Source organism: Neurospora tetrasperma (assembly GCF_000213175.1).
Source record: "Neurospora tetrasperma FGSC 2508 unplaced genomic scaffold NEUTE1scaffold_3, whole genome shotgun sequence".
NCBI lineage: Eukaryota > Fungi > Ascomycota > Sordariomycetes > Sordariales > Sordariaceae > Neurospora > Neurospora tetrasperma.
The window spans coordinates 3,011,727-3,080,586 of NW_009799101.1; the positions used below are offsets into that span (position 1 = coordinate 3,011,727).

The 68,860-nt window shown below is 53.3% G+C and overlaps 12 protein-coding genes across 12 annotated transcripts; 6 read left to right on the forward strand and 6 right to left on the reverse strand.

Moving 5' to 3' along the window:
- Window positions 1-3,495: 3,495 nt before the first annotated feature.
- Window positions 3,496-6,545, forward strand: NEUTE1DRAFT_122301 (histone-lysine N-methyltransferase, H3 lysine-36 specific; the record flags this gene model as incomplete). Its single annotated transcript, XM_009852745.1, has 3 exons — window positions 3,496-3,907; window positions 4,019-5,619; window positions 5,685-6,545. 3 exons carry the CDS (start codon window positions 3,496-3,498, stop codon window positions 6,543-6,545), a joined length of 2,874 nt encoding a protein of 957 aa, XP_009851047.1.
- Window positions 6,546-8,731: 2,186 nt separating this feature from the next.
- On the reverse strand, window positions 8,732-17,400 carry NEUTE1DRAFT_146458 (uncharacterized protein; the record flags this gene model as incomplete). Its single annotated transcript, XM_009852746.1, has 4 exons — window positions 8,732-9,549; window positions 9,646-10,186; window positions 14,166-14,219; window positions 14,297-17,400. The coding sequence occupies 4 exons, from the start codon at window positions 17,398-17,400 to the stop codon at window positions 8,914-8,916; spliced, it is 4,335 nt and encodes a 1,444-aa protein (XP_009851048.1).
- Window positions 17,401-18,153: 753 nt separating this feature from the next.
- On the reverse strand, window positions 18,154-23,591 carry NEUTE1DRAFT_137741 (uncharacterized protein; the record flags this gene model as incomplete). The annotated part of the gene is made up of 3 exons (XM_009852747.1): window positions 18,154-18,210; window positions 18,299-22,713; window positions 22,778-23,591. 3 exons carry the CDS (start codon window positions 23,589-23,591, stop codon window positions 18,154-18,156), a joined length of 5,286 nt encoding a protein of 1,761 aa, XP_009851049.1.
- Window positions 23,592-25,068: 1,477 nt separating this feature from the next.
- Window positions 25,069-34,244, forward strand: NEUTE1DRAFT_63387 (uncharacterized protein; the record flags this gene model as incomplete). Its single annotated transcript, XM_009852748.1, has 4 exons — window positions 25,069-25,111; window positions 25,174-25,221; window positions 25,295-34,003; window positions 34,076-34,244. The coding sequence occupies 4 exons, from the start codon at window positions 25,069-25,071 to the stop codon at window positions 34,093-34,095; spliced, it is 8,820 nt and encodes a 2,939-aa protein (XP_009851050.1).
- A 1,078-nt stretch (window positions 34,245-35,322) lies between these two features.
- Window positions 35,323-36,841, reverse strand: NEUTE1DRAFT_129785 (uncharacterized protein; the record flags this gene model as incomplete). The annotated part of the gene is made up of 3 exons (XM_009852749.1): window positions 35,323-35,516; window positions 35,592-36,656; window positions 36,790-36,841. The coding sequence occupies 3 exons, from the start codon at window positions 36,839-36,841 to the stop codon at window positions 35,323-35,325; spliced, it is 1,311 nt and encodes a 436-aa protein (XP_009851051.1).
- Window positions 36,842-38,952: 2,111 nt separating this feature from the next.
- Window positions 38,953-42,480, forward strand: NEUTE1DRAFT_82069 (DNA polymerase gamma; the record flags this gene model as incomplete). Its single annotated transcript, XM_009852750.1, has 2 exons — window positions 38,953-40,473; window positions 40,531-42,480. Coding segments are annotated over 2 exons (3,471 nt in total), but the record flags the coding sequence as incomplete, so codon positions are not given.
- Window positions 42,481-44,082: 1,602 nt separating this feature from the next.
- NEUTE1DRAFT_146462 (uncharacterized protein) lies at window positions 44,083-46,705 on the reverse strand (the record flags this gene model as incomplete). Its single annotated transcript, XM_009852751.1, has 2 exons — window positions 44,083-46,466; window positions 46,539-46,705. The coding sequence occupies 2 exons, from the start codon at window positions 46,703-46,705 to the stop codon at window positions 44,504-44,506; spliced, it is 2,130 nt and encodes a 709-aa protein (XP_009851053.1).
- A 645-nt stretch (window positions 46,706-47,350) lies between these two features.
- Window positions 47,351-49,476, forward strand: NEUTE1DRAFT_122308 (uncharacterized protein; the record flags this gene model as incomplete). Its single annotated transcript, XM_009852752.1, has 4 exons — window positions 47,351-47,357; window positions 47,679-47,772; window positions 48,172-48,284; window positions 48,616-49,476. 4 exons carry the CDS (start codon window positions 47,351-47,353, stop codon window positions 49,359-49,361), a joined length of 960 nt encoding a protein of 319 aa, XP_009851054.1.
- Window positions 49,477-50,214: 738 nt separating this feature from the next.
- On the forward strand, window positions 50,215-52,161 carry NEUTE1DRAFT_41799 (uncharacterized protein; the record flags this gene model as incomplete). Its single annotated transcript, XM_009851969.1, has 1 exon — window positions 50,215-52,161. The coding sequence occupies one exon, from the start codon at window positions 50,215-50,217 to the stop codon at window positions 52,159-52,161; it is 1,947 nt and encodes a 648-aa protein (XP_009850271.1).
- A 760-nt stretch (window positions 52,162-52,921) lies between these two features.
- On the forward strand, window positions 52,922-55,821 carry NEUTE1DRAFT_63397 (uncharacterized protein; the record flags this gene model as incomplete). The annotated part of the gene is made up of 1 exon (XM_009852753.1): window positions 52,922-55,821. The coding sequence occupies one exon, from the start codon at window positions 52,922-52,924 to the stop codon at window positions 55,667-55,669; it is 2,748 nt and encodes a 915-aa protein (XP_009851055.1).
- Window positions 55,822-55,888: 67 nt separating this feature from the next.
- Window positions 55,889-59,888, reverse strand: NEUTE1DRAFT_146465 (uncharacterized protein; the record flags this gene model as incomplete). The annotated part of the gene is made up of 1 exon (XM_009852754.1): window positions 55,889-59,888. The coding sequence occupies one exon, from the start codon at window positions 59,886-59,888 to the stop codon at window positions 55,962-55,964; it is 3,927 nt and encodes a 1,308-aa protein (XP_009851056.1).
- Window positions 59,889-61,631: 1,743 nt separating this feature from the next.
- Window positions 61,632-67,606, reverse strand: NEUTE1DRAFT_146466 (uncharacterized protein; the record flags this gene model as incomplete). Its single annotated transcript, XM_009852755.1, has 4 exons — window positions 61,632-61,927; window positions 62,148-62,342; window positions 62,696-65,474; window positions 67,601-67,606. 4 exons carry the CDS (start codon window positions 67,604-67,606, stop codon window positions 61,632-61,634), a joined length of 3,276 nt encoding a protein of 1,091 aa, XP_009851057.1.
- Window positions 67,607-68,860: the final 1,254 nt, after the last annotated feature.

Genomic DNA, 68,860 nt, shown 5'->3' on the forward strand with positions numbered 1-68,860 from the left:
TGCAATGGGGATGGGGCAATTCGCCTGAATGCCTCTGATGGGGAGGGTTGACATGGGGGACATGGGGTCCCGCTAGAGGTATGGGTCTTGCCATACATGATGGCTGGAGGGATGCTTGGCCCCACGATGGATGCACCACTCCCACTCAAACCACCACCACTCCTCCCTCGACCTCTCTCCGATCCCATGCTCGCCATGCCATGCTTCAATGGCTGCGTCGTCACCTGTGTTGACCGGTGTTCTCCAATTCATCCATCCAGATTCAGCATGGCTCTTTCAAAATGGCAGTACCATCCCCTCCACCCCTCCATAGACGTCCGGGGCAGGTTACCCAGCATTTCCATGACAGAAAGGGAAACCTCGTAGTAGCCACCGTCACCGCCACCGTTGAGCATCACCTTTCTCTCTCTTTCCATTGCTGACCTCTCATCGGCTCGAATCTTCTCTTCGATACGCATCTAGCACCCAAAGGGATGCTCGAGATGGCCTTCATAACGTGTCGCCTGCAGGCCTGCAGATTGGCCTGATGATAAATGGACAGCCATATGCATCCGAGACCAGCGTGCAGCTGCACATGTGACCCCCCATTTGCTGGTCTGCCGCCATGATAGGGTGTGGCTGCTCTGGGGAAGTGTGGCCAGCAGACGGAGATGGTGGTGGCCGTAGTGGTGGTCGATGGTGGTGGACGCGGTGGTGAGTGAGATTTGGCCGCGACCCTTTTATTCGTGAACCCAACCCAACTCGTGTCAACGTGTCCAACCAGCCCCTGGCCCTTTTTCTTCCGCCCGTCGCTGTGCGAGATTTTCAGCGACACCTTTCTTCACATTCCCTCATCGTGCCCCTCGTCGGTCGTTGAGCCATGATCGCGGCGGTGAGATTGACGGTCCTGTCGTAGTCGAGGAAACACGGAGCCTTTTTTTTTCCCCTCTTGGTCGCTCGGTCTTCCGGTTCTTGTCTTGCTCTTAAGTCGCACGAGAAATTCTGTTGAAGCTGAGCTGCGACGTCTTAACAAAACTTTGTTCAATTGGCCCGTTGATCTCTGAGCTTGGTAGTTCGAATCCCCACTGACTAGAGGTCGGAAGGCTTGCTTCGGCGACCATTGGACGCTGTGCTGAAAAGATTCGCCAATGAGGGTGTTTGCGCGGCCATGTTCCATCACACGAGCTGAGAAGCACACGTCAAGCGTTCGTCCTTGTAAGAGCCGCATCGTCCGGGTTATGACAAGTGAGAAATGTGATGTCGGTCAGGGTGATTTGAGAGTCGTCGCCGCCGTCGTTTGTTGCCATCGTCGGAATGTGTGAAGCTTCCATGAGAATTCTGGAAGAAACAGCGACGGCGGTCCACAACATGGAATCCCACGAGCGTCTTTAAATGTCTTGCAATGACCTCGGACGCTTCTCCACATAAAGCTGCTGCAAGATGAGCTGGCAGGGCACCAAAGCAGCAAGGTCCAGCACGTCCAGCACATCACAGCACACACTTTCGCTACACCAAGGAACCATAGCAAAGAGCACGGCAGGGCAAGCGGACGGATTTGGCAACATTTCCAGCAATAGTACCATCAGGCTTTGCCGGGCCATCAGCTATATAAATACCAGCCTCATTAGGTTGCTGCTGGCTGGCTGTCCCATCACGTCGTGTTCGCTTTGCTGTCAATGTTGCGCCCTGTCTGCGCCCGGGTTGCATATGGTGTTTATGCGTTTCGCCCTGTTCCATGTCTCCTTGTTTATTTGTTCCTTTGTCTTTTTGGTCTGAGGCAACGTGCTACGCTATATGGGAGGTCCTTCCGGAAAGGAGGGAGAGCATGGTTCAACGACGTTGCACACAAAGACAAGCCTGGCGCGGGTCCCTGACATATGAGATCAGATACAGCATATATCGAAGCCAGAAACCGTCAGAGACACTACTTCCGCCGCAGTACCTTTTTCTTAAGGCAATGTTTAAAGCTTGGAAAGTGACCAGTGGTCTATCAAGAGCGCCACGCAGTTGCAGCAGTTTCGCATTCCGATGGAAGAGGGGGCACGATATGTGGTTGTTGTTCCACAGATGGCGATGGCCGCACAGGTTGAGACGGAGACCCTTTGGGCTCATATAGGTTGTCGGACGTCATCGGTGTTGAGACGTGAAATGACATGGAGGGTTGGGTTTAGCATATCCGGAACCTAGATCCTAAGCTTCCCCATCCGGATATCCCCAGACTCCCGCTTTGCTCGAGGCATTCTCTCTCTCCATCACGAGTCCACAGTGGACGAGACACTTGACACCAAGGCCGCCCAATTTCGAACCATTCGCAATCTTGATTGACTCTGAAGACAAGCCTTCCCCCTTGTCGAATAGCTGGAAAAATCGCTGCCCAACGCCGACACTTCCAACGGCAATGTCCATTGATGTGATGAAGTGATGAACTTTTTGCTGGTCGAATGGGAATTCCATGTCATTGCGCCGCCAATTGATGGTGGGGTCTGCATAACCCAAAGGGACATGACAGCTGCCGAATGCCATTGGTTTTCAGCTGCCGGACCGTATGGGCTGCGGAGGCTACCAAAATCGAAACGTAGAGGTCTGCGGCAGGCAAGACCAAGGACCACCGGCACAGTGCCGGACGAACCAGGCGAGGTGGACAAGCTCACGGTGGCACGGCCTCAGCTGGATTGCCTGCCACAAGACTCCAGTGGACTGGACTTTTGAATGGCGATCTCTTTGACCATGCGCCGATACCAATTGGCAGTAGCGCCAGCCGCCGCGAACGAACAATTCCCATTGCTACGCTCGTCCCCAGACTCTCAGAATTCTGACTGCAACTGGCACGCCGAGAAACAGCGACTCCCTCTCTTGTTCGGACCTGCGCGTCGTCTGCCCCAAACAGCTCCCTCTTACGTCCACCGTCGTCGCCGACCCATCGATTCTCTCTTTGGCAGCGCATTTTCCCGGCAGTCAACAACTGAATAATTGCTTCAGCCCAACTGAGGCGTGGCAGTTCGTCGCCTCCAACTGAACCCTCTCAGCATCCGAGTCGCCAGCCAGCGGTCCAGTCGCAGTTGAGCATGCTGTCGCAAAGATCAAGGAGCCAAGACAAGAACACCGCAACGGCAACGGAAGAATAACGGCACCAGCGACCGGCATCCTTTTCCTTCCCTTCCTCTCCAACGAAAGCACCGCGAAGCACCACACGCTTTAGCCGACTACACAGGTACTCGGCCACATCAACTTGCATCATTCTGCCGCCGAGACGAGACGTCACCTTCTTTTCAGCCCGTCGCTCGCTCCACTCTCACCTTCTCATGACCTTTGCGCCTAATCCTACCGACTCCGCCGACCGTCTCCTTTTCCCTAGGTTGCCTTCTCGATCTGCACCTTCTTAGTTTTTTCCTCGACTGCGACCTTCGTACGGCAAACGTGCGCCAAGTGCCCTCGACACACAGACACACAACCGAACCATTACTCACAGTCCCTTTTTCGGGTGCGCGCAGGGCGACCCCAGCTGCTGCATCCACCATGGAGGACGGCCGTCGCTCACCGGATTCGTCCAAGGAATCAAAGTCGGAGGAACACTCCAAGATGAACGGCTCCAAGCTAAAACGGGATGGCGCCAGCAACGCCGGCAATGCGGCTACGCCAAACGGCTCCCAGACCGGAAACTCGAGACACCCAAGCATGTCGCCCGACGAGCACAAGGCTGCGAGTGAGAGCACAGCAACTCCCAGCGAAAATGTCCCGACACAAAAGCCTTCGCGAAAGGCATCTCAGAAGAACATGAAGAGGGAGCCGGTGCTCTTCAACCATCTCCCCGACGTTAGGGAAGAGGCATGCACACATTTCCAGGTCATTCATGACTGTCTCTATGGCTCAAAGAACATGGGTGCATCCGAGCACGACGCGTTGGATTGTGACTGTGCGGAAGAATGGCGTAAGTGAAAATATCTTCAGTTTCCCCTTGCCGCTAGCGTCATGTCCTCCTCCGGCCCGCCCGCCCGCCGGCGCCCCCCAACCGAATACTGACAGCTGGCTCATCGTATAGGTGGTGATATGAACCATGCGTGCGGGGAAGATTCAGACTGTATCAATCGGGCCACGAAAATGGAGTGCGTTGACGGCGACTGCAACTGTGGTAGCGGATGCCAGAACCAGCGCTTTCAGCGAAAACAGTATGCCGACGTGTCGGTCATCAAGACGGAAAAGAAGGGGTTCGGCCTCCGGGCAAACACGGATTTGCAAGTTAACGACTTCATTTTCGAGTACATTGGCGAGGTCATTAACGAGCCGACATTTCGCAGCCGCATGGTCAAATACGACAAGGAGGGCATCAAGCACTTCTATTTCATGTCACTAACCAAATCCGAGTTTGTTGATGCCACTAAGAAGGGCAATCTCGGCAGGTTCTGCAACCATTCGTGCGATCCTAATTGCTACGTCGACAAGTGGGTGGTTGGTGACAAGCTGCGCATGGGCATTTTTGCGGGGCGCGCAATCAAGGCGGGTGAGGAACTGGTGTTCAACTACAACGTGGACCGCTATGGCGCCGACCCGCAGCCTTGCTACTGCGGTGAAGCAAACTGCACCGGTTTCATTGGCGGCAAAACGCAAACAGAGCGTGCAACCAAACTGCCTCCTGCCACCATCGAGGCGCTTGGTATCGAAGACGGAGACAGCTGGGACACGGCGGTGGCGGCCACCGTCAAGAAGCCCCGCAAGAAGAAGGCTACCGAGGACGATGAAGAGTACATCAACCGCTTCGAGCCTCGTGGCCTCGATGAAGAGGGTGTCACCAAGGTCATGGCCACTCTCATGCAGTGCAAGGAGAAATGGATTGCCGTCAAGCTGCTCGGCCGCCTTCAGAATGCCGACGATGACCATGTCCGCAATCGGGTTGTTAAGATGCACGGATACCAGATTTTGAAGACAACCCTCAACACCTTTAAGGAAGACACCAATGTCGTTCTGCAGATTCTCGATATCCTGTACCAACTCCCCCGCATCACCAAGAACAAGATTACCGATTCCAACATCGAAGCCGCCGTCGAGCCCCTCACCCATTCCGACCATGAAGATGTCGCGTCGCAGTCCAAACGATTGCTTCAGGAATGGAGCAAATTGGAGACAGCCTATCGCATCCCGCGCAAGAAGCTCGACCCCTCCGCTCCCGTAACCACAAATTCGTTTGAGGATGACCGCCGTAACGTCAATCATGAGGAGCATCCCTCAAGACCTGTCAATCCGTTCGAGAACATGGTTGTGCCCACGGGTCCCCGCAGCAACATTCCCCAACGGAACATGAACTACTTCAACAACCAGAGACCACGCAAGCTTCCAACGAATCTCCCTGCAGGATGGTTTGTCACCACTGACAGCACAGGCAAATACTATTTTTACGACAAGAGCGGCCATACCCAGTGGCAGCGGCCTACAACGCCTGCTGTCGACGTGCCCAAGCCCTCTGCCAAGGTGGAACAAAACCAGAAGGCTCTGCAGGATATCATCGACAGTTTGACTAAGGAGCCGACGCCCCGCCATTCTGCGAACCAAACCCCTAAATCCAACACACCTGTGCCAGACAATGGTAAGAAGGAGAAGTGGAGGTCTCTTCCGGTTGAGAAACAGATGAAGATTTACGAGAACACGGTATGTCCAATCCCGGAAGCCAACTCCCCCTCTCATTGCGGTGACGCTAAACAAAGTACTTTCAGCTCTTTCCTCATGTGAAATACGTCATGGACAAGTTTCACCGAAGACTTCCCAAGGAAGACCTTAAGCGTTTCGGCCGTGAGATCAACAAAAAACTGGTTGCTTCCGACTACAAGAACCACCGTGTCGATGACCCTACGACCATTTCCTCCAACCAGGCAAGGAAGATCAAGAAATTTGTTAAGGACTTCTTTGATCGTGCTGTGGTCAAGCACAGGGAAAACGAGCAGCGCGCTGCACAGAAAGCCGGGCCATCATCTTCCGGCGCCCCATCACCTACCAACGGCGGTTCAGCAATGGAACCCAAGTCACCACTTGGCCGTAACGGCGCCAGCAATGCCCCCGTCAAGAACCAGCAGCCCGACGCCGATGGCGATATCGTCCTTACAGACGTGGAGGATGAGGGCGAGAATACTCCTGCCACCTCCAGCCCAGACCGCAAGAGGAAGCGTGCGGAAGAGCAAGAGGTTCCGGCGCCGGCATCCGAAGCGATACCTTCACCGAAGCGAGCCAAGGAGGACTCGACAACCGAAGACTCGATCCCCAGCCCTCCGCCCCCTCCGCCGCCGCCGACAGATACTCCACTCACCGAAGAGGAGCGATCAATGCGTGAGCAAGAGGAGGCCTTAATGAGGGAGAACGAAGAAGCGCAGAGGCTGGAGGATGAGGAGGCCGAGCGCCGGGTGAGTGTTACTGTCCAGGGAGCGGCTGCTGCGACCAGCAAGGTGAACGGGGTAAATGGGACCAAGGCCCACCATACCTCGAAGGCATCACCTGCTGTATCCGATGAGAGTGGGATGGATGCTGGTCGTGATGAGAAGAGTAATAAGCAAAGGGTACAACAGGAGCCCGTCAGTCGTTAGCTACCTTTTATAAGTTCTTTTCATTTCTTTTTTTCTCTTTCTTTCTTTATTCTTCTGGGTGCGTGGAAAAGAGTTCAAGGGCTGTTGAAAGCAAATCATGAACAGAGAGGCACAGTTCAAGGAAAATGCTTGAATGGCCTTTTCCTTATCGGTTCGTTGCATGAAACGGTTACCGCCTAACCGCCCTGGAATCATTGTTGGCTGGTTGGCATTAGAAAAGTGGTTGGTTTGGTGGGTACTCGTTTATCCGGTTCATGTTGGGTCGGTTGGTCGGTTGGTCATATATCCAAAATCGGTTGGTACACGGTCCAAAGGGTTGATGGTTTTCTGAGTCATCATTCTCAGCACGTCTAATGTCCGGGGAAAGACGGACGAACAGACAGACAGGCATGGACTCTGGTTATTGCTTTCCTACGATGTTCCACTTTCATCAGCAACAAGTTTATTATTATATTCAGGTCTAGATCGGTGACGGATTGGGTGATGGATGTGCCGGTGCTAGGAACAATTCGACGGTCATCAACATATAGGCGGTAGGCTACTATAATTGGTGGACGAGGGGCACCAGTATTGCTGGCTGACTTTTCAGTCATGGACACACACGCACCTGCACCCTTGTATTGCCTTGGAGGAATTTTCTATTGGTAGAGAACGCAATACTGCATTTTGACAACGGACGCGGTGGTGGCGGTGGTGGTGGTGGTGGTGGTGGATTGACACACACACACACAAGTGATAGCAGATGCATCCATCCTCGCTACATCCCAAACGGCCGGGCAGCTTCTGGCAGCTGATCCCTGGAGGAGGTCGTGTTGAAAAAAGTATATCTACAGGAACCATGATACACGTGGACTGCACGGTGAAGATATCTGCCAATGCAGACGTGTGGCTACAGTGGACCTGGGTGGCAGATGCCTACTTGGTTGCTTGTTTCAAACTCATACAGAGCTCCCTCTTTGTCTCACCACCTCTTTTCCCTCTCCCTTTTTCTTTTCTTTTCTTTTTTTGCTCTCTTTCTCTTAATCTCTCAAAGGCGTTAGGTCTCAAAAACGAAATGGGAATCGGAGAAATGGAAAAAGCATGAATTGGCAACGGCGTCTTTTTTTTTTTTTTTTTTTTTTTTTTTTTTTTTTTTTTTTTTTTTTCAAATTTGGGAAGTACCCGGAGTGAGATGAGAAACAAAGGCGTTCGTTGGCGTTTGATCTTGCCTATATATATACACACAGAGTAGTAGTTCCTTGTGGAAATTTTATCGCATGGCATTGTTGTTTTCATCACTTGCGGTTTGGGTTTCTCATGGTATTGTTATTGTTTTGCTCTTCATTAGGGGCAAGCGAGCCAGCAAGCAAGCAAACTGGTAAACAGGCAGCCGGACTGGAACTGGACAGACGGGCGAGTGCAAAGTGGTGCGAAAAGGCACATGGCAAGATAGGAAAGAGATGAAAGACATAGTGGGAAACTTGGACTCCGTTTGGCGAACTGGGGGGATATAAAGTAGAGAGAGGGAGACATGCGCTTGCCATTTCGTTGTACTCGCGGCGATTGGCGATGTGATGTGGGTTGAACGAGGGAATATACCGCTGTTTGATACATGGAATCTAGAAAATATGCTCTCATGAGTAGAACATATTTGACGTGAATGTTATTGGATGGATACGGAATTTTTGGGGGACAGTCTGATCATAGTGGTGAAGTCTTTCCGCTCGCTCGTTCGTGCTTATAAGCGTGAGCTCTGCCAAGATCTCGGTGGATCTTCGTCTACTTATTCACGCAAACACAGTTTCAAACGTGCTCGGCTCTTATGCATATCCGACGAGGCAATACGACCAAGTGATGGCACGTGAAAAGTGCAGACCGTGAATCAAGAGCGTTCTGACTGGCAGGTTGTTCGACTAATCTGTAATTGGCTATATGTTTTACAATGAAGGTAAATGGTGATCATCCAAGAGGTTGCTAAAATTGGAATATATCCATGCAAGAAAAAGAAAAAAAGGGTATCTATCAAGCGCCGTCTCCTAAGGTCGTTAAAAAAGTATATCCAAGAACCAGAACCAAATTACCAGAGAAAAGTCAAAAACCGCGACCAAAAACCGGGTCGTTTTTCCGTCAATCTTATCTTTCCAACTCCTTTGCTGGCTTCGACGCTGCTGCTGCTGTAGCGCCGTTGTGTAGCCTCCTAATCCCATCCGGTCCAGATCCAGATTATCATGCCCTTCCCCCCTCATGTACCTGTATATACCGTTGATTATCATTAGACAAAAAGCCATTAAGTGTTGTGTGTTTGGTTCCGTCTCGACCAGCATTACCTGCCTGCCCTCTTCGAAACGATTAGAGCGGCGCACACTCGCTCCATCATTTCATTCTCATATCATATCAACCACACCAACCCCGCCGCCACCGTCGTCAAAACCGGCACTACCACCCCCAGCTTCCTTGACCCCAATGTGACTGCACCACCGCTCGTTGACGAAGACACAATCTCCTCGGGCAATGTCTCATTAGCAAACCCCACGCCACAAACCACATTCACCATCTTGGCTGCCTGCACATAAACTCCCGCCACGGGCTGCTTGCGGTCGGCGGCAGCCGCATGATAGACCTGCATCGTCTCCCTCAGACACCCATCACAGGTCGGCACCGTCGACCCGGGCAAACTGACATTCAGCGCCAGGTGATAGACATAGACGGAGCTAGGGTTGGTGAAGTTCATGACGGCGTTTGCGTAGCAGTATCCTTCGACTACTTCTGAAGAAGAAGAGGAGGAGGTGTCTTTCAGACAGGTAGCCGAGCGAACGGGGGCGTAGGCGATCATGGCGACGTACGCGTCGCGGACGACGGTGTGGCCGGCGCGGAACTCGGCGCCGCAGTTGGCGTCCGAGATCAGGTCGGAGGCGAGCGAGGAGAGGTAGGAGGTGCAGAAGTTGGCGTTGGGAGAGCACGAGGCGTCGAGGACGCGGGTGAGCGAGACGAGGGAGCGTTGGGCTTGGAAGAAGGATTGGGAGCCCTGCGCGAAGGGGAAGGGGATGTTAGTTATTGTATAATATGAATTAGAGGAGAAGAGAAGGACAACAACAACAAAAGCAGGGAACGTGGTACATACCTGCATCAATAACGAGATGGGGTAGCACTGGTTGAAAGTCTGGTTATTGAGAAAAGAGTTGAGAAAAGCCGGGCAGTTGCTGTTGGGGCCAAAGTTGGCGGATAAACTGCCGTCGAAGAACTTGGGTAGGGAGCTCGATACGGCGGCGGTCTCTTCGGCCCGGGCGGCGGTGAAAGTGGAAGCACCCGTGGGTTTCTCGGTGACGGTAGAGACGGCGATTTGGAAGGTGGTTGTCACGGAGCCGGATGCAACGGAGGTCATTTCCTTTTCCTCACGCTTCCTCAACCCTCCATGCTTCAACTCCGCCTCCTCCGGTGATAGCAAGATCCATTCTCCTTCATCGATGGTTGGTGGTTCTGAGGTGTCGATATCCAACGGCGCATTAAAGTCGATGGAGTCGCTCAAGTCATCCTTGATTTCGATAGCCAGCGCCCGCGCTGTTACCTGGCTGACAAGGCAAAGCAGGACGACTAGGGTGACGACAACCCATTGGGTCTTTTGTGAAGAACGGGAGGTAAACGAGTACATGATCATGTCACGGCTGTAACAGAGTGTCGTAGCAGTTGGTGGTACATTACTCTGTGGAACACAGATGTCGAGTTGTAGGGTATGTAAAAACGAAGGACTGAAAATTTCCTGATCGGCCGGGTTAGACAGACAGATCGGTGTTAGGGCGCGTATGTCTCGGTATGGTTTAGTCGATCTCCCTTTGTATGTTGATGGCCAGGACGGGGGGGTTAAGCGATGAGAGCAGCGAGCGAGCAAGGGAAGCGCAAGTGGGGATGTCTTTCCCGTCTTTATATCACTGCAGCGGTCCAGTTCCTTGTAGGGAGACCGGGGAGTGATGGGTGATAAATGGCGCCGGCCCAACAAGGCGGGATGGGGGTGAGGAGGAGGAGCTAACAATCCAATGTTGGCATCTGTCTGGTCCAGTCCAAAGGCAGCGTCCCGTGGGCTCTACTTAGAAGAAAGGCCCAAGGGCGGGCGGGATCAGGGAAATGGTCCAATATGGGTAGGCGGGTAAATATAAGACGAGGAACAGAACAATGGGACACCAATGGGGACGAAGAACCGGTGCAATGCCGACGGTGGTTGCAGAAGCAGTGCAGAAAAAAAGGCGTAAGGTCTGCGGGTGTTCTGGCCAGAATGGAAGCTGGGGGCGAGCGGAGTGCGGACACTTGGTTCGCCCGGATGGATGGTTGGCTCGGCTGCGGAGATGAATAATGGTGTTGAGAGCAGGGCAGAGCCATGTACCCTGTCCTGTCTGTTGGTGTCCACCACGTTGAGAGATATTATAGAGGAAGAAGAGAAATGGCTCGAAAGAAAACAAAGCGGGCTGAGAGGGTTGGAAGAGGAAATTAAACAAAAAAGGCAGTCGGACAAGTGCTAATGTTCCCATTGGGGGTGGCACTACACTAGTGCTGTGCGTAAAAGCTGCTACTGTAAAGATCTGGGTCAGGGGTAAAGTGGCAGAGAGGCCAGCCCCAATGCTTCTTTGTTGATGGTGGTGTGGTGTTTTTTTTGTTTTTTGAGGCGTTGTGGCTGTCCTGTTGTGTCCCTCTGTGCCGTCCTCGAGCTTCGACAACCTTCTCTCTTCACTAGTTCCTTCCAAGACGTTGAATGAGCCGACCATGGTGGATGCTAAGCCCGGTGATGGCCTCGAGGGTGTTATTCTCGAGAACGGACCTCGACGTTGAGACAAGCAGAGTGGGATCTCTCTCTCGTACAGTACCTTGGAGATGCATGCGGAGTGGAGCAGGGGTGTGGACGACGAGGATGGTCAACAGGGGTCCCGAAAGAGGCCATCACCAACGAACGGGACGAGAGCTTGGACCGCTGGGCTTGGTTACACCGATGCAAGCAAGTGGGTAGGCGAGAAGCGTGGTGATCAATTATTGAATGGCGCATTTTATAACAAAGGTACGTACACTACATTATGTATAGGCTGTACGTGTATACATACAGCGTATATAATGCAGGGAACCTGTCTTGCGCACCTCTGTCGCTGTTGCTGCTGGCTCCGCATTGGCTCGGTGCATGAAGCCGACTTTGTGCAATTTATTGCTTCCATCAGCCTTCCATACCTAGCTCTCATTGGGTGAACTCGGTGGACCAATCGAATTTGCTAAAGAGAGGAAAGAGGTCGTAAACGGTTCATGACGATTCTTGATGGTGGTGATTGTGGTGGTTTGGTGGCGTTTGAGTGGCTCTCTTTCAGCCTCCAGATGAGCGCAAGCGACGGGGGGAACGTACGAAAGAAAAGGTTGGGAACAAGTCCCACAACTTCAGTTGTCATCGCATTGGATGAAGCGATGAAAGCCAAAGACGGACGACGGCCCATTCAACGTGCGTGCGTGGAAGTGGTACCTGGTAGGGTTCAGCATCGCATCAACTGGATGATGAACCCGATTTAGATCAGACGCAGGTACAAGCCATCGATGTTCAGTTGACTTCCAGATCGGTGGTTGAGGGCAAAAGATGGAAGAAAAGGCTACCACCTCACTGGCGACCGCAAACCCCAAAGCGTACGAGGTGGCACATAAGCGAGATTTGGCTTTTCATCAGCACCTGCTGCCAAGCGAGTGCGTCCGTGCGTGTAAACAAATCGATTTTGTAAGCGAATCCGTCTCCCATCACTGTCGTCGAAGCAATCAATCATCAACACACTTACTTTGTTGGCCTCGGACTTTTCCCAAGTGCACCGCGGCGGATGCCCACAGCGAATGAATCCAATCTGCCATCGGACGGGAAAGATTCTCACCCAAGCTTCTCATCAGTCCTTCTAGCTCCGTCTGCTGTGTACCTCACACCTTGCCACGTTCGGGTGTTCTCAAGTTCGAGTCCTACTTGCACGACATTATTGGTGCGACAGGACATCTGTCTGATTTTTTTTTTTGACAAGCCACGGCTTCCTTGTTCTTCCCTTCTTAACATTCCGACTTTGACAGTCGTCTGAAAACGATCCTTCGCACAACAGAGAAACAAAAGACGGAAAAAGTCTGGACCACCCTCAGCCTCCATTGTAGATCCGGCCGGTTCCGGGGATCAGCACAAAGCGGAATGATCCTTTTGATCCCCTCAAGTGTAGTGGACCGTGGCGCGAGAGATTGATTCCCAATCTCGCAATTTCGCCATTGTCTCCCGCCCGTACATAGCTCGTCAAGGTACCCCGTACCCCCGTAACCCCAACAATGTTTTGCGGTACCCTACGTACCCCCGGAAGACACCATCATCACGCCTTCGGGTGTGTGCCACTGGGCCACGTTCGTTCGTTCGGCATTGGAGAGGGCACTGGTATAAGGGAAACTACGTATCAACATCAAAATTACTTGCCCTAGATCATGTCCTGCCCCTTCCCGTCTAAGCTCTACCATGGTTTTTGCGTGCCTGTTCTCTTCACTTAACTGAATGACGGACGGACAGGTTGCGCAGGTGGTCATGAAGTGGATGTGATGTCCCAAGTTTTTTTTTTTTTTTTTTCCCCTCGAATGGATGATCATGGGGCTTTATGCGTATTCGTCACGCTTTTAATATGATGTTTGAGAATTAGTTGGAGATATCTCCCTACCGCGAGGGACATCTGGTAGACAACTAGACGGCAAGGTAGATGGCTGTTATTTCCAGCTTCGGGAACGAGCACACCATACCCTTTCCTCGTCATCGGCTGTCTCCAAGAGGCTACCAAATTTTCATTAACACAGCCGTGCGATTTGGTCATCTTTCACGCTCTTACTACATAATAAAGTGTCAAGCCTGTACTCTATCGATCCCGATGAGATGAGATGAGATGGAATCCCCTACTTTTCTCGAGATTTGGAAACCCATGGTTTAGTCGACCCTTTTCCCGAACAACCACTCGTCTACACATGTCCCTAGACTTGATCACGCATCAATCATGTCAGCGCCCGCATTCAACCGGAGGTACGAGTCTGGGCCTGGAACCCGTTTTGTATACAACAGAACGCCGCCAGCGCCAGATGTACATATGCGTGTCTAAGACCGGCCGGGCATTGAACGGGCTAAAGGGGTTAAGAATAGGTGAGAGTGGTTCAGTTCGACATCAGCCAGGTACTTGAAGATATGGGATCCCCTCTTTTCTTTTGTGTAACTGACCGGCCACCCGTGAGCTTGCCACATTTGCCCTTCCATGCTCCCTGGGCTGGCTTAGTTGCTGGGTGGAAGTGAAATGTATAGATGGTGCTGAACGATGGGTAACGTTGTCGGTGGTGCGCTGGCTGTTAATCACATGCTTGAGTGAGCACAGTTAGTACCAACTTGCAGCCTAGAGCTGTACCTGGATGATTATTGAATCCATTTCCATTTCATCGTAAAAAGCCCCTATTCGTTCATGTATGCATCCCGTTCCAAAACCAGCCCAGATACCAAGAAGCCGCCATTCGTTAGAATCACAATACAACAAACCTACAAAAACCAAGTTTACCTTCCCAAAAAAAATGCCTCAATCTCAGTGACGCTCTCTTTCCCTTTCTTTCCTACCTGCCCACACGCCCAATATCTACGCAAGATAGACATAATTCCCACCCTCTCTCTCGATATAATCCTTTTCGATAAGTCTGGTTTTCATCAAAAAGGTTAGCAATTATCCCTCCCAAAATTGTCCGTACTCTAAGGAGAACAAAAAAAAACGTACTTCTCTATATTCGCCTTGATATCCGCCGCATCTACCGCCCCCCTCTGTTTCGTCTGGTTAATCACTTCGGCCACCAGTTGCGCATGCGCCATCTTCTTCCGGCTCTTCATGATGCGCACAATCGCCGCCTGCGTCTCAAACTGTCTGTCCTGCGCGACCCTTTCGTGCGTCTCCTTGTTCTCTTCCTTGGTCTCCTTGAGTTGGATCTGGTTGATCTTGACTCGGAACTTGGGATCGGTGAAGGACTTGTTGATAGAAAAGGTGTCGGTCTTGTTGACGTCGCGACCCTTGGGGTGTTTGTTGAGGACGCGCGTCTTGCCGCAGGCTAGGGATTGCAGAGTTCGTTGAAGCTCGGGGTCGGGCATCCCCGTTGCTGAGGCGAGTTGCTCGTAGGAGAGGATCCCGTCCGGAGACTTTTCTTCGGCTTCATTGAAGAGGACGAGGACAATGGCTTGGAAGGCGGAGACAAGTAGTTCCTTTGGTCCGCGGTCGAAGCGTGCCTTGACGACGCAGTGCGCGAGGTTGTGCTTCCATGTTAGACGGCGGCCGGTATGCTTGGATTTGTAGTACGTGTCGAACGTGGTGATGTGGTCCAGCACATTTTGCGGCAACAGGACGCGAACATCGGGGTAGGTAGGCCAAGCGGCAGCTGAAAGGACATTCACGCTCAGGTCGAGCTCCGAATTGGCTACGGGCGAGTCCTCGCCCCTACCGGCTAGCCAGGTCTTGTAGGAGGCGATTTCGTCCTTGGCCAGTTCCTGATCCTTGAACATGATCTCCAGATTGTGGGTGAAACTTGAACCGCACTCGTTCTTCAGCTTGGCCAGCATGTTCCTCTCCGCGTCACGGCTAGCACTGCGACCCATGAGGAGTCTGCGCGCGAGGTCCTTCTTGTAGAACGCCTCGAAGATGTCCTTGCCCTGGATGAACCGGAAAAGCTCCAGGCTGTGGTCCAGTTGTCTATCCAGCTCAGCATCTTCATCTGCCGTGCTAGCAATGCCGCTCCTTTCGGCATCCTGCCTGTCCTTGACATCGGACAACAGTGCCTTGGGTAACGTCTTGAGACCACCGCGTAGCAACATGTCAATGTGCTTGGCGATCATCTCGCCCACCTTCGAGGTGCCCGTATTCCACGACGATGACACCGACTTGTCGTTGATGAAGAACCCGAAAGCGTCGCGTAACCCGTACGTGAAATCTTCGTCTCTGCCGAACGCATCGCGAATCATAACGTCTAGCGCGCGACGCAGCTGCAAGATGCGAATAATCATTTCGTCGCCCCTAGCCGTATCGCTGACAATGGCCGCACCCGCCTTCCTGATGTACTGCTCCCACGGTCCCTTGAGCCTCTTCTGGATACCTGACAACTTTAGCAGCTCGTACAGGGCCTTGATAGAATCGAGATCGTTTGCGTCCAGCAACTTTGCGACGCTGCCGCTATCCAGCAGCTTCTCCGCATAGTTGAAGATGAGAATGTCGTGCGCGTCGTCCTTGAGCTGGCGCTTAGTGGTGCTGTCAAAGTTGTACAAATCGCACCGCTCGCTTTCCTTGTTGAGCAGCCGCTCGCAAGCAACAATGTAGTCCTTGAGCCCGCACGACTCGCTACGCTCTTCCGCAAACCTCCTCACGTATTCTCTCGACTCATGGATGAACTTGGGCTCTAGCTCCTTGCCGTACACGCCCCAGAGCCTCAACATGGCCACCGATTCCCTCAACAGCTGCGAATCGAATCTGCTGTCATCCAGCCGATCAAACATAACCAACACACACACAGCATTGACCACCCGTGCGCCGATGGTCAGCATGTTGGCGCCGTTCCTGCTCCTGGAGCTATACATGGCACTGCGGAACGCACTGATACCCATATCATTGACACTCGTTGGCCCCTCCCTTTTGCCACTAGCACTCTTGCCCTTTCCTTCCGCAGTAGTCCCGCTACCACCGGGAAGTAGATAACTCCTGTCCAAGTAGCTGAAGATCCATCTGATCACCAAAAGCTGCGTAATCCACCTCTTCCAAGCGGCCAGCACCGCCCTGAGCAGGATCACATCCTCTTCCCCTCCCATATCGGAAGCTATAGACGGAGCAGCCGCCAATAACGTCTTGAGCACCTCGTCACTGTTCAACCACCCCTTGCACCGATCCTTCAACCACTCGTACAATTCCCCACTCTCCTTCTTGCCCCGTCGGCAGATATCTTCCACCCCGCGGTATAGTTTCTCCATAGGTTGGCCGCCCGTAGTGGTGTTATTGCCCGCCGCTCCGCTTCGGCTCTGACCACCTGGGCCGCCGGGACTAGGACTGTAGCCCCCAAGAGCAGGAGCGGCACCGGCACCGTGCCCGCTAAAGATAGCTCTAAGCGCCGTATCCAGATCGCCGCGAATGCGTGCATAGTGCGCTTCTTCGGTCTGAGTCTGGGTGGCGACAGGGCGGAGGTTCTTGACGACGAGGCGGCGGGCGCCAATGTGTGTTTGGAGGTAGTTGGTGCCTCCTGGTGTTTTGCCCGTGGCCATGCCGCCGCCCTTGGGATTAAGCGGCGCTGTTGACGTACGGCCCGTGCTGTGCGAGGAAGATAGTGGTGGCCCTCGTATGTGCGAATGAGAAGAAGTGGCAACAGGCGAACTCCCTGCGGAGTTGTTACTTCCTTGGGTGAGGTCGATTACCTCGGGCGGTCCGGAAGCGGGGCGTTTTCCCTTGAGTTTGGCGGACATGGTAGGAGGTGTTGTGGCTGTTGTCGGGTGGGCGGCGGAAGAGGCAGCGAATAACTCGGAGCGGGAGCGCTTGTTGGGAGCAGCAGTGTTGGTGCTGGATGATGCGGCGGCGTGGAGGTGCGACTGCTGGGCGCCTTTATCCTTCAGGTTGTTCAAGTCGTCGAAGCGGCGCTTGGTCGGGGTGGCTTGCGGCGGTGATGATGGCGTATGCTGATGAAGATGGCTCGTGGTGATGTTATTGTTGTTGTTGTTGTTGTTGTTGTTGTTGTTGTTGTTGTTGTTGTTGTTGTTGTTGTTGTTGTTGTTGTTGTTGTTGTTGTTGTTGTTGTTGTTGTTGTTGTTGTTGTTGTCACGAGACAACTCGGACGGATTGGCAGTGCTGTTCGAAGGCATCGATGGACAAGTCGTTTTCAACAAACGTCTCCTCTCGCCTGCGCGGCAGGCTTATATACTAGTTGTGCTGTCAATATTTACAGGCTGCGTGGACTGCGAAGCGATTATGGACTGTTGTCAACAAGTTTCTTTGAATTGCGTGGGAGGAAGTGGAAGTTCAAGTCAAGACGGCCGGGGCATGACGGAGTGAACAATTCCAGGTGGGGGAGGAGCTCCGGCACCGTGTCAGCGGCAACGGCGATAACCGTACGGCACTTACCTATACACTCACTAGAAGTGGGACGCGGCTACCTGTTAACGGCGCGTGATTTCGCGATAAGCATCATCGCTATGTCAGTGGCTAAACGGGGGCTCAACGCTAACAGCAATCTAACTTTAACACCAGTTCGATCTTCAACCAGTTCCGTCCCCTTCCCTTCTGAGAACGAGTCAAAAGCACCAACTTCAAATCCAATTCAAACTCAATGCCAAAATGCTTGTCAGACCAACAACCGAAAAACAGTTTCTTGCTGCCAAATGATGTAGACCTAAAAAAGACACTAACTGAAGACCAGTACACAAAAACTCCCATCCCTTCCTTCCTTACTTCGATGCTATGACACCCCATATCTTTTCTTCTTCTGCTTCTTCTGCTGCCTCTTGTTTGACATCTTCATTCTCTCACACCACTCTTCTCTCAGCACACTTCTCTCCATCTCATCTACCAGCCTTTCATGCGAACCCACAGCTCTTTACCCATTGATTGATGACCCTCTAGTGAAAGAGCAGATCACCCTTCGGCTTTTCAGCAGCCATTTGCTCTTCCTCGAACTGTTCGTTGATCATCCGTTAGCAATTGTTTCTTCTCGTCACCTCCCCATGCAGTAATATTAGGCCAGGATTAGGGAAAAAGACTCACCTCCAAAAACCCGGTAGCGTTAATCAAAAGCATAAACGCCTCCGCCAGCTCATCCACGCGTTCTTCCAACTCCAACTGTGCCTGGCTATCCCTATCCGCACCACTGTACGCACTTCCATTTACCGCCCTCATCGAGACGCCAAGGTTCCCCGACCCAGCACCACCAATCCCCACACTCATCTTCAACACCTGAACCACTAACCCCCTAGCTCCCTGCAAGAACTTGCGTCCCTGCAGCGCATTGTGACTCCCGCGCTTCTTGCCGGCCATTACCGCCGCTGAGACGATTCTGGCTAGAAACACGAGGAGCGTATAGTGCCTTTCCAAAGCGCGGACATAGGTCGTGGAGCCTGTCGAGAAATTTGGTTGTTGTTGACGAACGAAAAGTTCCGGGTCGGTGGAGAAAGCACCCGACACTTCTAGGGCGCGGAAAAGGTTCGACTGGAGAACGAATTTGGACCCGAGCTTGGAGCGACAGAGGGCAAGGAGAAGAGAGAGTTTGGACAGGATATATTGGCTGTCTGTGGCGGATGATTGAGTGGTGAGTGTGAGTTGTTGGGATGATGGTGGCTGTTGTTGTTGCTGTTCGACGGAGGAAGTGGGGGAAGTGGTGACAGCGGACCAATCTTTTAGAATGGTCTTGAGGGAATCGACGAGAACGCCGATAAAGTTGAGACGATTCAGGGTGGTAACTACAAAGGAGCCGTCGAGATCGTTGGTGTGCTGGAGACCGGAAGCCGTCGTGGTGTGATCGAGATGGACGAGGGCTCCCAAGAGGATCATGGCGGCGGTTTGGCACGTCGAGTCGGAGCCGTAGGCGTCATCGCAGATGACGTTAAGGAGACGGTCGCCATAGGCTTGGATGGCCCTGATGGCGCGGGAGCGGGCCGTGGCCAGGGCGTTGCTGGTGGTGGTGCCGGTGTGGTCGGTAGTCTTGTCGACTACCGACGTGAGGTACCGGTAGCAGATGGAGTAGTAAAGAGCGCGCAAATCGGCACTGCCGACCCAGCTGGCGATGGAGGTGAGGCAGACTTGGAAAAGCTGAAAGAGCTTGTCACTGATGAGGTTGCCAATGTCTTTGTCGGTGGCGCCATCGGTATTGTCCGAGAGGTCGAGCTTGAAGAGTAGCACCTTGGCAACGCGAGCAAGCTCAAAAGCCTCGGCGGGGCTGAGTGTGCTGAAGGCCTCCAGGCTGGGCAAAATGGCCTGCAGCGCTTGCAGGAGGAAGGCTAGCTTGGGCGTGCCCTTGAAGTCATTGGCCTCGAACATGACCAGCAGGATGTTGGTCCACGCCCGGAGCACCTTGAGGCGGTGGGCGCTGAACTGCTTCTGGCGGTTCCGGTAGATGACATATTCGAGCAACAGACTCTGCTCACGGTCCCAGGCTGCCAGCTCATCTTGTGTGATTAGGGCCTGGCTATCCTTCTTTTCTGGGTTGTCCCGGTTGAGCCTCTCAGCGCGCTTGAGCAAGGCCAACTCGTGGACTTTGTGAACATTAAATTGGGAGCCGGTCATTGCGTCCTCCTCGATGCATGGGGTGAGGTCGATGTCCCTGTAAATATCGAATTCCGGGGCGGGAATGTCCACAAAGTCGACGTTGAGGAAGTCGAAAAAGTCAAAGATATTAGCAATGTTGATGGGCTCCTCGTTGTCGGCCCGGATCTGTCCATTCAGCAGGGCATCAAATATTTGGCGCTTGACGGTGGGTATCCGCTTTTGGGAAACACTGCAAAGCTCCTTGGCAATGTATTCAAAGGCCATGGCACGCGTCGCAAGGAACTCGATATAAGAATGCGATGCGTCCGTGACCAGGAACTCGGGAGAAGCCGCTTCTACGCCGTCCCACCTGAGGTGTGGTTGGACTTGTGGCTCTTGAAGCAGGGTGTGGAAGAGGAAGTTAGTAGCTCGCAACTCTTCCATGACCAACTTTGAAGAAAGGGGTGAGCTCCAGAGGATCTGGAAGATGCGCAAAATCTTCCGCTTAAGAGTTATTAGGCAGCCTCGCATACCCAACTCCTCTTGGTATACTGACAAGCCAATGAACGCGTTCAACAGGCTATGGAAGAGTGACCGCTGAATATCAAAGGCACCATTGGGTTCAATGGCAAGCCCGTTGATCTCGCAGCGGAAGCCAAGGAGTAGATGAGCGATGGTGGGTTTGTCCGGGTTGGCTTTGAGACATTTGTATAGGAAATCGAGGATGAACACCTTGGTTTGGTAATCCGGCGATTCGGCCTCCAGAACAGGATCGAGCGTCTGGGCGATGGTGTTGGCCAAAGACGCGGCAATTGACACACCTGCACCACCCCTCTCGAGCTGGACAATGGCCTTGTTGCGATGCGCATGACGACCATCGGGTTCCCAGGCCGAGATGATCTCGGGGGATGTCGAAATCTTCTCCAAGAGCTTAAGGGAAGCCCAGGTGAGGTCGGGGTTTCCAAGGTTGGTGAACCGGCCGAGATCCTCCACGAGAGACAGGTGATTCATGATGCCATCTTCAAAAGCGGAATAAGCCCCGCTTGCGACAGAGCGGCTTCGCTGTCCAGACTGCTTCTTGATAAGGGGGCGGACGAGATCGAGATAAGTGTCTTGTAGCTCAAGGACCTTGATCATGACCTGGACAGCTCGCAAGACACCCAAAACAACGGGAGAATCGTGGGACGACTGTCCAAGCACATCCGTATCCCTGTTGATAATGTCGACAAGAATGTTCACAACCTTTTCATTGAACAACCACTCCATAACCCGGGCAAATGGGTGCAGGCACACGTAGGCTTCCAGGCTTGAAGTAGACACGGCAACATCAACATTGACGTTGCTCTCGTTACCCAAGACAATGAGGTCCTCGTTGAACGATGCTAGAGAAGCAAGCGCAAACTCCAGGCAGCTGAGCTGAAGGATCCTCAACTGCATAGGATCGGTGATATCCATAGCCTTCTTGGTCAACACGAGACCAAAGACATAGTCAACATAGACATCAACGCCAGACAGTCGGTTACTGGTGCCCAGCGTTTCCTTGAAAGGCAGTTTGTCGCAAAGCTCTCCATCATCAATCGAGGGCTGGATGAGCGAAATAAGCAGCTGGATAAAGGCAACGGGCTGCTCAAATCCATCACTGATGTCGTCCAAAATAGCCTCCATCACCGCCTGAGGACTGGGCTGCAACATTGCCACGGTTCGTTGTGTGTCCGCCTTGGGGCCCCAACCTCCTACTAGCCAAAGGTCGATAAAGTCCCACATGATTTCCGACTCCTGATGGGTCTTGCGATGCATTAGGGCGCGGAAGGCATTGAAAACACAAGCCCGGAGACGGCCGGGTATCTGGGCACTGGCAAGCCTGATCAGAGTTTCGGGTAGCTCCACGCTTGTGTCAAGAAGTAGAAGATTTCTAGCGACTGGGCTTTCATAGCCGAGTTTGGCAATGAGGCGCAGGTAGCACTCCAGCATCATGGCGGATTCGGGTTCAGTCTCGGCCTGATCGCTGCTGGGCTTCGCATGGTGACGGACAAGCTGAGACGGGGCGGGAAGTGGCTTGGTCTGGAGTTTCTCCATGAAGAACTTGAGTTCCTTGAAGATTTGGTTCCAAGTCAAGGAGGCTGAGCGTTTCAACTTGCCCCCCGAGTGAGTGGTTTCGTCAAGCAAGAAGTTGTGGGCGGCTGTCGCGCATTCTTCATTAGCAGCAAGAGCTTGGAGCATCTCGCAGAACGCGCTGACCAGAGGGGTGGAAGCTCTCCTGGACGCCCAATTCAGGAAGCCGGCGAGGTTGCTTTCGGTATCTTCCCAGAAAGTCATGGCTGCGTCCGGTCGGCCATCGTAGGCGTAGGCAATGATCATGAGGAAGCGTTCCAGATCAAGGTCCTGCTCGTGTGTTTGGCTCAACTGGCGCTGCTCGTCCTCCTCCGTCCTCAACTTACGCAAAACGTCTGGGATATTGGAGATGGCAGCATCGATGAGTACCTCGAGGTGTGTCATTAAACAGAAGTGGAAGTGAGGCGCAAAGGGCAGGGCTTCAGATGCCAGAGGCGTAGTCTTACGCTGCAACCATTGACGCATTCCCCAGCGTGTAGGGTCCTGCCAGTCCTGATTATGCGCATGGCAGTCGGCGGCAACGGCGAGAAGGAAGTCGAAGGCGCCGTCCTTCAGGGCATCCATGAATTGTTTTGTCCTCTCCTCGTCCTCCTTGTCCAGGTTGATGCCCCGCGCTTCGTAGCCGGCGTAATCGTCGTGATACCAGCCGCTATACTCGGCGATCCACCATGCACGCACCGCAGCGCCGAGACTCGGTATCGCCCAGACATCCTCGGCTGTCCTTCCACAGATGAACTCGTTCAGTTGTCGCGCCGGCTCAACGTCTCCACCACCCACATTGGAACCAAAGGTTGCGATATAGGCACCGAGTACCGGGATGAGGTGTACTTGGGTGCGGTGTCAATCTTTGCTTTCAAGGTCCAGAGAGGATGAAGATGGAGGAAGGCTTACCTAACAGGTGATCGTATTTATCTACTTTCCCCAGGAGCTGGATGAACTCCTTGAAATCCTTGGACTCGGCTTGCTTCTTCTCGACTGCGGCACACAGTATGAGGGACAGGGTTTCGTGTTGCTCTATTAGCTTGAGGCGCATGATCTCGGACGGTTCTTGTTGGTCCATCCGCTTGGAGACATTGGGCTGAAATAGGACATTTTGAGCTGCCACCTTCTCCCCGATACTTTGCAGAGTCGACCTGATGGCTTGGAGTCCGGCCACACATTTGGGCACGAATTTCTGGGCGCCGGCCTGGGGCTTGCTACCCTGGGCGGGAATGCCAAAGATCCTCTCGTCGACAACCTGGCCAAAGCCTTCCTGTACCGAGGGGTCGATGTCCTCGTCGTTTGCTATCTGGATGCAAAGGCGCATACAGTCGAGCAGGTAACTCCGCTCGTTTTGGAAGCGGAGGAGGCCGCACACCCACAAGGGACGGTCGAAGCTGGCCTGGTCGCCCTCGGCATCGGCATCGAGAAGGACACGGGCAGCCTCGATTTCGTCGAGATCGAGCTCATCGGCAAGCTTAAGGGCGTCATTGATGAAGCTCTGGGTGACGGAATATTCCTCGTCCTGAACCTTGATCCTGCCACTCTGTAGGGCCGTCCTGTTGGTGGGGTTCCGGGGCGGCTTGTCTAGGAACTTGCTGAAGGAATCCGCGTGCTGCTCGAGCAGCTGCTCGACGGTCTGGAGTTCTTCATAGCGCTGCTGGCTGACAGCCTGGAGCTCGGTGTGGAGGGCGTAGAGAGATTCGAATTTGCGTAGTTCGGCCATAGTTGTCGTTGGGTAGGTAGGTAGGTAGAGGAAAGAGAGATCGAGCGAGGGTGGATGGGCGTGCTGTCGGTGTTGGTGGTGTTGGTGATCAAGCGCCTCAGCGCATTTTTCGAAGACGTGTGGAAGACTGCGGCGGCCGTGGTCGCGCTTCCGTTTTCTGTATGCGCACACCCAATCCAAAGAAGCGCTTCTTGCGCAACTGGATCTCGAATCTCGGTGGGTTGGTGCCTGGTTTGTGCGTGTGGGTGTCCGTCCTGTCGTGTTCTAATTAGTCCAAGCACGAGCCGGCGCGTGTTTGGAGGATTTTTCGGTTGGAGGTGGTTCGTGATGTTGGAGCAAAGAGGGGACTGCGGATTGGCGACAACCGAGTTGGTGACGCGCTTCACCTTCAAGTTGTTGCTTGGAGAGGAGGACGGGGAAGCACAAGCAAAGGCGGGACTGTACCTAGGTACCTATGGAATTCACTCCAAGGCTTTCATCCACTGTGAAGACGGGAGGAACGAAGCTTGCAGTCGGGTGCCCAATGATGCCGCGCGGCAGAAGTGGAATGCGCTGCTCCTTTCAACTCAGGTATAGCGATTATGGTAGCGGGTGCTACAGTGGTACAACGCCTGCGGATGGTGGTGACTGTCAGGTCTGACGGGACGCTGGAAAAAGTTTGGCGGTGAGCGATTCTGCCGCGTGTTGCGGCGCGCCAAGACGTTCGCATCGACTTCCAGTTTTGTTGTCGAAACTCGAAAGTCGACAGTCCACCGAGAGAAGGAGCTGTGATCGATGAGAGGTGGTCATAGCTTCACCAGGCAGTAGCATCAGTTCCTTCCTTCAGATGGCCATCAAGATGCACTTTTTTCGTACTTGGTAAGTACCTAAGATTACCCAGGTAAAGACTGAAATTTTGGAGTTTTAAACTTGTTTCTCTCCAAATCCTTTTTTCTTTCTTTCCTGGACACGACGTTTCCCCTCCCGGTCCTCTCTCCCAGAAGCAGAAAACGACTGTCGCCCATCACACGCGTTCCCGTCAGCAGCAACAGCAGCGCTGTAATTTCATGTTATAGCGCCTCATGATACCCTTGCAGTAGTTGTCTTTTTTTCGCCCGTCTTCTCCTCACCTTTCAACAACTTTGAGGTTCTCTTTCCCATCTTCTTTTCTCTCCTCGGCATGTATTGGATTTGCCAAAACACAAAAGCCGTGCTGCTCAAGTGCCGAGTTGCTTTGCCATCACGGTGTTATTGACGGGACAAAACGCATCATCGTGCCCATACATGGCTTCCTTGACAACCACCCCCGTGGCTGCCTTGTCCGTTTAGACGTAGATTCTAGGCATCGCAGTGGCCGTGTTTGGCTTTGAGCCACTTCATTTTTTCTCTCTCCTTTTCTTATCTTTCCTTTTTTGTTATCATTATTTAATTATTTCCCCCCCCTTCTCAAACAGGTATCCTCCCGCACCTGTTCAACCATATCATCGCCCCCCTCACCATGGCGCCAGCAACCGAGACGGTAGACTTCAAGAAGCTCATCGGTAGGCCAAGAGAAATAGCAAACAAGACTGCATTGTGATAGTTACCCTGACACAACACACAGTCACTCTTAACGGAAAGACCATCACCGGACGGGCTAGCGCTCTTAAGAGTGAGTGGCCCGTACATAAAACAACAGATTTTGTATGTGCGTGTGGCCGCCAGACTAACAGCTCGTGGTTCAGGTTTGATATCGTACTTCAAGGGCGACGAAACAGGCTCCCAGGCCGAAAGTCATAGCCAAAAATTGTTTGATGACAAGACATATCATTATGTCTATGAGGCTCTCTTCCGCTGCGCCGTCACCGAAAAAGCAGACTACTTCAGCTGCTTAAAATTTTCGAAAAGCGACCAAATACGCAATAGCTGTGTTAAAAGACTCGAGGGCTGCGCCGAAGCACTCCGTCTAGCTGTTCAACATGGTGCCTACAAGATCAAAAGGAAAACAGCAACGGCCATTGCCGATCATATCACGCAAACTATTCTAGATTCCGACGGCAATTTCTTCGAGCCCCTTCTCAAGGGATACGTCAAGGCGTTGAGCGCCTTTCTAAACGTCCAGGTCAACGTCGAAAACCTAGCCGCTTTCGGAGGCGAAGAGTGGGAATCTTCAATCGACTTGTGCCTGAATGCCATCTCCCGCTTTCTAGAGGCTGCCGAACACGACTCGGGCACTTCAGTCCGCGCTTCCCCAGCCCCGGGAACACCTGCTACCTCGAGAGCAGGCTCAGTTGGACCATCATCCGCATCTGTCCAGGTGAACGGCCAATTGGCCATCGAATTCCTAGCATGTGTCAAGGCACTCACATCAGCGTCGAATGCGCCAGTTTTGAGGAGAGCAGAAAGGATCTCTCAGCTTGTGCTTCGCGTGCTCACCCTTCGTCACATCAAGCTAGGCGAGCTGCAAAGGGATTCCTTTTCCATACTTAACAACATCTTGGTGCGGGTACAGACCGAAAGTATAGCCCTGACCAACACGATAACCACGGCACTGGTCCCAATGTTATCGCACTGCTGGCAAACTCGGTCTTTATCTCGAGACGCCATGTCGAATTCCCTCAAGGATGAGATGCTCAAGACCCTATATGGAATACACTTGTACTTGGAGAGTTTGCTTCGGGAGGCAACGGATGATAAGCTCTTGCAAGATACCGAAGATTTGCTCGACTCGTTATGGTCCGAGTACTCCAGGCGGGATGACAAAACCCGCCTTCAGCTCGGAGACGTCACCTTCTCAGCGATGCAACTGCACCCAGATCACCCATTGACTATGGTGTTCGGCTTACGTCCATATCATCTAACAGGGGAACAGAACTGGGCCTTGCTTGAGAACATTGCCCTTTTGGAAATAGTTTACGCAAAGAATTCTCAACGAGATCGTCAACACCTAGAAGATGAGCCCGACAAACCACGGAAGAGGCGCCGAGTGATAGGAAGCTCGAACCGAATACACCAAAAGCTTATGTCGCAGGATCCTGCGGTACAGCTCACCGCTCTACAGCTTATACCATTTCTGTCCGCGTTGAAGCATCCATCTCTCGAGGAGGTCAAGGGGGCATTGGTGGATTTGTCACAGTTCATTTCTGCGAAACAAGGCTTGGTAGCTTCGTGGGCAATGATTGCATGCTCTAGCCTGGCGGCTCACAAAACGTCCCGCGACCCATCCCTTTCTGCCATGTGGAAGCAAGCATGGCACATTGGCGTCAGATCCCTGAGCTTACCCCCTACGAGCCGCTCTGCATGCGTCCTTTTGAACTGGATTCTGAAAGCGAAGCTACTTTCTGACCATGAACTAGCTGGCGACGTCAATCATATCATCACGACTGCCGATATCAGCGGACCGGCAATGCTCGTTGACTCGGCCCCTGTGCTGATGTTGACCTTACTGCGGGTCCGCAACGCCATCTCCCCCAATGCCAGTCAATCAACTTCTAGTCACGTTATTCGATGGGTTTTCTTGAAGTGGAATGCATCCGAGTCCGCATATGCTTCAGTTCATGGCGTACATGCAGCACCGGTAGACCTTATCAACCTCCTGCGGGCTTGCTATGAGATGTCGCCTCTTCGTATGAACACATCTCTCACTGTCTTTGACGGCCCCGTTGCTCAGTTCCGAGCAGTCCAAAAGCAGCGTCATGCGATGCTACGGTATCTGTTGCTCTTGGAAGATGAAGCCCCCCCAGAGGACTCACACAAAGCAACATCAACTGATCAGCCAAAGAGAGAGGAAATCCGGGCTGCTGATTTGTCGAGTTCTCACTCGGCAAAGCGGCTGATTCTGGAACTGCTCTTCCCAAAGCTTGATGAACTATTACAGATGGTAGAATCATGGCATAAGCGTGGTGAAAGCGACAGCGCAGCCCCTGTGTCTACGGATCGCCTCGTTAGCATCGCTTCGACGTGTATTGTCGGAGCATTCATCATGCCCGAGCTTGTGGGTCTCAACTCTTCCATGTCGAGGGATCTAGAGAAAACCGTGTTTGGTGTTGTTGAGGGCATGATAAAGGCGATTGCTGAGTCTCCCCAGAGTGAAGATCTCTTCAATCTTGTCCTTGAAGTCTCTGCGCCCTACATCCCTACCCTGGGTGAGGCTGAGCTGACTCATTTTAAACGCGAGGAACCATATGCCCTCAGGTTTTTTGCCACAGTTTCAAACAGTTTGCTGGAGAAAACCCGACGAGAATCTCTCACAGACAGCGATCCAGCGTCTATGGATCTTGATGATGAGTTCGACTCCCAGGAAACTCGCAAAAGTACAACAGCGGGGAAAAAGTTCCTATCCAGAAGGGACATCACACTCAACCACACTCCCGAGGCCTTTTACCTCGACACCAGCCTTCGGCTACACCTACTTAGGATCATCCGTGCGGATGACGGTGAGCTTGGCCGGGTGCCTGATCCGATCGTGGATCACCTTCTGGAGCTCTCCGACGAGGATCTCTTGTCTTGCCGGCTTTTCATGCAGGAGTTGTTCGCATCCGATGTTGTCACACCTGTTGATCTCGCGATAAGGATGATTAAAAGGATCGCTGCGACGATCGGCAACAACCAATATACCTGTTGTGAAGCTGCCATGTGTACTGTGATTGACATCATGGAGGGATTCATCACCATGTGGACCGATGAGGAGCTCGAGATCTCGAATTTGGTTGGCGATATCTACGACCATCTCATCAAACGTGCATTGCCCAACAACTCGCTTTCATCTACCGCACAGATCTGGTTTTCGAGACTTCTCTTCCGTCTGCTGGAGGTCAATCCTAAGTTTGCTTCACAGGTTCTGAAGCTTCCTTCCACCAGATCTACGCTTCGGACGATCTTAAAAGACGCGCCCATGGATGTCAAGTTCTTTATTGGCATTAACCTGCCGAGAATCTTTGGGATGCATGTTCTCAAAACTCACGATGACTTAATTGTCGAAATCCTCAAAGTGCTTCCCGGTGAAGGAACGGAGGGCATCGCGTTCCGTCTGTTTGTACTGGCGGAACTCGCGTGCAAATGGCCCACATTGCTTCGTCGGTGTACTTATCACATTTTCGAGACACCTGGGAAGAATCAAACATCGGTAAGCCATGCGACAAGTTGCTTGAAGCGGGTGTCGAGATGTCTCAATCTCAGCAGCCCTCAAGAGTTGTTCACGATTTTTGCTCCCCAGATACTCTATACTTGGCTAGCGGTCGACTCCATCGACGAGATTCCATACAGCATATTTGGGTTTTCGGACCTGGAAGAGCTCCTTTCCAAGAGCCAGTCAGAAGCTGTTGGTATAATGATCATGCGTGGCCATGAAACGGACGCCCGCGAGCTGGCTAAAACTTTGAAGCTTAGTATACGAGAGTTGGTCACGCAGAACTTCAGCAAGATCGTGGCGTACAGCATTGCACAAGATTCCAGCCTCCCAAACGAAGTGACTGGAGAGAGTCGCATGAGGAAAATCATCGGGGCGGAGCCTTACAGCAGCAACATAATTCTCAACTTCGCCGACATCCTGGCCACCTTTTTCGAAATATGCGACCAAGAGTATCCTATCGAAGACTCGTTTCGCAAAGATGCCACCAACTTTGCCTATGCAGCGGATATCATGGACAAAATCAAAGCGTTTGGTCATCTGGACACTATGCTTCCACCAAACCAGCAGCCAAGTTATAAGGCCAAGTTTCTCAAGCAGCAGATACTACACCTCGTAAAGAGGACCAACTACGAGCTACATGATATATGGACACCCGCTCTTGTGGTATTCGTAGCCCGAAAACTGCTGAACACGATTCACCCGGCATTAGGTCCATTGCATGCCTGTTCCGTGCTGCGGAAGATCCGCGTGCTTATTTGCTTAGCAGGCAACACGGCCCTGTATGGCTACCCTCTAGAGATGCTGCTGCATTCTCTACGGGCTTTTGTGGTTGATCCGGAGTGCGCTGATGATGCCCTGGCAATCACCCAGTATCTCATTACCGAGGGAAGCGATCATCTAATCCGATTTCCTTCTTTCCTTGCTGGATATGCTCTTTCATGCTTGGCTGATCTTCGCGTATTCCTCGAGTCGAGCCAATCTAGTACAACTCAGGAGAGCCAGTTCAAAGCGACAAAATCAAAGGCGCAGCTCTTTCACGCATGGTTTTCCAAATATCTGGCCAACTACACCACCAATACATGGAAGGATAAGACACAAAAGGAAGCTTTCGAGGCCATCACCCAGTCTGCTGCTAATATTCGTGTCATGGGTAATGCAGAGAAGGGTACCCACGAGAGCAAGTTGCTCTTGGAGATTCTTAAGGATTGGGGTCGACAGCACCAGCTCCTGAACGGGCCGGCTCGATCGGTTGCTCTGTCAATACTCTGTGGGTCTTTCAATGTTCCACCATCAAGTCGCTTGGACGTGATCCAAAGCGACGAAGAGGCGTTGGCTCATGGTGCTGCTGTCTGGATGAGCTGTGGTTCCCAGAAGCTTAGCAGCGAGTACTTGGCCTGGGCCGGGCGAGTGATCGGTCGATCGTATGCAGCCTCAGGCGACGTACCACCAGAGCTCTTGCGTGAATCGCGCCTTCAGGAGTATCGGAAGAAATCCCCGGTAAACTTTGATTTCATGGAGTCAGAGGAGGCCCTTCTTAGCCTTATTGAAGCCCTTACTGCAAGTAGCGACGGCTTTAGGGCTGGATTGGCTGAGGCTGCCCTTCGTGTAGCAGTATCGGATGCCCTCCATGAGAACGATCGTCCTTTGATCACCGCCTGTCAAAAGAGTCTTTCAGAGTCGTTGCTAGTAGCATCGGAATGGGGAGAGCTTCGAATACCCCGGTCTGATCGCTTCAGTGTCGAACACCCTATTGAGGCCGAGATATTCTCTGCGGAATTTCTGGAAAGTCCAGAGTGGGCACAGCAACTCACCACACTCTTAGCCCAGTCAGTACCGGGGAGCGTCGCACTTAGAGTACTGCCTCCCATCTTGACAAAGGTCAAAGGCTTTGCTGAGCAAGCATTCCCCTTCATCGTTCACAATGTGCTGGAATACGAGCTAGATCAGACCCAAGGGATGAAGCAGAAGCTTTCGGAAGCCTTGAAGAAATGGCTGGCCTCCACTTCACCAGCAGCCAGGGACAACCAGAAGCTCCTGATCAACACAATTCTGTACCTAAGAACACAGGCAAATCCAAATGAGACATCTATAGCAGATCGATTGCATTGGCTCGAGGTCAACTTCTCAACCGCCGCGGCCGCTGCTACGCGATGCGGGATGTATAAAGTTGCTCTGCTGTTCGCCGAGTTGGCATCCACTGAGATTACACGCCAGTCTCGCCGTTCGTCCGCGATTCAGGGACTCGGGGATACGAGCGAGATTTTGTTGGATATTTTTGAAAATATCGATGATCCGGATGCCTACTACGGCTTAACCCAGGACGCTTCGCTTTCGACTGTGTTAGCTCGTCTCGAGTACGAGAACGATGGGACCAAGAGCTTAGCATTTCGTGGAGCCCAATACGACAGTCACCTGAGGCGCCGGGATGTAGCTTCACAGCAAGACGGACAGGCGCTCATCAAGGCGTTGAGCAGCTTGGGTCTCGCTGGCCTGTCGAACTCTCTCCTTCAGACGCAACAGAGCCTGGACGGGTCCTCAACATCTCTTGATTCCACGTTCATCACAGCACGGCGTTTAGAGATATGGAATCTTCCTGCCCCGGCTGCGACCGAAAACTGGGCGGTAACTGTGTACAAAGCCTATCAGAGTATGCATCAAGCCTCTGACATCAACATGGTAAGAAGCGCGGTTCACGACGGTCTTACGAAAACTCTCAAACATCTCACAGGGAAAAGCCTGAACACATTGACACTGCGTCACCAGCTGGGTGCTCTCGCCACGCTGGTTGAACTCGATGATGTCCTGAACATTGGAGATCTTTCCGAGCTCAACGGCATCATTGAAGACTTCCAAGCGCGGTCCAAGTGGATGATGAGTGGGCAGTACGACGATGTCAGTCGGATCCTCTCGTGCCGGGAGACAACCTTGAGCCTGTGGAGTCAACGCCACAACCTTCGGCCAGCGAGGTTGACACCTGCAAATGCTCGTCTGGCGCAAATTCGTGGCATGCTGGTCTCTTCTGACATTTACCGGTTCCACCGTGCCACACAAGAAACATTGAACTTGTCTACCACACTCACAGATCTCATAAGACCGAGTGAACAAATGGGGCTTGCTGTCGACGCAGCAATTCGAATGGAGACTGCCAACTCGCTATGGGATCAAGGCGAGATGATTTCTTCCATTAGGATGCTGCAGAACATTGACAAAGAGTCCCCACTAGAGAAGCAAACCGTTCCTGTCAGCCGTTCTGATCTCTTGTCGAAGATTGGGTATCAGGTGTCGGTTGCCCGGCTAGAGAGTCCAGACACTATTCAGAAGAACTATCTCGAACCTGCGCTGAAGGAGCTGAAAGGCAAGAGTGAAGGAAAGGAAGCTGGCCGGGTTTACCACCAGTTCGCCATGTTCTGTGATGAACAGCTCCAAAACCCAGATGGCCTTGAGGATCTTGCTCGCCTCCAGAATCTTGAAAGGGGCAAGAATGACGAGGTTACACAGCTCAAAGCTCTTATTGCGAGCACCCGGGATTCGCAACTCAAGAACAAGTATTCTTCGCACTTGTCAAAGGCAAAGCAGTGGCTTGACCTCGATCAGCAGGAGCTCCGCCGAGTTGAACAGACTCGTTCTGAGTTTGTGAGGTTGAGTTTGCAGAACTACCTACTCTCTCTCGCGGCATCGGATGAGTACAATAATGATGCGCTCCGTTTTACAGCTCTGTGGTTAGAGTGCTCGGAGGACGACATGGTCAACGAGGTAGTGAAGAGGTACCTCAGCAAAGTCCCAACTCGGAAGTTCGCACCCTTGATCAATCAGCTATCATCGCGCCTACAGCATCAAGAAGGGCTCTTCCAGATCACCCTGATAGGATTGGTCTATAGCATCTGCCTCGACCACCCTTATCACGGCATGTACCAGATCTGGTCGGGAGTCAAAGCACGATCCATCAAGAATGATGAGGTTGCTTTGTCCCGACAGAAGGCGACGGATAAGATTGCCAGAGCCATCAAGAAGAGCGGTGTATCAGCCGCCAAGATCTATCTGGCGATTAACGCTACAAGCAAAGTCTACCACAATCTCGCCATGGACCGCGATGCGAAGAAATACAAGGCAGGTCACAAGATGAACATCAAGGACTCAAAAGCAGGCTTGGAATTTCTCGCCGCGTTTGCCGAGTTCCCGATCCCGCCGCCGACCATGCAAATGCCTTTACTAGCAAGCTGCGACTACTCCCAAGTACCGATGATCGTCAAGTTTGAACCCCAAATGTCTATCGCCTCAGGCGTCTCCGCGCCCAAGATCATCACGGCCATCGGCAGTGACGGCCGACAGTACAAGCAGCTTGTCAAGGGTGGCAACGACGACCTCCGCCAGGACGCCATCATGGAGCAAGTCTTTGCCGCCGTCTCGGAGCTACTCAAGCACCACCGCGCCACTCGCCAGCGCAACCTCGGCATCCGGACCTACAAAGTCCTCCCGCTCACCGAAACGACCGGCATCATCGAGTTCGTGTCCAACACCATCCCACTGCACGAGTACCTCATGCCCGCCCACGAAATCTACTACCCCAAGGACCTCAAAGGCTCGCACTGCCGGAAAGAGATCATGAACGCCCAATCCAAATCCGTCGACACGCGTGTGGCCGTCTACCGCAAGGTAACCGAAAGGTTCCACCCCGTGATGCGCTACTTCTTCATGGAATGGTTCCCCGACCCGGACGAGTGGTTCGCCAGGCGGACCGCCTACACGCGCACCACGGCCGCCATCTCCATGCTCGGCCACGTTCTCGGGTTGGGCGACCGACACGGACACAACATTCTGCTCGACACCAAGACGGGAGAGGTAGTGCACATTGACTTGGGCGTCGCCTTTGAATTGGGTCGCATTTTGCCGGTGCCGGAACTGGTTCCCTTCCGTCTGACACGGGACATTGTCGACGGCATGGGCATAACCAAAACCGAGGGCGTGTTCCGGCGATGCTGCGAGTTCACGCTGGACGCGCTGCGCGAGGAGACGTACAGTATCATGACGATTCTGGACGTGTTGAGGTATGATCCGCTTTATAGCTGGTCGATGAGCCCCCTCAGGATGGCGAAGTTGCAGAATGTAAGGGTGGGGGCGGGTGAAGATGACGTGGTAGAGGCAGAGGATGAGCGGCGGGCTGGATATAAGAAGTCGACGAAGAACCTCAATGAGCCTAGTGAGGCGGATCGGGCGTTGGAGGTGGTAAGGAAGAAGTTGAGTAAGACGCTGAGCGTGATGGCCACGGTGAATGATTTGATTAATCAGGCGACTGATGAGAGGAATTTGGCGGTGTTGTTTTGTGGTAAGTTGTCTACGCTTCATGGTTGTGAGTTAAATGTGAGAGAGAGAGATTGCTAACAGTGAGGTTATCTAGGTTGGGCTGCTTATGCTTGATAGGAGGAACATTAAGGGAAAACTACAAAAGAGGTACTCGCCAGGGCTAGAAGAGTAATGGAGAGGAAGTCCATATGATTTGTGGGCTTATATATGTCTATAGATATGGACGTGGAAACATCGAGATAGATCTGAGAGTCTTGTACTTGGTCATAATAGATTCTGTTTCTCTTGATAACCCAACTCATCAAATTTGACACGCCTCGTATTGTTTGATGCTTATGCTAATCATCATCATCCTCACTCTAAGTAGACGCTAGAGAAACAAGCCAAACAAAGCCTATGGTAGTATGCCATACGGATATGTACCAAACAGAAAAACTCCCCTATACACACTCGAATAAAAACACAAAAAGGGGGGGTATCTATCACACAACACGAGATTGGGAAGTCTCATCTTCCTCGTCATCATCATCTATAACGCCGTAAGTAATGCCCTTCCATCCATCCATTCCCTTGCTCATGCATTTGATGCCATCATGTCCTCGTTTAGCTATTTCCATCCGAGAGACCAACCAAACCGACGAGATGGGGGGGAAAAAACACCTTTCTTTGTTCTCTTCGTAACCACTTGGCTAGCTTTCTGCTGCTGCCTGGCCACCGACCACGTTTCTCCATCGTTCGCTGGCGTTTCGCTGGTGACTAGCTAACGACACAGCGGCGATTCCTCCATGCCAAACGCCCAAGCAATGTTTTATTCCTTCCCCTAGAATAGTAGAAAACTCTTCTTCTGTCCGAGCTGTATCCAGGAATAGCGAAGTGGGTAGCAACGTCTCAGCATGTAAATAAACTAGCGGCTGGGCTGGGCTGGGTTGGGCCTTTGGCTTTCGGTCTCTCGATAGCTAGTGCTCCAGGATCGTCGTGGTATGTAATAGATGGGCGCCTTTCACTGGTCTGCCGAAAGTTGTGCCTAATCCACAGGCAGGAAGTTGGATGCTTTGTTGTCATCCAAGTCATCCACGCTCTGAGCCGGTGCCGCCACCACTCATATGTGTAGTGAACTGGTTCAGGCATATGAAGATACCACAGGTCTCGGCTGCATCCCTGTACTTCTTTCCTTTCGCCCTTCCGCTATCATGCCATGCAAGTCACGATGCAGCCATCCGCAGCCCTCCAGTCCTTAAATGTCCGGACAAATACTCGTATATCGACAACCGCTTTGTCTGTCGCTGTCTTCGGCTGACAAAGTGGTGGGAGTGGTTTTCGTTATATCCGCTAACAGGGCTGTCATTGAGCGGCCCTCTTTCCCAAGCTCTTCTTGGTCACCAACTTCAATTCAAGTGGATAGTAGCCTTTAGCCTTCGTTGTCCACTTGCCGCCTATCGGGGCTTTATCAATCTTTTGACGACACACCGGACATGTTCGTTTGGTTGGATCAATGGTTAGGGCGGAATGGAGACATTCGGAGCAAAAGAGATGACCTAGTATTTACATAAAAATATGTTAGCCGTGAACAAACAGAGCGAAAGGGACGGGCAAGGGAGAGAAAAGCTTACCGCAATGCGTAACCGTCAAGCCCGTAACATTATCCATGCAAATGACACATTGGAAGGCGCTCAGCTTGATCTCGTTCTTGGGCCTGGGCTTCGCTCGCATACTTTCGGGCACCTCTTCCGTATCCGCCAAGTCGACCACATCCATGAAATTGTCGTCCCCGAACGGATCCTTTTCGTCGTCACTGGATAGCAGCACGTGCGCTTTTCGCTTGTGTGTCCTGATTTCTAGCCCTTCTTCTCTTTTCCGTTTAGGAGCCCCGGACGACTGAGGTGGAAGTGTGGGCAAGCTGACAATATTGTGAGAGGTGCCTCGGCTTCGTCGCCGAGAGCCCTCTGCGGCGGATTCATCCCTCCTCGAAGGCATGGTGTTGTTGTAATTGTTGCGTGAAGGAGAGAGAAGATCGCTAAGATGTCTCGGGGTCTGGGGTGGAAGCGAAGGGCTGGAAAAGTCTCGACTGGCAAGCTCGTTGAGAAAGTCGTCACTATTTGGTTCTCGATCGCTGCGGTGGGTGGTGACAAATAGACCAGGTGCGCGCGAGCCTGTGGCGAGGTTGGTGTTGAAAGCGGGGTCGGGGTTGTTGTAAAAGCTGGTTCCTCTACTGTCTGGGGTAGAAGAAGATCCAGAAAGCAGAAAAGAGAGCGCCGGTGGCAGCGGTCGAGGTGGTGGTAGGGCGCGTGAAGCCGGGGGCAAATAAGCGGCTTGAGATTGGCGGTTGTCGAGGTGACGGCCGGGTTCGGCCCGGGCTTGCGGGTGCGGACAGGGTAATGAGGTTCGCGGGGTTATGTAAGCGTTTGCTGGAGAAGACGCTTGGGGTTGAATTGAGAGTGAGTGCAGTATGTTTGTGGTTTGCCCAGGAATGTTGTGTGGGTGTTGTAGCTGGCCGTGAATTTGAGAATTGTCCGAGTTGGAGTTCGGATTCGGGGCCGGATATTGCTGCAGCAAAGGCGCCAAGGAAGGGAGCGACTGAGGAACAGGAACACCAGGGTTCGGGTGCGCTACGCTGGACAGCGGTGGTGGAAGAGCGTCCAGGTCCAGGTCTTTTTGTATAGGGCAAAGCGCCGCAACTTGTTAGACACACAGCTCAGACAATGTGGTAGGGTTATGAGTGGTGAAGGGGGGAAAGGGAGGTGTTTTCAGAAAAAGGTTTGGGGTTTTGGGGTCGGAGGTGGGAGAAGGTTGAAGCGCAGTAAAAAGTACCTGCAAAAATGTCGTCGTAGGCCGCATCACTCAAGGGGAAGTCGTCATCCATGGCCCCAAGGAAGGCTTGCCGGCAAGATGCCGGAACAAAAGGCAAAGGTTCGGGTAAGATATTGAATTGATGAAGATGGGAATTCCAACCCGTTCGTGCGGCGTTTGGTTTTGGTGGCGAGTGGACTTTGGGACGGTGGCCGTCCACTTTGCTCGCAATGTTCCAGCCAAACGAGAGTGACTGGGCTACGGACAATACCTAGGACGAAAGAAGGAAGCAAGGGCAGTCGCTAACGATGGTATATACGGAGAACTAAGAGCATAACGATCGGCATCAGTGCCGCAGAGATGAAATAGCATACACAGACTTAAAGGTAGAGGTAAGCCGTGTCGGAAAGGGGACAGAAGTCAGGTTAAGTGAAAGGAAGTGTTTGGCTAGAGGAGTTAAAGATGGATAAAATGGGTGGAAATCAGTTGACAACGAACAAGTCGGTACAGTAACATGGAGCTGAGAAATACGGGGAAGGTCCGCAGGAAAAGATGGATCCAGCTGAGCTCTACCACGTCTTGGATCATGTATGTACTTACTGAATGAAATCACTTTGGGCAGTGGAAGTTGCCATTGTGATGGGCGCGCGCCGTCTGCACACTCAAGCCACCGTCTTTGGTCAAACATGACGGCGGGAGAAGAAATGATGCCAAGTATGGAGTGCAAATGAATGCCCGCTGTCTACAAAGGAACTGAACGCTGGCGCTGTCATGGCGACTGGATTGATCTCTGCTAATCGTGGCTACCGAAGCAAATGTTAGTAGCGGATATGTAGGCCTGGTGTAAACTCCTAACAGATATCCAAGAGCGTAGCAAACTGTAGCTAAGAAAGCACCATTCCCACTCATCCGCTGACTGATGGTTGATCTTGGAACTTCCGTGACAAAGATAGAAACTTGTCATGCTTGATTGACAGTTTGATGTCCCACCAAAGATGCAAATGCGTGTAGCCGAGGTTCTGTCGGTGTCTTCTTTTTCGATCCCTGACACGAGCACAGAAGCTGTGAATACTTGTTCCACGGTAGGTAGGGTTAGGGGTGTATATGTGAAGCAAACCAGCTTAATCCTAACTCGAACCAAGTAGGTTATGCCTTTTACTCGCTTCATTGTGTGGATAATATGAAAATACAATCAGGCTGTATACTAGAAAGTCAGTTTTCTTCATTTTCAGATGCATCCAATTTTTACTCAGTATCGGGGCCGAACCCATCCTCGAGCCATCCGGAGCCATCCGGAGATGTGGGCCCATCCGGCATCCGGTAGCGGGGTCTTCTCGGGCCGGAGCCAAGAGTGCAGACCGGGGACGGGGAACTAATGGGGGCCAATGACGTTTCCATTTGCTGTCTAGGCCAATCGGCGAGAACCGAACAGGGAGACCGAAGTGGATCGACACTAACACGATCACGGACTTTTTCCTTTCAGGATCGATTTGTCATAAACTCCATGATGCTCTCCAACGCCGTGCTGACTAGCGATCTGGACTCGATCGTCAAGGGCAGTGTCATCATGACACTTCTATCTGAGATCATCAGTTGGTTACCGACCTGAAGCGCCATGAGCATGTTTACATGTTTTCGTCAGCAAGGTGCTTCGCATTCCATCTTCGTTTAGCGGGCAGCCCCGCTATCTGACCCTTGAATGGTGAGAGACCCGTGCAAGTGAGTCTAGCCCAACAAGACTGATTGAGGAACTCAAACCCAAAGTAACAGAAGCAATCGAAGCTCAACTGGACAGGATCTCAAATGAAAATAGAGACAAGATACAATGCCCACGTGTGAGTGTGGTGACGAGCTGATCAAAGAGTGAGAGGGCGGTACTTGGCTGAGCTTGGGTACATGGGTATATGCTAGTTAGTGTGCCTCTACACTAACTGAGGGGCCGGGATCCCAATTGGCGTGGACTGGAACTTTTTTGAACTTTTTTTTTTTTTGTTTCCTGCGAATGCCCATGACATCGATGATGGATTCGGTCGCCGCCCCGCAATCGATCTCAAACCACCACTTCGATATCCACCACAATTCAGTCTCTATAACCAGTCACCGTGGCGTATCACCACTTTCCAGACTGAAAACACGCAGCCTACCATGACTTGATATCCGACTTCCAGCTGGTGATTATCTAGAATGCTGACCCCCGTCCGATGCCGGACGGTACCAAATGCGACTGTTGCGACCGCCGCCCGACTCCTCCGTCGAGCCAACCTCTTTTCCCGATATCCTCGACAGCTAGGACACCTACGATGGGACTCGACCATCGCCCAAGTGCTCGAGCGCAAGGGCCTCGGCATCCCCTCCACAGCGCGCCATAACGAGATCGGTGTCCAGCAACTGAGCGAGCACCTCTACAAGCAGCTTTTCCCCCGCGGAAACACCGACCCTCCTGCTCCCGAACTCATCGAGCTGGCCAAGGACCACCTTGCCCGCCACGACTTGCTGGGCAAGACCACCGATAAGACTCCTCCTATCGCCTTTCAACTACCTGCCTTGGTGGGCGATACCCTCGACGAACACTTCCACAAGCTGGGCGTCGACGCCGCCGAACCCTTCCTTACCCATGCCAAGCAGTTCGCAGACGCCCATTTACCCCCCAAGCCGACGAGTTGGGTACGGAGGAGTGGCTGGACAAAATACAACCGCGATGGCACGACCGAGAACGACGTCCTGCCCCAGGGCAACATGATGTGCTTCGATGTGGAGGTCATGTATAAGGATAACCCCTATGCTGTCATGGCATGTGCTGGTACTCCGGATGCCTGGTATGCTTGGCTGTCGCCGTGGCTGCTTGGAGAGACGGAAAACAAAGCACACTTGGTACCAATGGGCGATCCAACCGTTGACAGAATCATCGTGGGTCACAACATTGGCTACGACCGTGCCAAGATACTGGAGGAATACGACCTGAAGCAGACGAGGAACTTCTTTCTTGACACCATGTCTCTGCATGTTGCTGTGAACGGAATGTGCTCCCAACAACGACCGACGTGGATGAAACACAAGAAAGCCAGAGAACTACGGGAGAAGGCAGAGCATGAAAGTGCCAGTGTAGAACTGCAAGAAGTCTTGCAGGGCGGTTCCCTCACGGCCGAGGAGGCCGACCTCTGGGTCGACAAAAGCTCCATCAACTCGCTAAGAGACGTGGCCCAGTTCCACCTCAACGTTAAGATCGACAAGGATATCAGGGATGTCTTTGCGGAAACAGATCGAAATGTGATTCTGAACCAGCTGGACGATCTCCTGACTTACTGTGCGGCAGATGTTCAAGTCACCCACCAGGTTTACCAGGTCGTCTTCCCTAACTTTCTCGGAGTCTGTCCTCATCCCGTCAGCTTTGCCGCTTTACGCCACCTCGCCTCCGTCATTCTGCCCGTCAACAAGACTTGGGATACTTATATCGAGACAGCTGAGGCAACTTACCTGCAAATGTTACACGGCGTTCAGGAGCGCCTTTTCACTCTGATGGAGAGGACGCTGGATTATAAGGCCGACCCTGAAAAATATCTTTCTGATCCTTGGTTGAGCCAACTAGATTGGTCAGGACAGGAGATCAAGATGGCCAAGCCCAAGAAAAAGGGCGACGTGGAACGGCCAGCCCTGAATCAGAAACTGCCAGGCTATCCCCAATGGTACAAGGATCTGTTTATAAAGGTTCCCAAGGAGCTCTCGGGCTTGGACGAACCCGACAAAGAACAGGAAAATAGAAAGGCTCGACATGATTTCATCAATCTCACCGTCCGTTCACGGATAGCCCCGTTGCTCCTCAAATTATCATGGGAAGGCTACCCCTTATTCTGGTCCGATCAATTTGGCTGGACGTTCCAGGTCCCACGAGAAAAAGCAGAGACCTTTATTCAGCGACAGATGACACCTGTTCAATTTGAGGACCCAGATGTCGATGATCGACTTAGGATGGATTTTGATCACAAGTACTTCAAACTTCCTCACAAAGATGGCCCGAACGCTAGATGTGTCAACCCAATGGCCAAGGGTTATCTTCCCTACTTTGAAAAGGGCATCCTTTCTTCCGAGTACCCCTACGCAAAGGAAGCCCTGGAAATGAATGCTTCTTGTTCATACTGGATCAGTGCTCGAGAGAGAATCAAGAACCAGATGGTTGTCTATGAAGATCAACTTCCTCCGTCTCAGAGATTTGTCAACAAGGATGCAGACAGCAACACCCCTATTGGCGGCTTTGTTCTTCCCCAGGTCATTCCTATGGGTACCATTACTCGTCGTGCGGTCGAGAGAACATGGTTGACGGCATCCAATGCCAAGAAGAACCGTGTTGGATCAGAGCTCAAAGCCATGGTTCGCGCACCACCAGGTTATGTCTTTGTCGGTGCCGATGTTGACTCGGAAGAACTTTGGATTGCCTCTGTTGTTGGAGACGCCACTTTCAAACTGCATGGTGGTAATGCCATCGGCTTCATGACCCTTGAGGGTACCAAATCCCAGGGCACTGATCTCCACAGTCGGACGGCTTCCATTCTGGGCATCACCCGTAATGACGCAAAAGTGTTTAACTATGGCCGTATCTACGGCGCCGGTCTTAAGTTCGCATCTCAGCTTCTCCGGCAGTTCAACCCTAGCTTGACCGAGGCGGAAACGACTGCCATCGCGACAAAGCTCTACGATGCCACCAAAGGTGCTAAAACTAACCGCAAGAGCCTTTACAAGCGGTCCTTCTGGCGAGGCGGTACCGAGTCCTTCGTGTTTAACATGCTTGAAGAGTTTGCCGAGCAAGAGCGTCCTCGTACCCCCGTTCTCGGTGCGGGCATCACAGAGGCCCTCATGAGCCGATGGGTCAGCAAAGGCGGGTTCCTGACTTCGCGTATCAACTGGGCCATCCAATCCAGTGGTGTCGATTACCTTCACTTGCTCATCATCGCTATGGACTATCTCACTCGCCGCTTCAACCTCGCCTGCCGGTTGGCCATCACTGTGCACGACGAAATCCGCTATCTTGCCGAGGAACATGACAAATACCGGGTAGCCATGGCACTGCAGATTGCCAACCTGTGGACTCGTGTCATGTTCGCGCAGCAAGTCGGCATTCAAGATCTTCCGCAGTCCTGCGCCTTCTTCAGCGCTGTGGACATTGACCACGTGCTTCGGAAGGAGGTCGACATGGATTGTATCACGCCTAGTAACCCGATACCCATTGCGCACGGCGAGAGCATCGATATCTTCCAGATCCTGGAGAAGGGAGACGAAGCAAAGCTGGATGAGAGCATTGTCCCTGAGTCTCAATATGCGCCTCGCCTGGAGGACATTCCGTATACGCCTCGTGTGCCTGTGATGCAGAGGCTCCGCGAGAGGGCCGAGGCCGGCGATCACCAAGCCTTCCTTCGGTTCATACGAGCACAGATTACCAATTCCGATGAGGAGCTGAAGAGGATCATCGCAGAGACGAGGTATAGTGACCCATATGGTGCCTATTCCCTGGCTTCGACTGGAAGAGTATCAGGCAACCCACATCAGCGGCATGCCGCTGTACATGCTTTGACAAAGACGGCTGCGGCTCCTTCAAAACCTTCCATCGCAAGCCGTTTAGATTCTGTCTCAGGCGCAAAAAAGACGGCTGCGGCTTCTTCCAAAGCTTCCATCGCAAGTCGTTTTGATTCCGTCTCGCAGGCATCGAGGATCAAGTCCGTCGCAGCTGGCATTGATGAGCCCACCATCAGAGCGACCAAAGCGCAGGGCAAAGCCATGGCAAAAGCCAGTGGTGCAAAACTTGCTGCCTCCACGAAGGATACCGTCCCCAACGTAACGATCAAGAAGAGGGTGGCGGCCCCCGAGATGGCGGCTGTTCCGTCAACCTCTTCTGAATCTAAGTCCAATGCTTCAGCCACAACGACCACGGCAACCACCGAGAACGCCACCGCATCCCCTTTATCCTCATCGAACGTCGATGCGAAGAAAACCACATCCCAAAAAACCAAGCCAACCCACAAGAAGGAGATCAAAGAGGAACCATTACCCTCCCTTGACGACCCCGTCATCGCCGCCCGCCTCGAAGCCGTCTCTAAGACTTCACCAGGGACCAGGGCTTCCGTCGCCGCGAAGCTAGACGCCCTTGCCTCCTTTTCCATGCGGGCTGCTGCGGCTGCTGAGGCTGCTGCCACCACCACCACCACCACCACTACTACTACTACTCCAGAGCAGCCAGCCGTCCCTCCTGCCGTTGCTCCCAAGGCAAAGGAACCCACAACCACCATGGCAGAAAAGGCCTTGAAACCTACCGCCGCCCCCAAAAGCCCCACTCCTACTCTCATGCCCACAAACAAAAAGTCTAATCCCACATCCACACCAACCACACCAAAACCCGTCGGCCGTCCCCGCACCACCCCCATCCTCCCCTACACCGCTCCAAAGAAAAAGTTGCCCTCGAGCGCGTTCTCCAAAGAGCAAAAGGAGCCCATGTCGGTGTCGGAGGCTGTATGGACTGCGAGTGTTGGTGGTGGTGCTACGATTACTACGGCGACGACAACGGATGATGAAAAGAAGAAGAAGACAACGACGGCGACGACTCCAAGCTGGAAACCGGTGAAAGAGAGTTTGTTCGGGCGAGGGGTTTATATTCCTTGAGTAACGGTTAGCGTAGCCTCGAGTAGGGCATTGCATACCTTGGTGAGTGAGGGAGAGAGAGAAGAGAAGGAGAAGGGGAGTAAATGTATGAATGATTATGGTCGATAACTATATAGGAGTTGTATCTGGGGAGTACTTGTATCTTGGGGGCAGCAGCAGCAGTCGCAGCAGTGTGAGAATTAGCATCTTGGCATCTTGGGCCTGGGGTGGTTATTTTGGATTTGACATGCTGGGAGTGGGAGGAGTTGTGTAGTGTATGTAGCATATGTTGTATCTATATCTGTATCACATCACCCTTTCTGGTATTGGGCGTCTAGTGTCATGTATTAGGAGTGACTGGCTTGGTTTCGTAAGAGACTATTTTCTCCTTTGGAGCATATGATGTAGACCGTAACCAGTTACTGAAAGTTCTTGTTTGCCATGCGTTGATTCCACACGACATGATCTTATCTGGTGTAATCGGTAGTTGGGTTTATCGGTATGGGAGATGATATATCTCGATGTCACCACGGATGGCTAGATATTCGGTCGATGAAGCAAACTACGTCGGTATAGATGAGAATGAGATTATACAGCCTCGATGCTGTTTTCTCAACGGGTGTTAACCTCACCCCCATAACAGAAGACACTCACTTACACACAACAGGTAGGTAACATAACACACGTTTTGGTAAAACATTTCCTATCGCCTGGTCTAAAACCTAACCTAACCTAACCTAACCTTATTACCTCAACGCGGATGCGGATTGGAGCCAGCAGCTGCTTATGAACGACGATCGAACCCTCAAAAACCATCGTTCCCTTTTGTTTCCCTGGAAATATAAAAAGAACAGTAATAATAAAAAATAGAAAAAAACAAAGAGGGAAATAAAAAACAAGACTACCAATCCCCTTTACTTTTCTGACCGCAAATTGTTGCAATGACGACTGCAATACTTTCAGACTGCCCCAACCTGCCAACCTGCCAACCTGCCAAACCATAAAGCAGTTACAAACGAGGAAACTATTTGGGTATACTTTCTTCCACTCGCCCTCTCTCTCTCTTCATTTTCTTCCATGCGCCGCCATTGTCCTCCGCCCTCACCCAAGTCTAGTGCGGCAAGTTAGGCAAAGGCCTCGGTCCCACAACCGGCCTCTTTCCCGCTCCAATCCCCTGGCTCCCCCGATTCTGCGAATCACCACCGGTAAACCCAGCCCACTGGCCGACATCCCACCGTCCACCGATACCTCCGCCGATTCCGTTGACTCCGTCATCCGAACGGACCGCCTTGGCCGTCTCCTGCTGCGCCTCCTCCCACTCGCGCTGACGCTGGCGCTCGAGCTCCATCTCCCGCTCGAGGAGGGAGAGAGCAGCGAAACCTCCTCCTCCTCCTCCGCCGGTCTTTTGGGTGGGCGAGTAAGGAGAGCGGGGCTTGCTGAAGGGGGATTTGTTGTTGTTACCGTGAGGTTGAGGTTGAGATGGAGTGACGGCTTGTTGCCCGCGGCTTGGCAGGGGGCGGTTGCTGCCGGTATGGTTGGGGCGGATGGGGAGGGCGGGGCCTAGACCGTTGTTCTCCTTGCCACCAGTTCGCTGAGCAGTAAGCTTCTGAGGCGGCGAGAGCATGGGGTTCGCTGGGATTGGGAGCGGCCTGGACGGCGAGGTGGGGTCGGGTAGCGGGCGCGGAGAGAGGCTTGCGCGTGGGGAGCGGATGGGGCTGTCGAGGTAGCCGTCTAGGATGTCCTGCACCAGAGGCGACGGGGGTCTGCTAGAAAACCGCCGCTCGTCGCGCGGCTTCCACGAATCCTGCCTGCTGATGGGCCGAGCAGGGCGGCTGTGCGAGCGCTGCTTCTCGTCCGAGTCGTCGCCGCTGCTGACGCCGAGGCGACGGGAGCGTTCCTGGCGCTCGCGCTCGTACTCGGCCTCTCGCCTCCGGGCCTTCTCAAGTTCCCGCTCGAGCTCTCTTATCCGCTCCTTGTCTCGGGACTCTTCGGCCTGGTAATGGCTGAGTAGCTGACCGCGCAGTCGGGGATCACTCCTCTCACGGGTATGAGTCTGGGCCTGGTGCTGTACCTGCTTTTCGGCGGCGCGCTTCTTCTCCTCCTCCTGTTTCAGCTCGGCTTGCAGTCGTCGCTCGGCCTCCTCTTCCTCCTTGCGTCGCCTCTCCTGGTCGAGCTTCCACTGACGTTCCTCCTCTTGCCAACGCCGTTTTTCCTCCTCGAGCCGCTTGCGCTCCTCCTCGTGGGCCTTGCGGGTCTCCTCCTCCCACCTACGTTCCTCTTGCTGACGAGCGCGCTCCTCCGCAGCCTCCATCTCAGCCTTCTTCCGCTGTTCCTCCTCCACGCGCTTGCGTTCCGCCTCGGCCTCGGCCTCCTTGCGCTTTCGCTCCTTTTCTTGTGCGCTAGGCACGTGCGGGGCAGCAGTAGTGATCTGCCGACGACCGCCGAAAGAAACGCCCATGGTGCCTTGACTCGCACCGCCCATGTACCCATACTGGGCAATGTTCCAGGCCGGGGACGTGGTGCCCTCGTGGTTCTTGTTGCTCCAGCTGCTGACGCTCCCCGAGACAGAGGGGGTGGTGGCACTGAGGGTTGGAGACTTGGCGCCCCATCTGCTGCTCGATACCGAACCTCCCGTCTTCTGCGCAACCAAGGGCGATGCCGTGGGTTGGAGAGACGACCCAAAGGATGAGCTGAAGGATGAAACGGTGGCATTGCTGGCGGTCGAGGTGTTGCGCGCAGGAAGACCTGGGCTCTTCAAGGGGCCGCCACCGGTGGGCTGGGGACTGATCACCTTGGTGGTGTTGTGAGCATTGACTTTGGGACCGATGACAGCCGGGATTGCCTCGGGGTTGGCGGCGTTGGCAGCCCGGCTAAAGGCACCGATACACTGAAGTACCTGTGCGGGGTCTTTGCGCTCGTAGAGATCGACAGTCAGGAAAACGTCGTGCTCGAGCAGGTTCAGCGGGGGGGCCTTGCACGATCGCAGGAAGATGGAGATGTTTTCCATCTGGACGAAGGGCATGGCCGACTGCTTGAACTTGACGCCGGGTGGTGGCAGCACCTTGTTGACGAGCCTGAACAGGCCTAGGGGTTAGTCTGTTTGATAAGGACAGGCAGGTTAGGAAGACAGAAGGTTAAGAACTCACTTGCACAGAGCGACGCCATCCTTGAGGGCATCGAGCAAGTCGGGCTGGGGCAGCTTCTCGCCGATGACGGACTCGATCCAGGACTTTGCCTCGCCGGCGGCCTGGGGCGTGTACTTTTCGGCGCGCAGCTTGCGCAGGTCCTTGTCCAGCGAGGTGACGGAAGCCATGGTGTATCTCTGCTTGAGGCGCGTGTTCCAGTTGCACCAGAAGACGTCGGGGAAAGGGTCAAGACTATTCACCGGTGTCCCAAGGGGAGGCGTGAAGTGTTTGGGATAAGGACTGGAATCCAGTTGGGAGATGGGGCCTTGGAGTTGTCGGGTCACTTTGGCGGCCGGAAGGGGGACCAGGTTCCAGGGTCATGTCAGGCCCAAAGCTGGGAACAGGGACGGGATCCAAGGTTGGCCAGGGGATGGGAGAGCAAGAGCGCAGTGTGTCTCTAACCGGATCTTGGATCACCAACAGGGATGTGGTCCAGATGAGCTTCCAGAACGGGCAATCTCGTGGAATTGGGGCGAATAGAATAATCTGGGTGCGCAATTCCCGCCTATTCCTCGCTGCGGATACTATGTATCTTGTTATTTCCTCAGAGGCGAAAAAAAAAGGGTTTCGAGTAGTCAGAGACGGGTGGTCGTCGTCGAAGGGGAGGGGGAAAAAAAGGATGCAAAGAGGGGCAGAGAAATTGGCAGAAGCTCGTATTATGTGTTTACACAGGCGTCGGCCGGGTTCTCGAAATTGCGACCAATCTGACCCGAGATTGATTGGGATCCTCTCTCTTGACGGACCTTGGAGATTTGTGTCGTTTCTTCTGCTGAATGGATGGTTCGCGCTGGCAGGTCCGGTCCAGTGCGTTGTTCGATAGTCACCATGGCACGGGCACAAAAAAAAAAAGAGTCGTTCTCTCCAGTCCCTGGCCGTCAATGAATCACCTACTGCGACCCAAGACTCGGACGATCCGTAAGCTGGCTGTAAATTAGCAGTCCACTATTGTCCGCAGGTTTTTGACAGGGAGCTACAGGGGACGCCAGCGCCGCCCTAATTGCGATACCCACTATCCCACTCTGCCGGGCGCTGTGTGAATGTGTGATTGTAAGCTGGCCCCGGGGGACCCCGCTCGCCTACGCAATCACACATGAACGGTAGGTAACCTGCTCCTGCACACCAGCCACAGGGCAGCCAGCTTGTGTTGCGCTGCTGCGCAGATTTACACGTGGCTTGATGCCATGCGTCTTCCCATGTCGGCAGTCTGTGGCTCGGTCTAATCCCGGGCTGTCGTGCAGCAGCGGCCAGCGGGTGGTGGTGACAGACGGGTCCATCCCGCAACTTTTAGCGTCGCCGCCGTCGCTTTCCACTCATCCATCACTGGCGCGGGCGGCACACACACTGGACTACTGGACTGGACTGGTCACAGGCACTCCGCGGGGCCGACGTCACTTCTTCCATACCAAGACCAAGATTCTCCTCATGATCTGATACACCCGCTCAACGGTCCGCAGCGACCAACCCGACTCTTCCATTCACCCACCCCCTCTCTATGGTACGGGCACTAGCTCCTGGCTCTCACTCTCACTCTCTCTCTCTCTCACTCTCGTCTCACCCCTTGCACATCACCCGATACTACAGGGCGCATCTACAGATCGACGTCCGGCAATCTCATGTCGCTCAACCTCGGGACCATTTCCCCCTTGAAGCGGGCATGGTACAAGTGGAAAGCCATCAAGTTTCCATGGCGTAATAAGCTTCTTGTCGGTAAGAACTGGGAACCAACATAAACACATGAGCATCCCCCTCCCCCCTCCCCCCCCCCCTTTCCCCTGGCCCTGCTTGTCTCGGTCACGCCGTAGATCGATGACATAGGCGCTTTCATCCTTGGGGGATCCTCCGGCCAAGAAGTCCTTCATTTTTCTATCATTTACCTTTTTTTTTCTCAACTCCTGGTATCTCCTTTCTCATCACCATCCTCACAAGACATCTCTTGTCGTCTCTTGGTCACTCAACCCCTTTCTTTCTTTCTTTTTTCTTGCTTTCTTCTCACTTCTGTCCCCCCTTCTTCCCCTTCACCATGACTAACCCTAGACAGGCCTCGACCTAGCCGGCAATGCCTACTATCAGTTCCGCCCCACTCGCTCCACCATCCGCTGGCGCCGAATAGTTCAGTACCCAGGCGGTCGCAGCACACACTTCAGTGACGTCGCCGTTCCCCCCTCCTGGCACCAATGGCTTCGATATACGCGGGAGGACCCACCAACGATAGAGGAGCAGGAGGCCGAAGTGGCTCGGCAGCAGAGGATCAAAGTGCTGGCCAAGATGGCGGACGAGAAATGGGAGGCCAAGGCCAAGTACATTCCGGATTCGCCAGGAGAACCTTCAACCAGGACCATTGGAAAGCCAGGCGAGGAATATGGGCAGCCGCTTCCGCCTCTGGTGGGAGAGGGTATGAAGAAGAGCAGCCCCTACACAGAGGGGACAAGTGGAGGGGTTGTGAGCGGTGTTGAGACCAGCGGTGTCAGCAACCAGGCCGTTTTTGGGAGCGAAGAGGCGAAGCAGGCTGCAAAGGAAGAGCAGGAGAAGCCCAGGGCGACGGTCACGCAGACGGCCACGACGACTACTCCTACCAACACAAGCTCCGCCACAGCACATGCGACGCCAGCAGACCAAACGAGCGGAGCAAGGGAACATACCTGGGATCAGATGATGAAGCAGCAGAAGCAGCACAAGAAAAAGGGTATCGATCCATGGAAGCAGGCTCAGGCCAGTAATCCCAGTGGGGAGTGGCAGCCCAAGGCGTGGGATCCGACGGCGAGTTTGGGCAACAAGAAGGGGTGATTTAGATGCTTTCTTTGTCACTTGAGAAGTCATGCATTGGAACAAAAGGCGAAAGGGGCTCTGGATGTTCCAGTCATCCAGCCCTTCTATGAGTCTATGAGTTATGGCGCATGATAAAAAAAAAAAAGAGGGGACACAGATACCTCTGAGGGGGCACAGAGACCTCCTGCCGACGACTGAATTCGTTTTCCCGTTATCTGATAGCGTCCTAGTCGCTTTCATTTTGACCCAAACATGTGCATAGTGTACCTATTTTGTTCAAGAACAATAGAGAGAGAGATCGCGAGGTTGACAACATTGTTCAAAACCAGGCCTGGAAGCAGTTGTAGAGAAAAGAGTAGAGGATCATCACCACTATAGAATGCTCAAAAGAGTTAGATATTTCACTTCAATGAGTCTTCAGTTTACAAAGCCATCTGAAAAGAATATGAATTCGTTTATTCCCTGTCAGAGTGAAAGGAAAAGGAACAGAGAATGAGGACAAGGTGAAGGTGAAGGTGAAGACAAGACAATAGAGCTCTGACAGCCAAGACCCACTGATGGGAGCAAGCTCTGGCGCTAACTCAATTCGGCTACAGGTAGTAGTATGTACGTACCAAGATACCAGGCCACCCGCTGTGCTTCATCCCGTGACTGCGCATTTGGTGTGAATCTGGGAGCCCCGCTGTCGTCGCGCTCGTTTGCATCGGACCAAATCAAGCGCGTCTCTCTTTTCCCACTCTTTTCCAACTTTTGCTTTCTTTTTGTTCCACACCTTTCCCCGAATTTCACACCACCAAACTCTGTACCATTGCCACCTATCATTTTTGGTTACAGAGAGGGTAACAGAGCTTCGGGGCCCAATCCTCACGCCATGGCGGCCTCATCGCCGCTCACAGATCTCGACGGCACATCGACGCCGGCCTCTTTCCACACAGCCGCCAACTCCCCCATCGCTGCCGATACCACCAACATCACAAGTCCCGACCACGAAAATGACCAAAAGCCCGGGTACTACAAGTGCAAAGAGATTCCCCATGTCCTGAAACAGTCCTGCCAGATCCATCTCGAAGAGCAAATGTACCTCCCCGCAATCGAACTACTCGGAAGTCTTCTCAGCGATGCCGGTGAAAGGCAGCAAACAGACAAACCCGTCCGAGTACCTCCTCCTGCCCAGATTGCTCTGCTCGGCACCCTGACCATCCACCCTGCATACACATCCCGGGCCCCCGAGCAGACCAACCTCGACATCGCTGCCGAATCGCGCGAATACCTCCGTACCCTCCTCAACAAGGTTGGACCCATAAATGCCGACTTCCGCTCCGCATTTTCGTTTAGACAAGGGCAAAGCAGTGGCAGATGGGCCCGCAGAAACTCGCGAGAATTCAACAGCCCTGGCGAAAGTGACGGCGGCGGCAGTATCGGCAGTTTTAGCGAGGCGGATAACATTGAGAGCAAGTGGTCTGGAAATGACCACAGTATATGGAGAAGATCATCGGATTTCTGGTCCGTCTTGGGCTGGGCGTTCCGATGCAGCACTACACATGCGCATCGTTGGGTACACTGGAAGGCATGGCTGGATTTCATGATTGAGTGCCTTGAGAAGGACTGGGATGAGCGGCTTGCGCAGGATCAGGCCAACTTCCAAACAGAAATCAACAATAGCAGCGACAGCGAGTCCCATGCTCAGTGCCAGTACCCTTTGCTGAAGCAAAGTCTGTTTGTCCAATACGTGGATGACCTACGACGGGATAGGAAGAGGGTACTCCATGAAGTTATTCGCGCATTGTTAGCGTTTGCCGATGACGAAAACTCCGCGGACAATACCTACTACAGAGAGGTGTTCAACAAGGAGACAGTCCTCCACACAGACAAAAGCAACAAGCGGAAACACTCGCAAATGACCGCCGTCGACTTGGAAAACGACCAGTTCGGCGATTACCTCGAAGACTGGGACGACCCGGTCACCGACGACGACGATAACAAAGCAAACGCATTCCACACCCCTCACCATCCATCCGGCCGAACAGGCCGACGAACGAAAGGCCGACCAAAATCTACCCCTTTCTCCAAACCCGGCAAGGCCTTTGACGTCTCCCCCGCATCGACGCCCAACCCCCTGCGCGTAACCGACGGCCTAGCGGACTCGATACCTCTCCGATTGCGTCTCTTCCGCCTCATCTCGGGCTGCGCCTACTATCTCCCACACGACGTTCTGTGCAAGACCCATGAGCTCTACGATCTCTTTACATTGCGCCTCAAATCCCTGCCCCTCGCCAGTTTCGAGCTCTTTCTCTCCCTCGATCACATCGACTTCGCCCTCCCACGCTTCATCTACGTCTCCCTCCTGCGCTATGTGGCTCAGTCGTTCACACCCCGCAACGCTCCGCAGCCTGAAAACGCCGACCCGGAAGCCGAAGCCGACCACGCCATCAGCCAGACGATACTTAGAGAGTGTTTTCTGCCGTTTCCGGCCAAGACGGTCACCGTGGAGGATAATGCCAAGTTTAGCCTGGTGCTGGAGAGCATGGCGTGGTGTCTATTTCAGTCCGGGAGTGTTGATTATTCTGATGAACTAAAGTGGGCGGTGGAGAAGGGGATTGAGGAACGGGAGAAGAAGATCAAGAAGGCGGGTGGGAGGGGAGGAGGAGGAGCAGCTATGACGGCTGCGGAGAAGATGGGGAGGCAGGTATTGGAGAGGAGTGCGGCGTCATTGAGGACGTTTGTCGACGCAGTTGAGACTTTGAGTTTTGCGGAGGATAGGGTAATGGGTACTGGGGATGAGATGGATGAGGATTCTATCCTGGTGGGCAGCCCTTAGAAGTGGCGGGTCCCGTGAGTGACAATGGGTCTGCTGATTTCTGGGGTTTGGCATGTTTTGGAGCTGGTGTTTGGCGGCGCTCTACTGCACAGCAAAAATGATTTAGCGCTCGATGATGGGTTTTGGCGGTTACATATCTGTTCACACATTTTGTTATATGATACCCCCTCAGCTTAGGACTGGAAGTGTGTGTTTTGTTGCAAGCGTACAAGATTAATATGTAAGAATATTTCCAGTCCATTCACAAACGAGTGGTTGTATTGCCTTGGCTACTGTTGCTATCTACATCGGAATCCCATCATTGAATCCATGACGGATCAAGGGTTAGGGTTCATGTACCCCTGATATCCGTACCCCGCTGAAACGTAACCGCTGTGGAACTCGACGGCCACGACCTGTGACAGCTCGACCACCTTGACAACCTCCGTCTGGGGATAGCTTCAGATCTTCCAAAGCACCACAGGCGAACAGATCAAACATCTACAGACTTGGGCAACCATACCATAAGCTGCCACGACCACGTATCCATCTAATACTTAATATCTTTCTCTAATGGCGCTTATAACATAGTTCTCCTTCCTCTTCATTCGCAAGCTCGAACCATCTGTTCCCGTCATCACCCATTCGAAAGTTCGAACGATCAGCTTTGACCGCCCGCGCATTCGCCAATCCTGATAACTAAGACGCGCAATTCCACCCCCTCTCCCAGTAAACCGACTACAACATTGCGACGGTACAACAGCAAACAACCATCACCACAATGGCGAACCACCCAATCCCCGACCTCTCCACCCTTCTCTCCTCCGCCCAAATCTTCTCTTCCAACTACCCCCTCCCCCACATCCGCGCCATCCACAAGGCCCTCCATGCCGAGATCGACGACAAGCAGTCGCGCCTGCGCACCCAGGTCGGCGGCTCCTACCGCGAGCTGCTGGGCACTGCCGACACTATCGTGCAGATGCGGGGCGACATGGAATCCGTGCAGGCGACATTGGGGCGCATGGGTGGAAGGTGCGGCAGGCAGGTGGTGAAGGAGAAGATGGATGGACTCAAGAAGTGGGATGAGAGCGAGGATATGCACAACACGAGCAGAAGGGAGGCGGCGAGGGTCAAGATTCTGGAGGGGTGTGTGTTGGCTGTCCAGAAGTTGTTGAGACGGGAGGAGAAGGCCGCGGGGAGGGATACTAGGAAGATGAGAGGAGGGAAAGTGGAAGAAAAGGAGGCAGTAATGTCCAAAGGGGATAAACTGCTTGTTGCGGCGAAGGTGTGCGTGCTTGGAAGACTGCTGGTTAAGACTTTTGAGCGGGAGGGCATTCATACCGAAGCGTCGAGGACGGCGGTCAAGTCGGCTGATAGATCGTTGACTGTCCTTCGCGATAGACTCCTCCGGTGTATCGACAGCGTGCTGGTGAGCGTCAACGAGAAACTCACGCCGCGCAGCGATCTCCTCAAGGCGTTGAGCGCGTATAGTCTGCATACCAGCTCTGGAGCTCGGGACACTCTTCGCCACTTTCTCGACGTCAGGGGGAGTGCACTGTCGCTGTCCATCAACAACAACAACAACTGGGAGGGACAGCAGTCAGCGGCAGTTCGAACACCCAAGGACATCCTCAGACGGCTCAACCTCTACGCCAAAACATTGCAAGACGTGCAAGCCCTCACACCCAACAAGCTCGCGGACGCGCTTAACGGACTTAAGAAGAAGGCGCTCCTGGCAGATGACGCCCTCCGCGCCATCGAGGGTCTCCGGCTGGATATTTACTCGTGCTGGTGCGGCGACGAAATCCGGTATTACACGCCCTTCATCCGGCACGACGATCTGCAGGCCGAAAGCGTCAATGGCCTGCTGTCCGAATGGGCCCCCGTGCACCGCGACGTTTTTATTGATGACCTCGACAAGACCGTCAAGTCCATGAGCGAATTCAAAGCCATCGTCGACCTGCGCACCTCCGTCCTCCGCCTCTGGATCGCCGAGAGCTCGCGCGTCCGGTACGATTTCGCCTCCAAAGACGACAACGACAGCTCGCCTGACGGCATCCCCATCAGCACCTCCATGTTCAGCCAAATCCGCACCACCATCAACAACCACCTGCTCTTCGTGATCGACACCAAAGTCCACAAGCTCCGTCTCGTCGGCTCCGAAGCCTCGGCCGCTCTGGCCGCCTGGCGCGAGGGCACCACGGACGCGCACCTCTCTCTTTGGGACCCGTCCGCCTTTTCAGGTATCGACCTCACCATCCCCTCTGGTGGTCCCTCTGGCAGCGGCGGCGGCGGCGGTGGTGCCGCCCAGCAATTCGCCTCCGAAGTGATCTCCCGCCTCTACGGGCGTAACGACGCCGTCTCCAAAGCCGTAGCCTCTTACAAGTCCTGGTTCCACGTGATCGACGACGTCGGGTCCGTAGTCGAGCAGTTGCGTCGCCAGCGGTGGGAGAACGACCTCGAGGACGAAGAAGAAGAAGAAGGCGACATGATGATGGTCGAAGACGAAGAGACGATCGAGCAGCGCCACCAACTTTTGTCTCGTGAAGACCCGGAAAGACTAACGACCCACCTTAGCGAGTCCCTCGTGAAAGCGTTTGCCGCGCTGGATGAGCACTTGACGGACCTGTGGACCCAGCAGAGGGACGGTCCGAATAATGGGCAGATAGCCATGTACCTCCTTCGTCTGCTGCGGGATATTCGTAGTCGTTTACCTGATCAACCTCAGATTCCGACGGGCGCAGTGGCGGCGGCGGCGGAGGACAGCAGTATCAAAGCCTTTGGCCTGCCCACCATTCCTTCGTTACATACCTCCCTTGCCCGCGCGGTTTTGGTCAGCCCCGTCGATGAGTTCGTGACGGTCGCTTTGGCTCGGAAGACGGTGGTCGGGAGAGGGTTGTGGGAGGGAAGCCCCGAACTGCCGACCTCTCCCTCGCCGGGCATGTTCCGGTTCCTGCGCAGCCTGTCGGCGGCGATGGCGGAGGCGGGAGCGGACCTGTGGAGCCCGGCGGCGGGGAGGGAGCTGAAGAAGGAAGTGAGGGGGGAGGTGTGTAAGGTTTGGTTGGAGGCTGCCAGGGGGGTTCTAGAGGAAGCAGAGCGGCAAGAGCGGGAAAGTGGTGAGAAGGAGACTAGTAAAGAGGGGGACGAGGAGGAGGTTAAGGAGGAGGGCGAAAATGGCGGGGAAGAAGGGGGGAAAGAAGACAAGGAGGAAGAGACCGATGAGGAGGCCAAGAAGACACAGGCAGAAGAAGCCTTGGCCGCCAAAGCAGAGGCCGAGAAGCTCCAAAAACAACAAGAAGAAGAAGCCGAAAAAGCCAACCAACAACGCCGCGACCTCTTTGTCCAGTGGCTCTTCGACATCATCTACCTCGGCATCTTCCTCGACGGCAGCAAAGGCGACTTCAACGCGATTGCCAATACCGTCTTCCAGCACTCTGGTCTGGATCCAGGGGCCAAGGGAAGACTGGTCAAGGCGGCGCAGGAGTACTACAAGAGGACTCAATTGTTGTTTGGCTTGCTGACATCGTAGCCTTCCTTCCTTCCTTCTTTTGCTAAATAGAATATACAGTTACGATAATACCATTAACTTTGCTATGCTCATCAATAATCGTGTACGTTGGGTATATATATATATATAAGCCCGCTGCTCTTGTCCTTATGCGCCCGCCAAACTCCGACTCCGATTCCAACTTTTTGTCTCTGAGGGGGTATCTATCACCTTTCCGAACATCCGGTGATGCGAAGGCGGCCAAGAACTTGATATACTCAAAACAATAAAACCTACCAGAGGTATCTAGCTCCCGCCGCTTCTAATAACGGGACTACGACGAAGAAGCCCTCAACTCCTCCAAAGCCTTCCTCGCCATCTCCACGCTCTCAAATGCTTCCCCCTGCACCGCTACCCTTCTTCTTCTTCCTAGTCCCCTTGCCATCACCCATCTCTTTCGTGCTCGGTTTCGTTCCGTCGTATTATCCTTCCTCTCCTTCTCGTTCTTCACACCATTACTCACCACCCCATCCACGACCGGAGTTCCATTGGTCGCCTTCCCGTTCGTTATAGCCTGCTTATTACTATTACTGTTCTTCATCGTCTTCTGCTTCCTCCCCTTATCCCCCCTCTCAACCTCCTGCAACTCGTCCCACAACTCCCTCAAAATCTTCCACCCTTCTACCACCTCCTCCATCCTCCTTCTTCTCTCTTCGGGGCTGACGGCTTCCAATTCTCTTGCTCCCTGCACGATCCTCGCCTTCCTTATGTATTTGGCCGGTCCCCGGCCTCTCTGAGCTTGTTTGACTACTCCCTTGAGTGTATACCCGATCGGGCCGATAATCGCCGAAATGTCCTTCAGCACGAACCCAGTTAGTCCCATGCCCACACCTTTAACGAGACCAACCATCCGTCCCGCGGGAGCTGGTTTTGTCGTCGTTGCTCCCGCACCGTTATTATCGTTGGTGGTGCTGCCTCCTTGTGAGCCTGTTCCTGTTCCTGGTCGTGAAGCAGAACCAGAGGGTTTGCTGCTGATACCACCTTCTTTGAACCCACGATACGGCAACCGCACAAGACCCGTCCAGCCATCGTAGATCCCAAACACAAACTCGTGGCCTGCGGCTTTCAGACCGGATTTGATCCCCGTCACGCGCGTGGGGCGGCGGACGGTGTCGTCCCCGTACAGACGGGGCGCGTTGTGGAAGCCCTGGGCGAGAGCAATGGAGAGGTCGACGGGGGCGCGGGCGATGGCCGAGGCGGACTTGATAGCGCCTTGGCCGATTTCGTGGACGATTTCCTCGGCGACTTCGGCAGGATCGGTGGTGGATTCACCGCCGTTGGTGGTGGTTGTCATGGTGGTTAGGTTGGTGTCGGTGCGGTGGTCGGTTGCAGGGCGGATGGGTGCGTGGAGGGGGGATGGAGAGGGGGAGGGGGATGGGGAGTCGAAGCGGGAACGCGTGTTGTGGATGGCGTTGGTGGTTGTTGTGGTGATGTTGGGGAGGGATTGGCCTGAATCGGGGGTGGTCTCGTTGGAGTTGTTGTCGACAGCGGTGGCGTCATCTGGTTTGGAGTCGCTTGATCGACCGGAAAATTGGGCGTCTGACTTGTTATCATCATCGGCGGCGGCGGCGGCGGCGGCGTGATCTTTGGTTTCGACTTTTTGGATGGTTCCATTTTGCTGCTCAGACGGCTTGTCCACCTTCTCGCCATTGACTGCTGAGTTATCCTTCTCCTTGGCCTTCCCCTTCTCCTCCAATCTAGCCTCTCGGGCCTTCAACTTCTTCTCCCGCCTTTCCCTCTTCTCTTGCTTCTTGACCTTCCTCTGCTTGGCCTTCTTGCCCAGCCTGATTGGCACTCCACCGATTCCCGAAAACACATCGCCTACCGTCGAGACAACCGTGCCAGCCACGCCCGTCACCGGCTCACCAGGTCCTTCAAAGTCATTCCACTCGACATGACGCAGCAGCCTCAAGTTCTTCCACGAGGTGAGTCTCTTCTCGACCGCGAGGTCCGCAGCCATGGCACTCAGCTTCAAACCTGTCGGGCTCCCCTTGACTTGCCAGACTGCCACCTTATCTCTCAGAATTGAGCACCGCATCGACCGGTCACCATGGAGCATCAAGCCCTTGTGGAACGCCTTGCAAGCATTCTCGGCACCATCGCCTTCCTCACTGATCCGATGAGCAATCTCCTCCACGGCTTTCACAGCCTCGTCGGTGAGACAGTACTTGATTCCGTCGGCGAGTTTCTCCGCCGTCAGACTCTTGTACGGCACAGGCTCCGGGCCAGCCTTGGAGTTACTCACCATGGCACCCCAGAAATGCTGGTCGCCAAAGAAGGGCACAATCATGGTCGGCTTGCCACACTTGAGCGCAATAGCAGTGGTGCCTGCACCACCGTGAATCACGCAGGCGCGCACCCGGGGAAAGAGCCAGTCGTGCGGTGTGTTGTCGAGCATGTAGATGTTCTCGGGAACGTCGAGACTGTCGCCACCAAGACCACCCCAGCCTTTGGAGACGAGGGCGCGCACACCGGCTAGCTTGACGGCATCGAAGATCATCTGCGTGAACCTGTCTGCGTCGTCAACGACGATGGATCCGAAGCCGATGTAAACAGGGGCCTCGCCTGCTTCGAGGAATTTAACTAGGTCATCGGGAGGTTGGAAGGTGGAAGCCAGCTCGAGGAAGACAAAGCCGGATACGTCAATCTCGTCGCCCCAGTCCTCGGGCTTGGCGACAATACCGGGACTCCAGAGGTAGCTGAATGGGACGTGCAGACGGTAGGTAGCACCGGGGGCCCAGAGGGTAGAAACGGGATCGAGACCGAGTGTCTTGACGCGGAAGTCATTGACCAAATCGCCGAGACCTTGCCAAACCATCATCTCCACTAGAGGATAGGAGATCCAGTTCGTATAGCCGGGGTCGACATTGGACTTTTTGATGCTGGCGAGTGGATGGGGAAACGCTTGGGTGGGGGTATATGGGAAGGTAAACATCAAATGGACGGGAATACCCAGCGCCTCGGCGCAGTGGATATGGGCAAAGCTGGGAGGGTTGGCGATGATGGCATCGGCTACAAAGGGGTCCATGCGTCCCATCATCTTGAGGTTGTGAACATCCCGCTCGTCATCGGTGGCATTTATGCAAGCTCGCCAGAAACCTTGAAACATGCCCGCCATGGCGGCACGTCGCTTTCCGATGTCGCCAGCTTTTACTGATTCCAGAGTCGGGATCATACCGGGATTCTTGACCATGAAGCTCATGAGCTCTGCTGGATCGCCGCCGACGGAAAAGAACTCGAGGCCGGAATCCTTCTCGACAAAGTCGCGAAAGGCGGGGTGTGTAGCGATACGCACGCGATGGCCGTATTGCTCTTTCAGAACCTTTCCAATCTTCAAGAAGGGTTGCGCATCGCCGCGGGAACCGATGACCATAATGACAATATTTAGCTTTGGGCAGGAAATCTTGTCTGGACCGGCAGTAGTTGAGGCCGTGGAGAGTCGCGACCCGACCGAAGGCTTTCTGGTTTGCTCAGCGTTCTTGTTGGAATCTTCGCCCCTTGCCGGCATCACCTTCTTGGCTGCCATTCCCAGGGCCTTTGCTAGATAACCCGTACTGCTCGTGTCGTTGACCGAGATGTTGAGGCGACCATCACGCTTGGAGACCCTGCCCGTCGTCCTGTAGTTTTCATTTCCAACATTGAATTTACCAAAGTGGCCGTGTCGTTCATGCTGTTTTTTGTCGGCTTGTTTCTTTCGAAAGAGGGGCTTTTTGTGGCCAGGGGCATGCTCTTCTTCATCCGACGAGGACTCGCTACTGGAATCCGAGTTGTCGCCAAAGGCGGGCAGTGCCCTGGGATCCCACCGAGATGTGTTGGTCCCGGCGCGCTTCATAGCCGGTACGGCGAAGGAGTCTTGTCTATTGGTTTGTTTCGGTGCCTCGGTCTGCCATTGTTTGTTCATGGGTCGCTTGATGGGTTCGGTATGGGTTTTTCGCAGTCCTGGCGATTCTGAGACTTTGTCTATCGGGTTCGCTTGGTCTTGCTTTTTGTTCTGCGACGTGGGGGGAATGGCTGGGGAGAAACTCGGTGACTGGGTTTCAGGGGGAACATGGGAAGGGTAAAGAAGGTTACCCTTGGCGTCGCGAATGACAGTGACTTGGGCGCCGGTCGGACTCGTGCTTGTTTCGAGCTTGACGGGAGCTGGATCGGAGGTATCTGAGGTTGATGCAACCAGCGGTTGCGTTTCGAAAGCGGTAGCCATCCTGTTGCGATGCTTGGAGGGCTTGGGCCCGAGGGTATCGCTCTTCAAGGAAGATGCTCGTTATGATGGTCGCGGTGCTTGGACGTAGCGCGCGTCTTGCTGTGGGAGGATTGATGTTATATGACGAGTTAATGGTACCACCAGCGACTGTGACGCATGAAAGACGCTTTACGTCAAGTGCACCTGCTGCGTTGTTGGGCTGGTTAGGTAACGGGTTAATGGCGACGGAACATGTTTCTCCCCAGATGAATTGCCAACTGTAGTGGGAGAGCTCTTGCTCTGGTGTTTAACAAGGTAAATGATCGATTTGATCTTCTTCAAAAGGAGTGAGTGGCCGTTGGTTGGGTTATGTTCCTTGATCAGCGAAAGTGGTTCGTGTCACTGCCGAGTCTGCTCACGCGCCGCGAGGTCCAATGTTACTCGAAATGCAAGGGTAGCCGCAATCTAGAATTCCTGTTTTCTCTGTACAAGTCCCGTCATGGGCACTGCAGGTGAAAGAAGAGGCAACAGCGGGCAATGACATCATCTTGAGCTGCTTGGCCTTCAATAGCTTCAGGCTTGGCATTCCGCCTTTCCAGGGGTTGGCGTCTGTTAAGCGATAGCACATGTCCCAGGGACATTGTGACATCGGATGCGACTTTCAGTCATGAATCTGCCCGACCCGGTGTTGGAGATGTCACGATTCAACGTGCAAGATGGAGGCAGCGCGATATCGTCGTTGTTCTGGACTGAAATGTTGTTGCACACCATCAGCTGCCAACCCTGTCGGTTCATCCCGAAAAACCACTAACACTAACACCCGGAGGATCCACCAGGCCCCATCTGAACGACGCAATCCAACCTCAACAAGGCCAACCGCATTTGCATCGACTCGGAAAGACATGATCTACAAACCTGCCCACGCGACACAAGATCGATCTTCAACGCATCTCAAAGACACCTGTTATTTTTTGCATTTCGTTTTCGACAAAAAGTCAGAGTTGACTCGAGTCTCACCGAGCCCTACCGTTGGGGTGGAGGATATCTCTGCTCGCAACCCTAAATCTACCATCAATTGTACACATTCATACTGGTCATACCAGTGCTGAGCAACTCCAACTCTGTTCTTGAGCACCAGTACAGGCAAGTGTTACCATCACAAGTCAAGTGGGCCGCTGGTCTAGTGGTATGATTCTCGCTTAGGGTTCAATCCTGAGCATTCTTGCGAGAGGTCCCGGGTTCAATCCCCGGGTGGCCCCATCTTTTTTTCTTCTTTTTGCGAGTCATTCCCTGGGTGAGGGAGGTAAGCAGAAATAGACGTTGCTGAATACAACAGCCACTCAAGCATCACCAACCAAGTGTTGCATGTCCTTTTGTTTTTTTGTTGAATTCCATCTTTCATTCCTGTGGCTGCTCTCTATACGCAGCGAGTGTCCGGCGAGTATCCCTAGCTTCATGGGTATCTAAGCGTCCCCTTCTCTGCTCTCTCTTGCCCTTAAAGCAGTGATCTCCGCACAAATACGAAACCTATGCCTCCTCGCTGTGCTCCATTCCTTCCATGCTGCAAGAGAAGAAGAGAAGATAAAGAAGGAAAATGGACACCCAAAACTCCGGCCTCTCCTCAGTTCGACACCCCTGAACTCCGAAACTCTTTGCTCGATCGAACGCAACGCAATGCAAACGCAACCAGTCATGCCCATGCCCAAGTGCCCGCTATTCCGTCTTGTGTGATCCCAGCCGATGAAAAATCCAACGCTCCACGCCTTAAGCATAGCCCGCAAAGAAAGCAGCGAGACTCGGAAAGAGAATGACTTTGAGGAAGACACGCAGCGAGCCAGCCTCTCCGATCATCTCTCTGGGGTCATTGTTGTCGCTGTTTTCGACTTTCTCGTTGTCATCAATAACAGAGACATTCCCACCGGTGTTATCGCCCTTGTCGTCGTCTTCGTTGTCATTGTTGACGTTGGGGTTAAGCTCGTCTCCGCTCTCATAGTCGCTCTCTACCCCGCTGGTGCTGTCAAGGTTCGAAGCAACTGTTACGCCCTCGTTTCCTCCATTGCCTAGCGATAGGCGAATTGTGGTCAGTTCAGGTCGGGACCTCGAGGAGGGTGGGTAAGAAGAAAGAGAGAAAAAACGAGCAGGACGAATGTAACAGAGGTTAGCTAGCAAAAAATAGCAAGCCATACCCTTTGGCATCGCTCTCCATATTCCTTTCCACCCCTTGACCCTTCACATCTCACAGCATACTCCACAACACTGCGCACTTAACAGTTCACATACCACCACCGCCGGTGAAACCGGTAGATCCCATAATCATTCTTTCGTCAATGAACGAAAGTAAGAACTTGGAGAGAAGTCGACCGGTGAACAAGTGGAAGAGGCTAGTCTTGTTTTTATTGGCGGGATCGGTGAAAGGGTCGACGTTCTCTTTGGGAGGACCGCTGGGGTCGAAGGTCAGGAAGTCGAGTTCGTGGCCTATTTCGATTGCAGGTGTTGTTAGTTGGTGCTTTGGGAGTATTGACTTTGGCAGAAGAGAAAATCGGTGCTTATAGGTGGAATTGGAAAGTGCGGGGAGATTGGAAGGTTACGGGTGAAGGGTTGAAAGAAAAACCTGAGAGGAATGGAGAAGGATGGTAGGAAGTAGATGTGGGACATGACTTGAATGTTAAGGTTCGGTCAAGGTGTATGAATTTACCAAGGTTGGAGCCGTCCAAGAGGCCAGAGACCATACAAGTCATGGAGGGGAAGATGGGATGGTGGTGAGAGCGGAAGGGGGATTTTTTCCACGGCAGAAATAAGGGGTTCAAGAGGAAAAGGGCAAAACTTACGAACATCCGAAACGTCAAAAAACCGGTCCCGGAACGTCTTCACCATGTAGATCGCCGCCTCTCCATCCGGGAACTCTCTGAGGCTCTCCAACGCCTCATCATCCACGAATGGGTTAAACGCCTTCCCGTCTTTCGCCGTCGACGGATGCGTTTGATAAATCTGGTGGAACTGATACATGAACTGCTTGAACGGCAAGTTGTCAATCGCCTCGAGTGTATCCCAGGCTTGTTTGCGAGTAAAGTCCATCTTCAACTGATCCATACCCTGCTCGATCTCCCCGATATCCTCGATACCCCCTTCTTTCCTGCCCAGAATATTCTCCGCTTCCTGTTGCTGATGCTGATGGTACTGCTGCTGTTGCTGCCGTTGCTGAACCTTGTACAACCAATCCCTCTTCTTGACCTCATTCTCCATAACCACATACGCGTCCGCCTGCGCCTCCTTATACTCCAAAAACACACTAAGCGCCACGAACGCCGCAAAGCAGCCCGCCCACTCCTTGCGGGATCTTGGCTTCAGCGCCTTGCTAAAGTCCTCAAACAGCCTCCTCACCTCACGCTCAATCATGTCGTTTGTCACCGCTTTCAGCTGCCTGTTGAGCACCCTGGCCGTCAGAACCTTCCTGTCCAAGCCCTCGGGCACCCGATACCCCGCAGCCTCAATAGCGTGCACGGATTCCGGGTCCAGGTGCAGGTGGTAAGACATGGTGTAGTTCATGGTCAGAATCTGCAGCGCGCGCTTGACCATGCCGTTGCGAGATTCGTTGGCGTATCGTCGCAAAATAGGAAGCACCCGATTGGGGATTTTGGTAGTATGCTCGCACGATTGTGTGAGGAGGTAAGCCCATTGGTCTTCGTTATATAGTCCCTCGTGGAACTGGCGCAGATGCCGGCGCAGTTCTTCGCGCTGGTCGAGCCAGCCATACGGCAGCGCAATCGGCGTTGCCGGGGACTCTTCGAGGACGAGCCCGTGGCCCGCCCCGAGCGAGTGTTCGCGCACGGTGTACCACCTTGTAGCGTCGGGGGCGTTGGGGGTGGGAGTGAAGAACTTGGCAAACACGGTGAGCATAGCATCCTTGTTGAAGCCACGGCCGAGAGTCAGACGCAATTTGATCGGTTTCTCAGAGTCCTCTTCGTCCTCCCGGAAGCGCACCGAAAAAGAGGCGACGTTTTCCCTTACGTACTCCTCTGCTCCCTTAGCGCCTTCCCGCTTCAGATGTACTTTCAGCCATCCCGGAAAGATGACCTCGGTGAAGTCGCTGAACTGCCAGCAGATCACCTCGGGCACAGTGAGCTTGAGTTTCTCGCACCGCCGGCACGGGCGTGTTTCCTCGCACGACACCTTACGAGCGTGACAGCAGAAGCAGGCGCCTATGCGGCGGACTTGCAAGGCGGAAACGGCGGTGGAGATGGCGAGAGGACCCTTGCGGCCCCTGAGAGTGGTGCGGCTGCTTCCCTCGGCGTCCTTACCGCCGAACAAGGCCGCGCTGCTGCCCTTAGCAGCGTTCTGACTGATGGACTGCGGGGTGATGACGACGAACTTGTTTTCACCGGAGATGTTCACGGTCACGCTGCCGGGGGATGTGGAAGAGAAGGTGACTGTAGACGGGCTGGGTGGTACCTTTTTCTTCTGGACGCGAGCATTGCCACGGGTCTTATGGATGGCAGTGGGCTTGGAGGTCGCGTGCGAAGATGAGGAGGGGCCCGGAACAGGGACGGATGGAGCTGGGTATCGCTGCTGGACTTGAACGGACAGGTAAGGAGCATCCTCTGGGGCAGAGTGATGGCTCAAGATTTGGCTGTTGATACTCTCTGGTGGGCTGGAACTGAGTGCACCTGGGCCGATCTCGATGTTAAAGTCTTCCATGTTGAAGGGGGAGGGGACTTCATCCATGAACCCGGGCTCGAGGCCACCAGGATGAAGAGGATCCCAAGGTGGGACATTAACATCAGACAAGACAATGTGGAGGTCAAAGTCGTCCTGAAAGTTCTGTGGTTGTTGGTTCTGGTGGCTGGCAGGCTGTTCAGATCGTCCCACAGCAGCCATGCCTTGTTCGTATTGCGGATCAGGAAACAGAATAGAGTTGATGTCCACGTTGTCGAAGGTATACCCATCGAAGTGTGAGAAATCATCAGCGGGGAATTGGTAACCACCTTCGGGCGAGCCAGACAAGGCATCTGGAGTCAAGGCAGCTGGCAGGGGGCTTAAACCGCCGCCAAACTGTTCCTCAACATTGGTCCAAGAGCTTAGACTACCCTGGACAGGGCTGGTCTGAAGGCCGCCCAAAGTACCGGTATCGGGGCTGACATTGACAAAAGCCCAAGCGTGTTGGTCAAAATCCGAGTCACTGCCGATGGACTCGGGGGCATATCCATGTTGGGGCCTGTGGGTGTTGGTGTGATCATGCTGATGACCATATCCATAGTTGTGTTCGCATTCAGCTTGCTCATGCTCAGGGTTACCATGATGACCCTGAAAGGGTGAGTAGCTCATGAGGGGCGCAGTAGACATGGTTTCCGAGGGAGCAGCTTCGGCGGGTGGTGTTATGGTTTCGCGGCCTTTGCCCTTGTCAGTAGCCCTCGTGGTGTCGAGGGCTTCGTTCTTTGATTCCTCCACTTTGGCGGTTGGAAAGGGGATCTTCGGGATTTCCTTGAACGGGGAACCTCCTTGCTCTAGGGGCTCGGGGTCTTGGACGCCTTGAGATGCGTTGGCTAGGACCTCGGTTGGTGAAACGTAAAGAGACCGTTGTCTATGGCTTTGTGGACGTGGGGTGGTACGCTGGTGTGATGTTGTGTTGCGGTGATGATCTGGACAGTTGAATTCTTTGACGCTTGTTAAACGGTCTATTCGAAAGTGGTATAGAAAGGTGAAACGGATTCGGGATTCTGTGCGATGTAATCCTCGTTCTTATATCCAGCGAGAGCTTTGGGATGCCGCAGCACGCAAGATCAATGGCTCATGGAATGCTCTTTTAGACAGAGTGTCATTCTCTTGTTTGTCGTATCAAGAGTGTTCAAGACCAAGGAGAGGTGTCGCAGCAGGACGTGTGGAAGGGTAGAGTCGAGTCACGACAGCTACCAAGACCGAGGCATGCCCATTCAGAGAGTCAAGAGGGTCGTGAAGAGAGGGCGATGGAAAGAATGATGGGAACGAGAAGTGAGTTGAAGAACTGGAAACGAGGAAGATGATTCAGATATTGGAAACACCAAAAAAGATCAGTGTTCTTTTCCCGAGTCCTTTTGGTTCTGAAGAGACTCTGACCTGACGTCGTCAAGGACAGGTCAGTCAGAGCCAAGACAAGACGTTTGCCTGCCTGAGATCTACCCCTCCATGACAGATTGAATCCGATGGGATACAATGTTGTACACGGTAGACAGGCCGGGAGTGGCTTCAAACTTCTATCGAGAGAAGTGTCAAGAGTGTCAAAGACCCGTCTTCAGCAAACCAGACGATATAACTAACCTCTTCAGGGTACCGAACAGATGCGCAACTTGCATGCCCATTCCTCCAGCTCATCGTCACCATCATGTTCCTATTGGACAGAGTCGAAGGCTGGTTCACTCAGCCCGCCCTGTCACCAGGGGATGCGCAACCCATGGGTGTGTTCTGCGGGAGGCATGGGGAGGGACATGAGGTGGGCGAGGTGTCATCCAGAGAGGGGACATTGGGGACAGATTGGGGGGGGGGGGGGGAATGTCCCCTCGATGCGAAAGTCAGGAAAGGAAGAAGGATGAAAGCCAACCCCTCTTGGCGGCGCTATACCCGATTGGATACCGATTCCAACAGCCACTATTTGAACCGCGCCTCCTCCCACTAGCCAGTGGCCTCTCTTTCCTCTGGTTTCCCGACCTGATTTTACTGTACCATTTCCATTTTTCATGTACTGATCTTACCGTACTACCCACCGAGGCTTTCCACTAGCTTTGTCGCTTTCGTTTCACTTTCCTCCTGGATCCTTGCTTGCAATGCAACACGTCCATGGATGGACGGACGGACAGATTTCGTAGAGGCGAGGTTACCAAAGATGGAATCCAGGGCGAACGTCATTCGACTCAGCAAACAATCCGTCCTACCTTCATCTGAGCCCAACACTTTCGAGGCATCGAGTCAGGCCTGTCAACGAATAATGAATGAATGGCAGTACATCTAGGCAGAGCGGACGGTTCAACGGAACGGAGTGTCTGGAATTCTTCCCAGCATTTATACTATGACATGTGGTTGCTACTCCGATGAACTACGAAAGGACAACCCGCCAAGGCCAGCAATGCCTCAATCAACTATCACTTACACACGACCACATCCCCTGGTGCTGATGATGACGACCGTGGTGATGATGACCAACACCTACAAGGACTAGCAAACGCATCAAGCTAAGATCAATTGGGAACATTAAGAATCCGTTCAACATCTCTCATTTTCTCTAAGTTCTTGAACTTCTCGGTCACCAACTTGTCCCCACAGTACCACCATCCCAAGCGTGCCCATCTAGTATACCCAGCGTTAGACATCATGGCTTCATGGGAAAGAAAGGGCAAGGACAAGGACCAGGTGGACATGCTGTGTTTCCCCACGGCACACAATACACTACATACCAACACACGACTTACACCACAGACTTAAACCACACGTTCTTATATCCGCTCGCCTCGGCCTCGGCTTGAAACTTTTATGGTATAGGTATCATGTAAGATCCGACTGGAATCTTGATCGTGGTGTCATCAACTACGAGTTTGACTTTAATGAATAACTACTCAGCATCACGGAAAAATGGGGCAAAATCTGGGAACCAACGAAGGATAGTCAGAATCTGAGCCTCATCGTTGTGCTAAACGAGCGTATCATTTGGTACCGCAAAGGCTTAAAGAATTCCACTTTCAAGGGAATGTCGTCAATCACATACATACAATCATAATGGTTAATGGTCAATTTACCTAGTTGCGTTTGACGGCTGCCGAGGAGCTTTCATGGCGATAGAGTAGTCGCATACCTTTGATCTTTTGCCTTCCTCACTACCTGCATTTCGGGACTGTACTCGTGAGTCTTTTGCCATGTGTCCTCATAATGGTGTTAACCCGACTACCAAGCACCAATCATGGGCATACCCTACAAACAGGAGACTCAACCAAAGGCCCCCCTGTATGTCGTAAGTATCTCTTCGAAAAGACCTCGGTAAACAAAGCCGAAACAAAGCCGCTCATCAACGCAGACTTGAGTTCCTCCCCTTTAGATAAGCCCAGAAGAGGTGAGAAGATGGAAAAAGGGCAGTGAGAATGACATGACAGGTAAGGCAACACAACACAGCCCGGAATCACGACATCAAGCAGTGACAGTGGCAAAAGGAGTGTGGCAACCAGTAATCTGTAGAGGTAGTCAGGTTCGGTAAGAAAGGCAGTCAAGGGAGGAGGGTAAGTAGGCAGCTAAGGGAGGTAGTGGGATATAATCCGTGCTACACAACGAGAGAGGTCGGGCCGGTTGTTGTTATTTGGTAGGAGTATGTAGCGTAGAGCGGGCAAGTCTGAAGCAAGCTCACATGGTTGGTGAGGCGACTGTGGGTGTAAAAGAAAGATTGCAGAAGACGAGCGAGCAGCGATCTCAAGGTATCAAACTGTAAGGCCAAGTCATTTAAAAGCCAATAACTAACAGTATCAAAAGACCACCCTCCCAAGACACTTGGGTACGTTAACACCCACCCCACCCAACACCTCACTTAATTGCACAGCGTACATCAAGAGAACCTCTAGCAACCACGAGAGGGGAATCCCAAAGATACAGGAAGGCAAAGATGACGTCAGTACCACCCCGTATACCCCGAGCACCGTCTCTTTCCGAGTCCAAGTTGTCCAATGAAGGTGTTCTATATCCATATCCGAGCTGAGATGAGATGAGTGAGGTATATCGACAGTTCTTTTATCCGTTTCCTTCCTTGCTTATATCCAACCAGCACACGCTTTTCCCGTCTCCAATCCCAAATTCATTTACCTATCCAAGGTGTTTTCCTCTTTTTGCTGTTTTCCCTCCAGTTTTTTCCCTTTCCCTAGGTAACTTTGACCATCCTGGACAGACCAGTAAAGGCATACTTGTCCTTGGTGCTGTCCCAACCCTTTTCATACCAGAATTCTAACAAAGCTCGCCGACAAGCCTTTCCTTGACTTGTCCTTGGCGTA